Here is a 60,948-nt window from a genome sequence, read left to right on the forward strand (position 1 = left end):
GGGGGAGATGACATTTATAGATGGCACCATGAAAACAAGTTTGTGTACCCATGTACTGAATGAAAAGATGACTAAGAAGTTTGGCAGGAGAGAATTGATCCAAAACAGACTTTTTAAAGAAGGAAAAAGTTTAAAGTGTGACCATGCTAACTATATGCCATCGCCATAACTCCATTTGATGAACAAATGTGTCATAGAAACAAAGTCTGGTGCACATATAGTTAAAAATATCAGCACATTTATGAAAGGTGTGCTCAGTTGTTGCATCACTTGTTGGTTCATACAATACAGTACAGTGCAAGTCCTGAGCCACACCTTATTTCTTCATATTTTTCTAGGAAAATGGGAAATAGGTGCAGTGATTTATTGAAACATGTGCAAACAAACATGGAAATACAATATGTAAGGCAAAATATTTTGTTGAACAACCTTTGTTCTTCAACAAGTGGTGTTGAAGAACAAAGTGGCTCTCTTAGGCAGCTTTCTTGTTAAGTAGATGGCCTGTATTTGTATAGCGCTTTACTAGTGCCTAAGGACCCCAAAGCGCTTTACACGTTCAGTCATCCACACATTCACACACACAGGTGATGGCAAGCTACATTGTAGCCACAGCCACCCTGGGGCGCACTGACAGAGGCGAGGCTGCCGACCACTGGCGCGACCGGGCCCTCTGACCACCACCAGTAGACAACGGGTGAAGTGTCTTGCCCAAGGACACAATGACCGAGACTGTCCAAGCCGAGGCTCGAACCGGCAACCTTCCGATTACAAGGCGAACTCCCAACTCTTGAGCCACAATCTCCCTTGTTAAGTTCACTGTAAAAAGAAGACCAATTAGATGCTTTCCAGATGGTACTGTATGGTGAATCTAAATTTTCTGCGTTCATAATTCCATCAATTTTGACAAGATCTCCAACACCACTGGCTAAAATGTCGCCCCAAATCATGACAGAGCCTCCACCGTGTTTCAAAGATGACTGTACACACTCTCTGCTGTAGCTCTCTTGTCATGTGCCGCAGCGCGCGTGCACAAAAGGATCCAAACGCAGACTCAAGCGCTAGCAGAAAATGACAATTTATTATAACAACAAAAGGCGACCCGGGAAAACCAAAGGAGCAAAACGAGGAACTAAAAAACCCGGGGAAACAATGACGCGAGGAAGCCGGAATCAGGACCGAGGGAGGCTGCAACAGAAAGGGGAGAAGATTACTAGGGAGCCGGGAAGCGGAGGAAACACATCAAAACTGAGTTAGACCAGTTGGCTTACGATTAGAGCGGGATCGTGGGAGCTCGGGAGGGAAGTCCGTGAGAAGGAAATCCGTGGAGGTAGTGGATGGGCCAGATGATGTACCGGGTGATCCAATTGAGCAGGAGGACAGGCAGGTGGCAGATGCTGAACGCCCAATCGAAACCACAGAGAGGTGATTAACGGACTGGCGTGGAGCATCCGTCAGCGGCGGGTTAAGTAGCTCTTCAGGTAATCACCCCGATGGAGAGCAGGTGTGCCGGTGATAGCCCAGCCTGGGGGTGCGGCTACCCGCGCATCACACATTCCACACACAAGACCACGGACCATGACATCTCTCCTGACCTCCTTGCTCTATTCACAATAATTTGAAGCCAAAATTTCAACTTTGGATTCACAACTTCATATGACCTGTCATACTGATTTTCAGTCCAGTTCTTATATAATCTGAAATACCCCATCCCTTTCATGCTGTTTCCTTCCTTCCTTACAAATGATGTCTTGGCAGCCTTGCTTCCACTGAGAGCATTTCTGATGAGGCTTCAGTGAACAGCCAGATTCATCTCTCAGGTCCTGTGTCAGGTCTTTACTGGATTTCTTCCTGTTTCTTAAGAACACAACTTTCAGATACCGTTCATCTGCTGTAGATGTTCTGTTTTTGTGAAGCCTTTCAGTTCTTCTTTTGTCCTCCACTTGTTTTTTGATGTACAATGCACACCATGCAGATATGCCAAGGTTTTGACAAATAACTCTTTGGGAATCAAAGAGCTTTTAGTCAAATAGCTCTTTGATTTATACTAAACTGTGTTATCTTTGCCATTTTTCATAGATTCAGCTAATGAAACAGGTACACTTATGTGTTTTTGCAAGACTTTTTTGCGACAAAGAGTTCAAAGATGCAAATTCAAAACTGGTTCCTTGCTAATGTACCTGTTATATGTAGTCATAACACTAAGTTGGGAGGTTTTCTTTGCTTGAATGATTCATAGGTCAGTGTGAAGTGGCTTAACTAACAAAAAACACTGCTTAAACCAATGTTTAGGTGTAAGTACGGGACTAATAATCAGTGTAAATTCAGCAAATAAGTGTAAATGTGTGGAGATCTATTGCTGAAGACCAATTAAAAATTACAATAACGTCTGGCTAATTGGAAGAAAATATAAAGAAATAAGACTTTCTTTTGTCTAAAAACAAATGAACTGTCAGAGCTTTTCTATATCTAATAAAAACTTGAAAAAATAAACAAAAGCAATCACAATATTAGTCACCATCATCTATGACTGTGTTCGTTTTTTGTTAAATTAATTGAATACAAAAGGGTATGAAGGTCATGAGACAGACTGCAACCATAACTGTACAATAAGAACGGTTTTACTCATTCACCTGTTATTTCTAGTGTTCTTTTCCACTAATTATCCATTACATTTAAACATCATATTCAAGAAACAAATTCAATACCTTTAACAGACTGATTATTGCCCTTTTACAGAGCACTTTTTATGTATACTCACTTTCAAATGTATTAGGATGTCTTAAGAGCTGACTCATTGCGTGCATTTGTTTTTAAAAACCTTATTTATATCGCCATCATCTGGGGAATAAAATGCGGTAACTTTCTTTCTTACTTGAACATCACAACTACTTGTCTATCCTTCCCCTCGGGGTGACCAGATCACCGTGTGGAGCCCGGTGAGAGTTTCTTGACGACTGGAAGTGGTGTGGGTGGCGGAGAATGAGTCATCCATCATCTGTCCATCGCCTTAGGTTGCTGCTGCTGGTGCAGAGCCGAGTCGAGCCCCGTCTCACAGCGCTGAAGGAGCAGTGATGTCACAGTCGTCACTGTTCTCCTCTATCAGAGCTCTTGGCATTCGTGCACTCCAGCTAGAGTGGGATACAATAATAGAATCGAGTGTGTTCATTTAGCCCCCCCCCATCTCTCTGTATGGCATTTCTTCTTAAACTGCCAACTTTTTTTTTCCTTTTTTTTAATCTGCTTCCTGGCAGAGGTTTGTGGATTTACACAGATACACTGAAAGAAGCAATGAAAATTCTGTTGTGGTTCCCAAGAGATGTGGGAACGTCATGTGTCAACCTCAACAGATTAGTTTCCCTCTTAAATCTTCCTTTTCAGGGAAAGTTTATTCCACTGCCGCAGTGTTTCTTAGAACAGAAAGATTTAGGTGTTCTTCAGAAACAGATAACATTACAGGGAGATTAATCGTCTGACGTGTTGTTTTTCACGGGGTGCAGAGTTTGTTTCTTTTTTTAGAACAACGTGGCCCGACTGCGTTCTGAACATGACAGCCCTCATGAATGACTCACAGTGTTAGCCAAACATCTGAAGAAATTACCACCCACATGCTTTTGCAAAAGAAAAAAAAATGACGCAGATGTTCCATTAAGCAACTTTTTATTCAACGTACTGTAGATAAATTTGATACTGCATGAAAGCTGGTGGCTCTAGTTCTGTCAAGCAAGTGACTCATCATTGGATAAATTACCGAGGTTACATAACAACTGTACTTTCTCAGCATATGCCTTCCATTGAAGTGATTTCATCCCCTGTATAAGAAACAAACTGAAACAAACTGGAGACGTCAGCCTGGAGGCATCTTATGGGTTTTGGGTCAGGGATGAGGGTCTTACTGTGTCACTGGAGACAAGTCAAAGTTGTTGTTGTTTCATTGTTATTTTAAGTACAGGTAAATAGCCTAACCATGTTTACACTTGATTTGAGTCATTACTTACACCAGCGGTCCCCAACCCCTGGGCCTCGGACCGGTACCGGTCCGTGAGTCGTTTGGTACCGGGCCGCAAGAGTTGAGGCTCAGGTGTGAAATGTATGGTTCTCAGGGGTTTTATCGGTCTTCAGCGTTATTTTGTTATCGTTTTGATTGTTAACTCGGCTTTCCTGGGTCTTTTCACGTGTGTTATGAATAAATCTCCTTTTTTTTGGTACCAGTACTAGTTTTATTTTGTTGCATTTATCCGCGACACCTTAAAGGCCGGTCCGTAAAAATATTGTCGGGCATAAAAAGGTCCGTGGCGCAAAAAAGGTTGGAGACCGCTGACTTACACTGTAGGCTAAAGTTCTGACATATAAGGTTATTTCAGTTAGATGGCTTGAAATACAGCCTAATATTATTAAGGTTTTACTGCCCTCTTCAGGCTTTTGTAATAATGCATATTTACATCCACATTGAGTGTAAATTAATTAATGACCAGTGTGAGCATGTGACTGCCTTTTAATATAAAACAATAAAATAATAAGTGTATTTTTACATCTCCACACAAAAAACTCACCCAAATACTAAAGAAAATACTCAAATAGGTTCAAAGTTCAAGGTTCTTTATTTGTCACGTGCATAGTTATACAAGTGTAACACACAGTGAAATGTAGCCTGACACGCTCCTCGACATGTGCAAAAATGGGGGGGGGTGTAGAGGAAGAACATTATATATATATATATATATATATATATATATATATATACATATATATATATATATATATATATATATATATATATATATATATATATATATATATATATATATATATATTATGGAATGCCCTTTAGGAAAATATTATATATATATTCCAACCAAAGTCTGAATATATAGTATGATCTTTTGAATATATAGAATGATCTTTTGAATATATAGAATGATCTTTTGAATATATAGAATGAAACTTGAATATATAGAATGATCTTTTGAAAATATAGAATGAAGCTTGAATATATAGAATGAAACTTGAATATATAGAATGATCTTTTGAATATATAGAATGATCTTTTGAATATATAGAATGAAGCTTGAATATATAGAATGATCTTTTGAAAATATAGAATGAAGCTTGAATATATAGAATGATCTTTTGAATATATAGAATGATCTTTTGAATATATAGAATGATCGTTTGAATATATAGAATGATCTTTTGAATATATAGAATGAAGCTTGAATATATAAAATGATCTTTTGAATATATAGAATGAAGCTTGAATATATAGAATGATCTTTTGAAAATATAGAATGAAACTTGAATATATAGAATGATCTTTTGAATATATAGAATGAAACTTGAATATATAGAATGATCTTTTGAAAATATAGAATGAAGCTTGAATATATAGAATGATCTTTTGAATATATAGAATGATCTTTTGAATATATAGAATGATCTTTTGAATATATAGAATGATCTTTTGAATATATAGAATGAAGCTTGAATATATAGAATGATCTTTTGAAAATATAGAATGAAGCTTGAATATATAGAATGATCTTTTGAATATATAGAATGAAACTTGAATATATAGAATGATCTTTTGAAAATATAGAATGAAGCTTGAATATATAGAATGATCTTTTGAATATATAGAATGATCTTTTGAATATATAGAATGATCTTTTGAATATATAGAATGATCTTTTGAATATATAGAATGATCTTTTGAATATATAGAATGAAGCTTGAATATATAGAATGATCTTTTGAATATATAGAATGAAGCTTGAATATATAGAATGATCTTTTGAAAATATAGAATGAAACTTGAATATATAGAATGATCTTTTGAATATATAGAATGAAACTTGAATATATAGAATGATCTTTTGAAAATATAGAATGAAGCTTGAATATATAGAATGAAACTTGAATATATAGAATGATCTTTTGAATATATAGAATGATCTTTTGAATATATAGAATGATCTTTTGAAAATATAGAATGAAGCTTGAATATATAGAATGATCTTTTGAAAATATAGAATGAAGCTTGAATATATAGAATGAAACTTGAATATATAGAATGATCTTTTGAATATATAGAATGAAGCTTGAATATATAGAATGATCTTTTGAAAATATAGAATGAAGCTTGAATATATAGAATGAAACTTGAATATATAGAATGATCTTTTGAATATATAGAATGATCTTTTGAATATATAGAATGAAGCTTGAATATATAGAATGATCTTTTGAATATATAGAATGAAGCTTGAATATATAGAATGATCTTTTGAAAATATAGAATGAAACTTGAATATATAGAATGATCTTTTGAATATATAGAATGAAACTTGAATATATAGAATGATCTTTTGAAAATATAGAATGAAGCTTGAATATATAGAATGAAACTTGAATATATAGAATGATCTTTTGAATATATAGAATGATCTTTTGAATATATAGAATGATCTTTTGAAAATATAGAATGAAGCTTGAATATATAGAATGATCTTTTGAAAATATAGAATGAAGCTTGAATATATAGAATGAAACTTGAATATATAGAATGATCTTTTGAATATATAGAATGAAGCTTGAATATATAGAATGATCTTTTGAAAATATAGAATGAAGCTTGAATATATAGAATGAAACTTGAATATATAGAATGATCTTTTGAATATATAGAATGATCTTTTGAATATATAGAACGATCTTTTGAAAATATAGAATGATCTTTTGAATATATAGAATGATCTTTTGAATATATAGAATGATCTTTTGAAAATATAGAATGATCTTTTGAATATATAGAATGATCTTTTGAATATATAGAATGATCTTTTGAAAATATAGAATGAAACTTGAATGAACCTCATTTTTAGAGATGATGTGTTTCTGAATTCTCTGCCTTTACAAAATGGCATCAGCTGAACTATTTCAGTACTTTTTAGAGCTTGACAACTGTTTTGCGACAGCTGTTCAAATTGCAAATGGTAGAAATAATTTGAATTTATACTACATCACCTTGAAGAACACGTTTTCATTATTGCAACATTTCTAGTGCTCATGAATAATGTTCAACAAAATGTTTCTGGGAGAAGATTATGCACACTTCTCGAGGGAATTTATCAATCACTGATGGAGATGTCAACTGAGCTAACACTTCGAGCAGAAGCTGAAGCACATGTTATGGGCTCATTATATCATTCTACATCTCAAAGAGGAAGGTCAAGGTAAGTGATAAAAATGGAAACAAATTCATTCGTAATGTGTATAGCACTTGAAAGAGTCAAGAGATGGCAAACAAGATAATGAATGCAAGAAATAAGAAAGAAGTTAACATATTTCTTCTTTTGTTTCTAACTCTTTTAGGTACAACATACCAGCTACTGAGCTGACTGATATGCGAGACTTGGGGTTTAGTTGGATGGCCATATCTCAAATGTTGTCAGTAAATGTTCGAACACTGTACAACCACAGGATACAACTAGTGGACTATGGAAATTTGCAATTTGAACAGCTGTCGCAAAACAGTTGTCAAGCTCTAAAAAGTACTGAAATTGTTCAGCTGATGCCATTTTGTAAAGGCAGAGAATTCAGAAACACATCATCTCTAAAAATGAGGTTCATACATTCTATATATTCAAGTTTCATTCTATATATTCAAGTTTCATTCTATATATTCAAAAGATCATTCCATATATTCAAGTTTCATTCTATATATTCAAGTTTCATTCTATATATTCAGAAGATCATTCTATATATTCAAGTTTCATTCTATATATTCAGAAGATCATTCTATATATTCAAGTTTCATTCTATATATTCAAAAGATCATTCTATATATTCAAGTTTCATTCTATATTTTCAGAAGATCATTCTATATATTCAAGTTTCATTCTATATATTCAAAAGATCATTCTATATATTCAAGTTTCATTCTATATATTCAAGTTTCATTCTATATATTCAAAAGATCATTCTATATATTCAAGTTTCATTCTATATATTCAAAAGATCATTCTATATATTCAAGTTTCATTCTATATATTCAAAAGATCATTCCATATATTCAAGTTTCATTCTATATATTCAGAAGATCATTCTATATATTCAAGTTTCATTCTATATATTCAGAAGATCATTCTATATATTCAAGTTTCATTCTATATATTCAAAAGATCATTCTATATATTCAAGTTTCATTCTATATTTTCAGAAGATCATTCTATATATTCAAGTTTCATTCTATATATTCAAAAGATCATTCTATATATTCAAGTTTCATTCTATATATTCAAAAGATCATTCTATATATTCAAGTTTCATTCTATATATTCAAAAGATCATTCTATATATTCAAGTTTCATTCTATATATTCAAAAGATCATTCTATATATTCAAGTTTCATTCTATATATTCAAAAGATCATTCTATATATTCAAGTTTCATTCTATATATTCAAAAGATCATTCTATATATTCAAGTTTCATTCTATATATTCAGACTTTGGTTGGAATATATATATATAATATTTTCCTAAAGGGCATTCCATTATATATATATATATATATATATATATATATATATATATATATATATATATATATATATATATATATATATATATATATATATATATAGTATGTACATTGGGTGAATGTGCAGTAGTAGCAGCAAGTGGGTGAATTCTGTACATTAATATGAATAGACATCTGACTATTTTACAGAATAGACAATATAAACATATTTAAAGTTAAAGGAATTGAGATGTACATTGTGCCTTGGTTTAGAGTGTCTGGAAGAGTCCTGTCTCAGTCAACTATAGATGATGTGAGAGGGCGGGTGTGTGTGTTTAGGGCACGGATGGCTTGGGGATAGAAGCTCCTCTTGAGTCTCTCTGTCCTTGCCCGGATGATGTGGAACCTTCTACCAGATTGCAGAAGTTGGAACAATTTGTTGCCAGGATGGGACGGGTCCTTCAGTATCTGCGCTGCTCTAGTCCGGCATCTCCTGGTGTAGGTGTCCTGAAGCGGGGGGAGAGCAATCCTGCAGCAGCGTTCTGCTGTACGGATCACTCTCTGGAGTGATACATTTGAAATATTCACTCTCCGGCCACTTTATGAGGTACACGTTGCTATTAGAGTTGCCTTAATTCTTCATGGCATGGATTCAACAAGGTGCTGGAAACATTCCTCAGAGAGTCCTAGTCCACATTGACATGACAGCATCATAAAGTTGCTGCAGATTTGTCAGCAGCGCATCCATGATGCGCATCACCACATCCCAAAGATGCTCTGCTGGATTGAGATGTGACTGAACACCATTTAAATATCGTGAACTCACTGTCTTGTACAAGAAACCAGTTTGAGGTGTTATCCTGCTGGAAGCAGCGACCAACATATGGATACACGGTGATCATAAAGCAATGGACATAGTCAGCAACAGTATTCGTGTAGGCTGTGGTTCAATTGGTACTTAAGGGCTGATAAGCTGATAAGAAAATATACCCACCAGCAGCTGTGGAACTGTTGATACGAGACAGGATGGATCCATGCTCTCATGTTGTCTACACCAAATTCTGACCCTACCATCTGAATGTTATGCAGAAATGCAGCCTCATGAGATCAGGCAATGTTTTTTGAATCTTATATTTTCCAATTTTGGTAAGCTCGTATGAATTGTAGCCTCAGTTTCATGTTCTTACCTGATAGGACTTCGTTTGGTCTTTTGCTGCTGTAGCCCATCTGCTTCAAGGTTTGATGTGTTGTGCATTCATGATGTTCTTCTCCATATCTTTGTTGCAGTGCATGGTTATATGAGATACTGTTGCCTTCCAGCTTCTCCTCTGTTTCTCCTCTGATCTCTGGTATCTACAAGGTATTTTCACCCAGAGATCTGTTTTTTTTTAACCATCCTCTGTAAAAACTGATTGCGTGGGAAAATCTAAATAAATCCGAAGTTTCTAAACACTCACATCAGCCCATCTGACACCAACAGCCATGCTGTTTAAAGTTACTGAAATCACCTTTTTTCTTCCCCATTTAGATGCTCATATTGAAATTTATCTTCACTATCCCTAAGTGCATGGAGTTTCTGTCATGTATTTGGCTGATTATATATTTGTGTTAACAAGCTGTAAAATAGGTACCTAATGGATTGGCAGATGAGTGTATTTTATTTTATTTTTTTTACATTAGACATCACGTCTAACATAAGCTCAAAAACAGACTAACAACTCAAAATGTCCCCATATTTCCATACATCACACCCAAACATTGCAATTTATTCCCAGGACATGCGCTACATGTGAGCACACCCAGAGGTCTTGGAAAAGGAAAATGTGTAATTACTAATAAGTACATTTAAATACTGCATAAAGCAAAAGGTTTCAGTTTGAGAAGTGTCCTAAATATTTGTGTCAAATGGTGCCATTGACAAACAAGTACAGCCACTCGCTCTTACAGATCCAGACCCAACCAGATAAAGGCGGGCTTCATGCATGTGTAAACACTTTCAAAGGCCAACATTTTTGGATGTTATAGATGTTTAATGTATCTATGTTAAAATGCAAACCACTGATACCTTGGCCTTGGCACTGCTTATTGCTCATAGGATGATGACAGTGGTAGCCAATTAACACTGGGATATCCAAGCCAGGAAGGGCAGAGTGAAAGTCTTTCCTCTTTTGGCAGACTCAGTGGGGGTGGCAGATGGTACTTAGACAGGCTAAGCTGTGTACTTCTGTCTCTGTAGAGATTAGAAACCAGGTGCTCCCTTGTAAACGTGACTGCAGGCCAATCAATAAAGCCTTTGTTAAGTTTATCTTCTTTGATTCTATTCTCTTTAATTCTATTTAACCAGCTTGAATTTGGAATCAACTCCAAGATGAAACAACCTCTAGAGGGCATCAAAACATTCCAGTTCAATGGATTAAGTGGTGTAAATTTATTTTAAATAATCATTATTCTCCATTTAGGATTTTCTGGTCTTTGGATGATCTTTAGGCTTGTTAGAAAATATGCAACAAAACCCACAAATGATACATCAAGCTATACAGAAAAAAGCAGCTGTGATCAGTGTAATCTCCTCTGTGTGGCCTCAGAGTAAATCCAAGAGTAAGAGTGGCTTAGTAAAGAGTCCCTTCAGACATTGTACAGTGACTGGAGCAGCCAGAACCAGTGCATCCAACCTATGAAACCTGCTTAGAGGCATTTTGGAAATAGACTTTCATAAACCAAGAGGCTCACCAAAGCTAAAAAAAAGTGTGAAGCAGCTTGGTCTTTTATTAATATTGTCAAGAATATATCCCATACATCCCATCATTTAATTCTTATTCATATTGCTTGTTCTTGCTAAGTTAACCCTTGAAGATTTAGGCATGCTACATTCACAAAGGATATTTTGTGAGTTTTTTCCCCCCATACAAGTAGGCTAGCTTAAATAGTTTTATAGTGTTGTCTACATAACTGACAGTTGTGTTTATGGTACAATATTTATTTATTTTTAAAAAAGTATAAACCATGTTGTTCCATAAGATTGGACCCTTCTTTTGTTGAACTGTCAACTGAAAGTGTAAACCTTTCTAAATCTGACAGAGCAGGAAGCTGCTGCTAATGCTAGCCAGGGTTCTCAGGAAGTAGCTGCTAATGCTAGCCAGCATTCTAACAAAGTCATTTCCTGGACCAGCTGGAACAGTGGCTGTTTTGGTCCAAGAGTTTTTCCTAACATAATCTATGGACTGGTATTGTTATTTTTTTTTAAAAATAATAATAAAGATACAAAAAAGCATATTTGTCACAGATACAAAGCAGAGTTAAAAGAGCGAGGAAGTATTGAAGCTGGGACTAGCATAACAATTTGGGTTATTTTGACTATAAGTCTAGTGCTGGTCTAGTCCCTGATATTCTGTTTGTAGTGTTCAAGAACCAGGACATATAACATCACTTCTTTTCTTTTGACGGCTTCCCATTGATCAGGCCGGACTCCCAGCGTTGCCAGAGAGAAGCTTTCTGTCCTCCTGCTCGGTGAACTTTTGGCTCCTGCTGTGAGATAAGACGAAGAAAAACAAAAACAACCTGGATTTAGAGTGAGAGATTAGCTCCTGCTTTCTCAATTCACAATCAATTATACTTATCCAAGCATTTCTACAACAAAGAGGATACTTTAAACTTAATGTTTTTCTTTTATTTGTTTAGTATTTGTTTAGTATTACAAAATTTGAAATTCTGAGCTCTGTAGCAACTCTTTTCAATGCTTCTGTATGGAATTCAGTGCAATACACAAAACAGGACCTTTTTATAATCCTCTGTTCTTGCCAGTGTTTAGCAATACATCCAATAGTTTTACAGAACAATGAAGAAAACAGTAAATGTAGAATTAAGGCTTGTTGCAGGTGAATCACCTCTATCTGCTCCAGTTTTATCTGGTCCTTTTTAGAAGGAGGTGGCCAAACCCGCTCCAGTTTCCCCCGTGACTGTTTCCTGCTGTCTGTAGGACAGAAAGAGAAAAAGAACAACTAAGTAGCTCAGTAGCTAAGCTACTATATTTGGTAAGATTAGCAGCTCTCTACTGCTTAGACTGATTTTAGAAGTTTTAGGGTAGTTCTGAGAATCTACACAGTTCTATTGTAATGACAGTAAGTAATTGAGCTTCTTTATTTCCATGCCTTCTAAATGGCTCAGCAAATAGCAAAGATACCAATGCTTTCCCAGACACACGCAACTTCGGTGTCATTCATTTAGCATACTATATGTATAGCAATCACAAATTCAGCTGGACGCTTGTACATTGCAATGATACCACTTACATATCTAGGAGGGAAGTGAGCACTTTAGAACGACAGATTCTTTCAAAAATGTTTCACAAACCTTTGTTTTTGATATGCACGTAAAGGATTCTAGGCTTATTTTGTATTATTTTTCAAATCACGTTAATATTTTCAGCGTGAAATTTTTTGCTTGTCGGGCTTTATCAGTGTATCTGGGTTAAACAAGTACAAAGTTTCCTCTTGTAAATGTTTAGGGTAACACAAAACAGCTTCTTTGACCTTAGGAATGACTCTTTCTTGCTTCCACATATTACTGACATTTGTAGCTTTGTCAGCATGACCTGGAATCAACTCAATCTTCAACAACAGCTGCTGATGACTAAATTCTAACATGGTGATACTTATTGACACACTCCCTTGATTTCTGAGTTCTCATGCAACAGGAGAAAAAAATGCACACAAGCTACACTTCATATAGTTCTTTCAAATAGGTATTTCAGCGGGCTGAACTGATTTTTATTTGCACCAGGCTATAACCAAACTAGAATTTTCCAGGTAGTGCCATTCATGTTCTCCCTCAGCCAACGTTTAGATTAGACAGCTGACAGCATGATGTGTCCTTAACCATCAGTGACAGGAATGACAGTGAGTTGTTGATAACATGTCTGGGATAAAACTATGTGATGCTAATGTTGAGAAGCATTCATTAAAGTGTTCAGACTAAGTGTCAAAAGGCATGTGGGATGAATAAAGACCGAATTGGCTCTTGTTTTCCCTTGATGGGATTTTAGAGATCTTATGCTTCACATTGTCAGCAATGTTTAGCTAAATGAGCAAATTAGGTTAGAGCTCATGCAATTGCTTATCACTGATGGAAGGCACTCACATGTCAAATAGTTGTAGTCAAGTAAAAAGTATATTTTTCTGTGAAAACTTTGGAGTATTCTTTAGTCGAGTAAAAGTCAAATCATGCCAAAATTATATTATATAGTAATGTTCCTCAGTAAATAGTATAAAAAGCTGTCCTTAACCTCCTAGGACTTGGCGTCCATATATGTCTAGACTAAAATACAAAATTTTGCTCTACAAGGGCCTGATATCCACTTACGAGGACATTATACTGCCACTATTCTATCGAAATTTAAAACAAATGTCCTCATATGTGAATGTCATTTTTCTCAGAAACAAAAATCAGGTAAAAGAAAATATGGTAATTCTTTGTTTTTACAATTATCAGGTCCCAATCAGCCCAAATAGCATAAAGAAATTAAAAATGCATGCCATGAAAGTTCAGGTCTTAGGAGGTTAAGAACTTTGCTAAGTAGTATAAAACTGATGTTAAACAGGTGCATACTAACCTGTTGGGAGTGTTTGTGACTTTTGTTCATCTTCACTATTCTGTCTCTTCTCTCCATACAGACTGCGTCTCTGCTTGCGCAGCTCCTCTTCTCTTTCTTTGGCTTCTCGGATGTCCTTCTCTACCTCTGGTTGTAGAGCCAGGGCTGGGCGCAATTTGAAGAATGGGTTTTGCTTGAGGATTGAAGACTCTTTGTTTGCATTTGCTGCCTTTGCTTTACCCTCCACAGCTAACGTAGAGAAGTCATTGCTTATAGAGTCCATGCTTCTGTACAGGCGAATGTTTTTGTCTTGTTTTGGGTAAGGGGATAAGCGAGTTTTGTCTCGTGACCCTCCAGTTGGGCTCTTTGATCTGATGCTGTCAGGACTTTTTTCCTTCTCAAGATTTGCAGATTGGTACAGCCTGAGGGAATGTGCTCTGGAAACAGGACAAGTTTTGAGGGAAAACATCTCAAGGCTACGTGTGCGCTCTAGCACTGAAGGGTAAATGTGACCTTTCCTCAGAGTTGTGGGGGATTTACGGTGTCTTGTTGGACCCTCCGGATTGTCCTGCTGGAAGGCTTCAAACAGCAGTTTTGTCTCTTTTAACTGGCGGATCTCTCCTTTGCTGTACCCCCCTGGGATTTTACCTTGATTGACCAGCACTAGTTCTCTCTGAATATCCTGACTTATCTCTTTGAGCATCTTCTGTTCAGAGAATTGCCACTCGTTGCATTGGCTTGTACCTACCTTGGTAGTGAGTGACTCAAGAGAGATATCTGTTTTAAAGGGAATCTCCAGCACATCTGGATTTTCTGCAAGATTGAAAACACCTCCAGCTCTCTGCAGCTTCTGCTTCCCCTGGGCTGCCTCATGGAGCTGCCTCTCCATGTAGGTTTCAGCAGCTGAAAATCGGTGTCCAGTGGAAAGAAATGGAATTTCATTAGAAGTTTCATGAGGATTACTGGGAGTCAAATCTGTAGGCTCCCAGCTATCACTCTGATTGTCATTAGAGTCACTCGGATCTATTCTGACAACCCTCTGGTCTTCTTCTGACTCTCCTGGAATTGTGGATGAAGATGTCCTTGCTCTTGTTTGAATGTCTTTGTCCTCATTATTTTCCTTTTCCATCAGGCTCACCTTTTCTTCATCTTCCTTAAGAGTTTCGAATCTGCCTTCTTCCCTCTCTTCTTCACTAGGTATATTCTCTGTTTCAGTCCCAAACATGCCCTTTTTTTCATCCATCATGACAGCCTGCTGTTGGGTATCAGCGTTCTCTGACATTTTCACATCATGTCGTAGCTGTACCAGCTGCAGACGATGAAGCAGTTGCTCACCTTGTTGGATATCAGTAGATATTTTCCTGCTTCCATCCTCTTGCTCCCCCATTGTCTCTCTTTCTTCAGAACCTTTGGAGCTGGATAGCACTTGCATTTCTGTGCTGCCGCTTTCTTTCCTCACACAGTCGCACTTTATGAGGTTATAATCCAAAGATGTACGGTCATCATGCTCTTCATTGTCTTTGTCCGTATCTGTTTGGAAGTCAGCAGCCTGTGCCTGACTGGTTGCTGTATCGGTCCTGTTTTGGTTGCATTTACAGAGCTTGAAATCATCATCGGAATTTGCCTCCACACTCTCGATAGCTATACTTTCTCTTAATAGTTTTAAGTCTGTTTCATCAAAATCACCAATGTCCTTGTGTTTTATTTTGTCTCCGTCTTTGTCTAAATGGATCTGATTCTCAGAGTCTTCTCTGTGGTTTGAATGTGTTTGTTTTGGGTAACTGTCTTCCTCCGTATTGGCTTCCCAGCAGTTTCCCTGTTCTTCACTTATAATTACAATGTCCTCTGGTTTGTCATTCTCTGTTGCGTTATTCCCGTAAGGTCTTCGATCTGTATCATAACCAGTTTCCATCAGACAACCAGTCACATCCATGGATTGTTGTTCTTGATAAGTTGGTGGAGAGGAGTCTTGTTCATTGGATATGTTGGCCATAGACAACTGCACTGCACTTGCAGTCACCTCTTCATCCAGCTCGTTTCGTGCTACCATTAACTGCTCCTCACTATGAGACAAGTCTAAGCCTCTTGGATTAGCTTCAGCCTCTGTTGCGTCAACTGAAAGGGTCACACCAGACTTACTTGCTGTTGCACCTGTGCTTTTCTCTGCTGGCAGCGATGTAGCCGTGCGAGGTGGAGGAGGTGGTTGAGGGATGAAGACATCATCTGCACCTTCATCATCCATCACACTGTAGTACCTCATTATAGCAGTGGGAGCAGCAGAGATCGTTGTGATTTTGTCTTCAGAGGTCGCTGAAAAATTCTCTGTGTGGTTGCTCACATGGTTTGAATCCATCTTCATCCACAGACCACTGTCATCATCAGAAAGTAGAATTTGAGGGCTGCGTCTAGGACCTCTTGCTTCCATGTTGAAACGTCTTTGAAGCAGTTTGTGGTGTTCTGTCTGCGTTGCCTTTTAATAAAATTTAAATAAGAGACATGAGTGTCATTGAGGCTTATAAGCGTCAGTGCTAGTAATTGTTATTATTATTATTACTGCTGTTAGAAACTATAAGAAAGAAAGAAACTAAGAAAAGGCTAAGAAAATGCCTTTTTAGTTAACATTATATCTGCGACATTTGGCAACGATACGGTATTATTGTACAATGCATTGTCTAATTTTACTATTTACAGAAACCTCTAGTGCATTATCTGTTAAAAACAGTGTACTAGCAGAAAATTACCAGTGTGTGATGTGATCTTTGTGCAGTTTTTCTTTCTTTCTTTCTTTTTACAGTGCAGTATAGCATTTCTTTTTGTCTAGTAACAGTACAGTAACTGAACCTTAAAGTTCTTAAATTAGATTTTGATACAAGGAACCTGATAATACAGACCTCAGGATAAAGCTATACATTAGGACTCATCCGCACAAGTGCCCTGTGTTGCCATATTGTCTGCGGTTGTGCACCAATTATTGCAAAAAACCCCAAAACAAAACAAAAGAAAAAAAAACACAAAAATTTTAAGATGTGTAGCAACGAAGGCAGTGAAAAGTGCAAGTTTGGCTTTGACAATAATGAGTAAAGGATGACAGAGTTTCACACACTGAAAATGAAACCCTTTTTATTTTATATAAAAGGACTATGGGGTACTATTAAAACCTTTTCAAGTAAGCACTACTTAGGTGGTCGATGTTCATAACAAATTCCTGGTGAAATTAACTAAACTGTGTCTTCTTAGTTTTGATATATGACCAAAAATCTCAAAATGTAGGATTTGTTTAGCTGCTGATCTGGTCGGGATCACAACAACAGCAGGCTTAAAATGGACCAAAAATAGAAATACGTTTATCCGTCCATCCATTCATTTATACTTCCTGTTTTTTTCTGTTTTTGTTTTTAAATTACTTTGTGTTTTGGTAGCTTTTCTCTCCTATTCAGGTCAAGTACAGACGTTTCTTCTGACAAAGGAAAAAAAGTAATGTCATCATAATGCAAGTCTGCCTTAAATTCTGATTTATCTTCATTCTGTCTGAACTCATCAAGCTAATTTCTGACAAGTACTGTGAGATGTTTGCAAATAGAACCTCAACAGCTATTTAAACACGTATTGTACATTTACTCTGAACATCACACAATAATTTGTATAATTATTTAATAATTCTTTTAAGACATGCTTAGATATGGAAATGTATGTCCTGGCATAATCTGGTTTATTGAGCTGCAGGTTTTAAATCTAAGAGTCTATATTTACACCTGTATTCAGGGGCTTAATGCCAGCCACACTGCAGTTAAGGATTATCAACAGCAGTAACACCACGCTGTTTATAAAGCTCAAGCAACAGGACATATTAATGCACCTTAATGAGCTTAACCTATTTATTCCACCGTGCTTTAGAGGAACACTTTCCTTTCTATCGTTGCTGTGAAGAGTTTTGGAGATCTTTTAAATATTATAATAGTCTGAATATTGTAGTTATTTGTAGTTCTTTAAAATACCTCCTTCTCCTTAAGTGACTGTGTAACATTATATGGAATTTTGTAATTCCATTATCCACTATATGATTGGTAGTTATTCCTGTAGTATGGATACACTCACACACAGTCAGCTGTTCTTACTCATATTTGTGCTGTGATAATATGACTTCAGCTTTATCTATCTATCTATCTATCTATCTATCTATCTATCTATCTATCTATCTATCTATCTATCTATCTATCTATCTATCTATCTATCTATCTATCTATCTATCTATCTATCTATCTATCTATCTATCTATCTATCTATCTATCTATCTATCTATAGATCTACTATCAAAACCTGTCACTTTATCAAAGAAAGAAATTGAGACAGATAATCAAACCGAACAAGTACAAAGATTTTTCCATCACACAGGCATTTTAAAAGAAGAGACTCACCTGATTGCAGTGCTGTGGTCTTCCCCTGTGCGTGATAGTACTAACCTCAATGGAAATATGAATGATCCAGCTCATCTTCTTAGCTCATGTGCCCTTCTCTACTCTATGTCATGTGAACAAACAAAATCCGCATCTTTAAGCAGCAGCACACAGTTCAAATGACCTGCAGTGAGTGAGCCCAAAGAGCTGAATGACCCGCTGCAAAGTGAAAATATGGAGTCTGACTCTTGGTAAATACTGTCGTTGGTCCTACACAGCAACCCCCCACTCCCCCAATGTATGTAATGTAACAGAATGCTTCATGTGATTTTTACATAACTTTGATGAATTAACATCAAAAAAGTCATTTTTTAAACAGAAACATTTTGCTTCTTGCAAAAATACTGTAGATAACTTATGATTAGTTCACAGATATGCAGTGTTTATTTAGTTGATAAAACTGCTAAAGACTACTTTAATGCTGTAAATACAAGAATTAGATGAAAGCAGTGCTTTCCCCAAATGTCATTATGTAGTGAATGTAGCTTGGCTATCTAGCAACAGCATTTTTCTTTTTTTTTGTTTAACACATTTTTATATGAAGACTGCTATAACATGAACCAGCGCTAGCAAGATGTGGCTGATAGATGGAGGATGATAGTAAAAGTTTGAACTAATATTTGATCAAAGCTACCCAAACTATAACCCAACAGAATTATTCAAGCTGGGGAGTTGATTAAAGAACCTGACACATCGCCAACCCAACTCAAACTTTTTGATCTCCATTTCTTTGCGCTCATTTTCCAGTTCTTTTCTTTGAATATTTCAGCATTTCCTCCAGTTTTCCAGATTTTTCTTGCAATCATCCTCTATTTCAATGATCATGTGTGCATCTTTTAACTTTGTTTCCAGTTCTGATACTTCCAGATGGATCTTTTTCTCCATTATTTGGTGTTCGAGCTCCAGCTGTTTATTTTTTTCCTCCAGCTGTGCATACTGACTTTTTATGTTCTCCGGCTTTTAAGGCTGCATACATTTCTCCTGGAGCTGATGTTTTTTCTGCAGAAGTTTATCCTTCTCCTCCAGATCTTTGTATTTCTGCTCCAGTTCTTATCTCTTCCAGATGTTTCTTACTCTCAAATTCCTTCTGCTCCTTGAGTACTTCAACTTGGATGTGTGCATCATTAACTTTAGTCACATCTGCCTTCTGTTGCTTCAATATTTTCGTTTTCGTACTCCAGCTCTTTTTTCCCTCAGGTAGCTTGCATTTGCCCTCCATTTCTTTAATAAAATCAGAAAAGGTGTCTACGTGAATGAAATTTCTTCTTTCATTCAGGAACCCATTAAGGTGACCCCATATTATTTACGATCTGTCCCGGTGGTTGTTACTCCATGGCTGAACACATGAAGGAATTTCTCCCATTCCAGTACAAATTGCTGGTAAAGCTAAGCTAAGCTAACACAGCCGATTTTGGTTCTCTGAGTTAAAGCACATGCATCAGATTAAAGGGGGCCTCATAAATTGAATCTTTGTAATGTCAGACTTGGAGTCCCTGTTTTTCCTGATTGAGCTGTTTACAGGTGTTTTTTTTTTTAAGATAACCATTCATTTACAGACCACTTCTACTAGATTACTTGATGTTAAAGAAAATGTAAAATTCTGATGATTCTCCAGCAAGTTCTGTATTGGCCTTTTCCCTCTGATTTCCCAGTGCATTATGGGACAGGAATGAGAAATTTCTATTAGCAGTGTCATATTTACCTCATTTTGAGTTCATGCATGATACAGTTTTTGGTTTCTTGTTGTTGAACAAGCAGGGATATCAAGGTCCACAGGGGATATGAAGGTCGGGATTCAACATTGAAATACAGTCAGACCCACTGACCCTACAGTCTGTGGCTAACAGTTAATGATTCCCTGTCTTACTTATGTGTAGTGAAGTTCTTCTTTGGCAGCAGAGTACTTCATATTATCTGTGGGTCAGACCATTGGTTATGGCCACATCACAATCTTCTGGTGGTGTTGTGTTGATGTTTGCATCCTACTACTGACTGAACATCTGCCAGTTTTGGAGGATGCAGTTTATGCTGGTGTTTCATTGTCGTACAAAGAAAGGATGGGTCCTTGCATGAAATTTATGCACTCTTTCACATGTGCTTGCAGCCTGTAGGTTGGTTGATTATGTAGACATTTGCAAAAGGGTTTTTTTTTATTATCACCATTTAAACTGTCATTCACTAAAAAACAGGGCTACCAGGTTATTGACATCGAAGCATACCATTGACTATGGATCCATACAAATTTATGTGGGTTTTTTTTTTCAATTCACCCTCATATCAATATGTAGCAACAGGCTCCAAATGCAAATGTATTATCATAAACACACTCTTTGCAAATTTCTACTGTTCTTCAACTGTTCATCAGTTCCTTCCAACCTTGTCTGTATTTGAACGAGATCTGATTCATGGGACTGAAACATTCATCTGATTCATCACGATAGTTTAGGAGTGTACAAGTAGGTCTTTTTTGTATGTGTGTGATTTTTGCACCAGGTTCCTAATGGTTTGATGATGGCATTATAAAGCAAACTCATCATTTCATGATTCGTCATTTGACCACAATGCTGCAGGCAAAATACTGTTACTCTGATAACCTTATTAAAATAAAGGTTTAATGCGTTTTTTTAAATGTGATCTTTAATTAACAGCATATTTTAAAAATGTCCATCCATTAATTTCATGTGGTAAGAAACATATTACATATGACAGCAGCTTGTTTTAACTATAATAATAATATCATAATCAAGGTTAACCATTTTAAAATGGATTTTTCTAAGTTAAATCCAGCAATGTAATTAGTGCACACTTTTTTTTTTACAGTAAACTTCTGTGGAATATTTCATATTTGAATGTGAAGTTATTTATAAAGAATCATATTAAACTTACTATGATCATAAATTAACAGTATATTACAATGGGGAATTATATTTTATGGTGTTAAATAAAGATAAATCCAATCATTTCATATGTGGGCTTACCTTCTTTAAATGTGAAGATCTGTTGTTTATTCAACATTTTGATGTAAAGTTACATTTAACAGCTTATGTAACATAATAGTCTCAAATTAACTGGATATTTTCATAATGATAAACCCATTTGCTAGTTTATAAACTTGATTTTGACATTTTTTGAACATATAAATGAAAGTATGCTGCCATATTTTATCCTGTTAAATATGCATCAAATGTACAAGATTTTTACATTAAATTACACAATAATCGAACTAATTAAAGTATTTTTCTGCAACTTTACACCTGGTTAATTGTACTACAGCAGTGGTCAGTATTTGTTGTTGGTGTAATTACTGTTTTTACACACGTAAACACCTTAAATAAAGGAAATTTTAGAAATACAAAGATGTCACGTGAATTAAAATTCACAATTTAAAGTCGTGATTTTAAAAGTCACAAAACTGCGCTGGAAAATCTCCATTTTAAAAAAATGCATTTCGGTGTATGATACAGAAGCAAATATGGGAGGTCTGCATGTTTACTGCTTTAGTGTGAAATTGTGAGTACATCTCAAATCTAATTGTAAAACTCGATCACTACACCAACTGGAATCTGTCATATTACAACATATCCTGTTTAACATCCACTGCCATAAATCAGTGTTATAGCTAAATTCAGTGAGAAAAAAAAATCAAACAAAGGTCAGATAAAGACAGTGATTTCCAGATTTTCTACAGTGAATATACAAGAAGAACATATTGTTCTTCTTGTATTGCCAATGTGGTTTTAAAGTGTTTCAAACAATTCTAGAAGTATTTTTAATGTATATATCAGTTCTAAAATAGTGAAGGCATAGTTCAAGATGGTGGGCAGTATACTATTTACTTTCTTTCCCCAAGAATTAGATGAGACGATCAGTGCCTCAGAAAAATATTAGACAAATTCTACAAACCAATTTTCTTAACTTGGCATGAACGTGAAACCAACAAGCCAAACTGCCAGGAAGTTTAAAAAAAAAAATCTGCCAGCCAGAACTTCTAATTAACACCTAATCAGTGTTTGAAACTGAGAGATAAAAATGTCTTGTTGCCATGTCAGCGAGGTTATCTGCAGCCCGAGCGCAGCAGTAACCAGATGCTGGTTTTAGTTTCACAGTGACTGCACAGACATTAAAAAAGTGTAATGTTTCTCATGTAACTCTGAGCAAGAATGAGATAATTTCTCAAAATGTTCATGTTTGGATTTTTACACAGAAATGGTGAATCTGAATCCGTCTTAAGAAACTCAACGTGTAAAGGTGATGCATCAAAACACAGAAACACTCAAAATCTCAGGCCTCAGTTGCAGGGTATTTTTCATACCAGAAACAGTGAGGGACACCATAAGCATTAAGATGTGCATGCTAAAGGATGGAGTAATTTCCCCACCCCATTTCTACAGGAACCATGGCTAAACATTTAGTGTGGAGTTTTTCTCTTGGATGAGCTTGCTTGCTTGAAGTTCTTATTTCTGTCCAGTAGGGGGTGGAAGTGGACTTTAGTTCTCAGCTTTGTAGAAGCTGCACAAATATATAAGTGCCACTTTTATTATCAAGGGGAGGTGAAATGGTGGGTGATGGTTTAGTATGCTATTAAACCCACTCATATAAAGCAACATATAAAGGAAGCAGTGTATACATGGTATACAGGGAGTCTTTCTTCAACCATTTCTTACATGACAGAGCAACACCGGCAGCTCCTGTGCGTAGAACTGCCTTTTCCCTCTGTTATGCCTGGTGGAGATGTATTATGTGACTCTTTATCACCTTCCTCTGCCTGCACATCGATTCCAGCTCCGTTTCCACCCGAGGGAATAACCTGAACTGCTTCATCTTTGGACTCTTTCCCGGTGCCTTGCTCTGCTACCTGGTCTAATGGTGAATAAAGTGGAGGAGGCATTTCAGGTCCTAAGACATGCTCTTCTCCATCCTCCGTGATTATCACTCGTTCCACAGTGATCATGCCTTCCTGCTCCTCTTGGCTCTGACTCTGGTCTGTTGTAGCATCAGCGTATCCCAAGAACACAAGTGTGACAGGACTTTCCTCCAACATCTGATTCTCCACAATATCTACTTTTTCCAAAGTGTCTCTCACTGCCATCGTGTTTTTATCATCTGTGTTTCCCACATTTACAACACACTTCTCACTGCTCAGCTCAACTTCTAAATCATCGCTTCTAGAGCCGCCGAATGGCCTGTAGTCTTCCTTTGATGTGCTGGGATGGGTATGAAGCGACAGGCCTTTTTTCTCTGAGCCTTTGCTAGCTTCTACTGTCTCTGTCTTGGTTGGTGTGACTGTGACTTCATTCAGCAGCACTTTCATCCCGACCCCATCGATGACACTCAAGATCTGCCCGAGCTCTTTAGACGAGGGTTGATCTGCTGACCCACTGATAGTGTGGATGCTCCTCCTGCCGTCGTCAAAGACAGTGGTAGCCTTTGGAGCACCAGCTGGTGTGGACACAGGAGCCACTGACCTAACGATGGTGGCACCTGTCTTGGGGTCCCGCTCTACCTGCACCTCCAACATTCCCAGGACTGCAGTCACAAAAGACAAAGTAAAATGCTTACAGTGAGGCAAATCAAAAGGCCCAGTTATAATTAAATATTCATATTGATCTAATTTCAAGTCATTCACAGACTATGTGAGACCTTTATTTTTCCTAACAAAACTGCTTTTAAATGTTTCATAGGCCTGGGTGTTAACAAAAAGTGAGAAAGTACTAAGGTCAATGCCAGGTCATGAAACGGAGCTTTTGTGTTACTAATGTGAGCCGGCACAACAGAAATTATAGGGGCACAATGAGCAAAATGTAGCACGCTTATTCTCTACACACAGCCCTCCAGTGGGCATTAAAAATTAACCAACAGAAATAACAAGAAGGCTAAATATAACATTGTTCCCAGGCCTTTCACTGCAGTCCCTTCATTAAGTCGTATCCTGGGGGCTGAACTTGGACGGAGCAACATTAAATAAAGAGGTCATCATTTCCAAGGGAAGGACGAAGAGGGAAATACAAATAACTGAGGATAGCCTTTTGCCAAAATTTAGGTTTATCAACTTGTACAGTTGGCATTTTCACTGGTAAACATTTTTGTCATGCACACTTCATTAGCATTCACAAAATTCCATCATCGATAGTCCATTCCTGTGTCTCACCTGATCGGCCATCTTGCCCACCTTCATGCAACATCCTTTGCGCCATTAGTACAGAAAAGGGACCCACAGGCAGTTTGTTCCCTGAGAAAGAAAACATAGACATGGAAATAACTGTATTTTCAGTGCAGTGTACGCACAGAGTGTTTTTACTTGCTTTTCTATTTGATGTTAATGAACACAAATCACCTGACTGACAATGTCTTCATTAAGGATGTCATTTGTGCACTATCTATATTAATAGGCACAGTTATTACTGAGACAAGGTGATATAATGAACATGTGCCCAACACTGCTAACAGTTTTCCATTTATCATTACACTGCTCACTCACAAGATTAGACGCGCATAAAAAGAGTGTGGAGGTTTCAGGATGACGTGCGCAGACGAGTTTTGACAGTTCACAAATTTGCTCTCACAACAACTGAAGGAGCGATAGCAACACCCCTTTTCATAATATAATAATAATAAGAAGAAGAAGAACAAGGAGAAGAAATACTTTATTTATTCCAATGGTTGGGATAAATAAAGTATTGTTACATGAAAAACAACTTAGCTCAAACATAGTATCTTGTAGTTCTTAAATACGTTTACTAAGGGATGAGCTCAGTTAAATAGAGAATTGAGGTACTTTGACTGCGCCCTTCCCAAGGGGTCATCACAGCAGATGGATCTGCACAGATTTTCCTTCCTCCTACTCTGGAACAGAACTTCCCGTTCATCTAAGCCAGGGACGTCAAATTATTTTACACTGTGGGCCACTGGTTCAGGCCAGTGAAAGTCCACTTTTAGTCAGTGTAAAGAACAACTACACATTTATTATTTTTGTTTTTTTTTAATAAAAAAGAACAACATTTCAACAATACAGCTCAGTTTCTGCACACGATAAAGATGGGCTTAAATTATAGGAAATAAATGTTTAAAATTATAGGAATATTTCTCTACCCTGTAATTATAATCCCATAATCCACAGATAAATCATACATTTCTTCAGTAGATAGTGTAGATTTTAGATAGTGAAAAAACAGGAACTTTCTGTTATTTTATTGTTTTAGTGTACTTGCTTATTTATACCTATTTAGTGTCCTATGAATACCATAGAAGAGGAGTTTATCAGTGGGAAAAGCTGTAAAACTTAAGAAAAGCCGTCCAATGGGCCTGATTGGAGCCAAAGATTCTGGCCCCTGGCCCTTATGTTTAAGGGTATTGTGTCTCCTCCCAGTGATGGTGCAAGACCCCTGCATAGTGCTGAGTATAAATATAGGCCATATCTTATCTAGAAAATATACAAGAAACAAAAACAGAGATTAAAAAAAGCCTTTAAAATCGTTGATTTCTTTTCTCTTTTCTCTTTATGATTTATTTATTTCCCTGGAAACAACATGTGAGTAAATAACAGGAAGTTCCAATTTTCTCCTTTAACATAATTAGGGTTGATTTTTTGTATGCATCTGTCTGTTTATTTATATCTCAAACACTAACATCACTCATATATTTCACTTAGTGTCAGATGTTCACTGCTTCATATCAGGGCTGGATGTGCTTTTATAATGTATACACTCTTTTTACTTCTGTGTCCCTCCCAACTCCATAGAAGCTTTGTTCACAATGTGGAGATTGGCCAAAAAGTGCTGTGATAATGGTCTTCTTGTAGCACACAGAGTCAGAAGGAATTTAAGTAATGTTGTTACGCTCAAAGTAGAGCTCTTTCTCAGCCACGGCTCCATTCTGTCACACAGACTTAGATTATTATTCTTCAGGCAAAGACTTAGTTATGGCAAATTATCATCTGCCAAGAAAGAATGGTTTCTAGGCAGGCATAGTGATGAAAAGTGACAAAATATGATAGCAGCTGATGGTAAGCTAATGGCGGCTACGTGCAGCTGACTTCTTACCTTGCACGTCCTTGTCAGTGCCAGCCTGTGGGTAAAGGGAAGAGACTATTTTAAGTACTCCCCATGGTCAGACACTCAAAGCAGATACTGAGTCTACAACTTTAAACTCATGCCTCTGCCCCTCGCTTTCCCGAGCCCTCCCCAGTTTGTGCCCTGCTGTAAATATTTCACAGCCATCGTCAGAGAAGTGTTGAATCAAGTTTAGTTCCATCAAGTTAAAAGAAGCTGAGACTGTCTTGCCCAACAACCATTTCATGCCTGATACTGGCTGTCAGCATGAGACAGAGCTAAATGTGGGCTGGACCGCACAGTGGAACATTTGGTGGAGGCCAGAGGTCAATAAATACGACACATTTTTTGATAGAAGAAGAAAATACATGCTAAGGCATGATGCTAAGGCATTACATTAGTACAGCTTGCATTGAAAAACAAGCAGGATGTTGTCAGTATTTACCTAATTTCAGGTAAAGGTCTTGTTGCTCCTGTAAATATATTTAATTACTCGCAAAAACCTATCCTATGGATATTTTATTGCTAGGCCTACAGTGCTTGTCCACTTTGCTCATGTATGGAAACTCAGACATGTATGTTAATGTTATCATGTTATTATTTTTATGTTCATTAAATCCCAAAGTGCCACTGCACTAAAAACTGTTTTATTTACAAAAAACAGCATATACATAATGTGAACAATATACACATACATGTAACGTACACGTATTGTGAACAGTGTACATGTATGTTTTGAGATCAGCTAATTAGGATATGAGTGTTCTAAAAATAATTCCCATAAGCTTTAACGATGTGTATTATCCTGGTACCCCAGGCAGTTAATATAATGTACTTCCTCCAGATTAATTAATGTGTCTAGGAGGAGTTAGGTAAGAGATATAGATATAGATGTACAGACAATTTAATATTTTGTATCAGGAAAAGAAAAATGTCAAATTAAAATTAGTGGTGTCAGCGTTAATCTCGTGGAGATTTGCCACGTTAATGTGGTTATGTCGTTAACGTCATTTTAACGAGATTAACGCTGACAGCACAAATTAAAATATGAAGTTACTGTTGTTGTTGTATATATGTAAATGCTTACTCAACCTAGGGCACATCTTCCTATTATACTTGAGAGCAGCTTGGTCATCTGGCTGAAGCCGTGCAGTCACTAGAGTCTGTGTTTTTTTCTTAAGAGACCTCTTTTCTGGCAACCGCTGCCCCCTCTGTCTCATCCTCAGGCTTCTTTTGACTTTTAGTTTGTTCCCTGACACACATGCACACACGCACACATTGTCGTAGACATCATGTGTGTCAACACAAAACGACACACATTAGAGCTCATAATATAAATGATTCAGAGCAGTGGACACTGTGTCTGTGTTTATGTCGTACGCCCTAGGCTTTAATCCATCACGTCAACTGTCACATGGCTGCCTTCTTTTTGAACTCATCATGGCTAGCAGAGCAGTGGGTCTGTGACAGAATACTGTATGCTTCATGGCAAACATTCACATCTTTAGAAAACGATGAGTGTGAGCCAGTAAAATGTAGATTATGTTGACTCGTTAACTTTGACACAGTCAAATCAGTGATTCGATCAACTGCATCTGAATGAAACTGTTTAAATGTGGCTGTGTGTTCAGCAGCTTAGCACAGGACTGAGCTGAAAGCTGTAAATTGCATGAAGGACAGGAGGTGGAGTTGTTTCACTGAGCCGCTGGCCTCTTGTGAACTTCCTCTGAAGAAGGATGTCGAAATAAGAGTCAAGGAAAGTTCAAACTCAGAAAATCAAGAAAACGAAGCAGAAGGACAGAGCTGGAGGAGAGGCGGCGAGGATGGGTCAGATAGGAGACTAGAGTAAATGTTGGGAGATTGTATCTGCAATAATCATGAACGGATGTTTCAGCAGATAATTTTTTTTAAATAATAATAATAATAATAATAATAAATTTTAATTTTAATTAAAAGGCACCTTTGGTGACACCCAAGGACACTTAACAATAAAATAATAATAGAGATGACAAAATGAAGAACAATAGAAACAAAGTGCAAGATAAAATTAACAAACAGTGTTTTCACAGTGAATATGCAGATTTGAACAGATGAGTTTTGAGTTACATTTAAGCTGGAGGAGAGAACCAATGTTTCTTATATCTGGGGGTAGAGAGTTCCACAGTCTGGGAGCAGAGCAACTGAAAGCAAGAATAGATGTAGACTGGGTGGAAAGAGGAGGACGTAATCTGTTAATGCTGCGTAGATGGAAATAGGCAGTGAGATTATTGATGTGCAATTTATAGGATAGTGAACTGTCTAGGTAAGATGATACCTAGGCTCTTAACCTGAAGTGAAGGGAAAACTGTGGAGTTATCAATAGTGAGTGAGAAAAGATTTGCCTTCAAAAGTTTGTATTTAGTTCCAATAAGGAGATTTCAGTTTTATCCTCATTGAGCTTAAGAAAATTAGAGCTGAACGAGGATTTTAATTCATATAGGCATTCTGTAAGGGAAGAAGTTGGGAGGGAAAAATCAGGCCTGCAGGAGAGATATAACCGGGTGTCATCAGCAAAACAGTGAAAGTGAAGATCCAAGAGGGAGGATGTAAATTATGAAGAGAAGAGGGCCTAAGACTGAATCTTGGGGTACACCAGAAGTGACTGAGAATAGACAAGAGCAAAATGATTTAAGTTGAATAAACTGGGAGCGGTCATGGAGATATGATTGGCACCAAGCTAGGGGTGTGTCAGAGATGCCAAGAGAGGAAAGTCTGCTTAGACACAGCTTATATATAAGCAGCTCAAAATAATTAAAGGAGCACTATGAGAAAAATCAGAGGTCAGTGAATAAAAAAAGTCCTGGTCAAGCAGGTTTTCTATCAATTGGAAGGTCAGTAGTTTGATCCCTGGATATTCCAGTCTTCAGTTTTAATGTATCCTTAGAGAGAATACTGAACCTGCTTCATCTATTAGATATATTTGAAATAAATCCTTAAATATTAAAATAACACCTTTAAACCACTTAAATGTTTTGTCTAGATTAGAGTTGTCCTGATCAGTGATGGTAAAGTTGACTGTTGAGATTTGTAGATCAGTTCCCCATTCACAAATTAAATTAATATCATTATATGATTCCCTTTAATCAACTGAATCTGCCTTGCTATGTTTTACATTTACATACAATCTCCACATATAGAGACAAAGTCCCCAGTCTGCAACCCACAGAACCTCTTATTGCTAGACACCACAGGGCAGCCCCAGAGATGCCATGTCCATGGCCTAACAGGTCAGAGCTGATTTGGTGAGCTGATGGGCACCTGCGCAATGTTAATGTGTGGCAGTCTGAACATAATGTGTAGCCTATATATGACCAAAACCATCTGCCAGTGTTAACAGACCAGAAGGGCCCATTCAAGGGATCAAGACAAACGGCCAGCTGCCTGGCAGTGGTCCTCTTACTCGTTCTGCAGTCCTGGCAGAAAGACTGAGGATTGTATTGCTGCCATTTTGGATCTTACTGAGTATGAGTCAGGCCAGCAGCCTGCTGTTGTCTGAGAGTGACAGAGAAAAGATGTCACAGCTCAGCACCACAGCCCAGAGACCCAGACATCTTGCTCAATGCGATCTGTCACTCATTGTCGGGAGTGACATCCTGAAACCTGACAATTGGGTGTCTTAACACTTTAGGCCAAAAACTAGCAGTCCTACCTGCTGTAAGTTACCTGCTTTGGTAGTAGAGCGTCTTTCGAAATACATGATATTTTTTATTTACATTGAGTTTGATGTGAAACATCATTGAAAGACATAATGTTATTGGTCAAAAGTGGTTGCTTATATACACATTAAATGAGAATTTTCCAGTTTTTCCTTGTTTATCAGAACACAGTATCCATGATGGAGGAACACTACAAATATACTGGAGAATATCATCATGTATTTCTTCCATGGAAAACAAATACTACTTCACATTTACTGCCACAAAGAAGAAAGAAGGTATTGTTGTATCTTTAGGCTCGACTGCAGTGCGGATGGTCTGCTCCTGCCGTTAGCAGTGCACATGCCTGAGGCTGCGGGTGTTTGGAGAACGCAGAAATGTGCTGCACAGTGTGTGGGAGGCTTTTGCAGTGTGCATGATGCAGCACACGGCTACTGGCTGCATAGACAATTTAGGCTGTTATGTCTTGTTTACTTTAAAAAGCTTATATCCTTCCTTCAGGGAACAGTTTAGCAGTCAATGGTATGCATAGTGGCTTGCAGCAAACAGTGCCCATCCAATATCAAATAAAGGTCCTTTTCTGACGTCATCATTACAGGAGGAGACGCTTGCATTTTCTCTCAGTTTTCAACACAAAAACAGCCAGAGTTTTATGTAAATGCATTTTCTTCTGTGCACCACTTGGTTGTGGTGAGAGGTGTCTGTAAGATTTCTGCCATTGAAACACAACATGTAACTGAAAACAGCTTGCACATGTGTGGATTGGAGCAAATCAGACATAATAAAGTCCAAGTGACCCAACCCAAAACATCTGACTACACGTCAGCTGGGGAAATATCTCACTCTGGCAGCCACAAGATATGGCCTGATATAAGGGTGGGGCCTACCAGCGGCCAGTTTTTAACACAGCTAAAAAGAGAGCAACAACTCCAGATCCCTGCCTCAGTTTACACTGCAGTCACAGTTTAGCTGAAGGTCCAGTGAGACCATCCTGTGTCTGAATGGCAAGCATGAGGCCACTGAAAGCTTTATGAAGTCATAGGTGCAAATAATAAATAAAGAGAAATGAAGCAGCAAAAAGGAAACTGGGGAGAGCAAATTGGGCGTGTGTTGTGAAAATCTCTTGAGTATGACGTAATTTTCCATTTCAGCGTCCCATTTTCCATAAAGGAAAAAAGGCACAATTCACTGTAAAAAACACTACATTTTTTTCAGTGTAGCCGTTCTCCCAGATGTTAACAGCGAAGCATATACAGACTGGCTGTTATTTAGCACTTTTCTACTGTATTTGAGCACTCAAAGAAACTCAGGGTTCAGTATCTCACCCAAGACGTTTTTTGACATGTAGACTGTAGCAGCCTGGGATCAAACAACCAATCTTTCAATGAGCAGTGGATCTGCTCCACCTTCTGAGATACTAATGTCTCCTCTGTGGTTACCCAAACACTGTACATGCTTCCATGAAACAAGTATTTAGGACTAGTTAGCTAGCCTGTTGGCATGTAAAGATAGTATGGTGAGGTAGTTCTTAAAAAGTAACAAATAAACAGCACTTAAAGACTAAATTCTGAATACCAGGAAGACTTTGGACCTAGCAGCTGTTGCTGGTTACTAACAATCAGTGTTGGTCAAGTTACTTGAAAAAAGTAATTAGTTACTGATTACTGATTACTTCTCAAAAAAAGTAATCCAGTTACTTTACTGATTACTTGTTTTCAAAAGTAATTAATTACTTAGTTACTTAGTTACTTTTAAAAAACATGATACACTACCTGAATGCTTGATAAAGCAATAGACCTTTTGGGCCAATGCTATTTTTTCTGCATAATCCATCATATAAAAGTGAATCAAATGGAAAAGTGTCTTTTTAAAAAATTGTTTATTACTTTTAATCTTAACTTTATAAACAGTGCATCAAACAAAAATTAAATTAAATTCAACAGTCTTTGACTTTAATAAATTTGTTTAACATTTGAACATATTTCTGCACATTACACCATATTTTAAGAAAATAAAGGCTTAAACTGTATTTCTGCATACTCCAGCATATAACATAAATTATTTTTGTGTATACACACATCTTTTCATATAAATAAAGCAAAAAATAAATAAATAAAATAAATAAAATTAACAAAAACATCTTTTAACAGTTGGTAAAGTGCAGAGAGGCATAATATTGAGATTACAAAAACAGAAAATGCTATTGCATGCTACATTCAGGCTGTTAATCCAGTCTCAGTTTGTGGCAACCCTGAAAAAGACCTATGTTTTATTGTTTTCTTTTGGACTGAAACAGTGGTTATATCGCATCAGCAGAAGCTTCTCAAACCTTCTATCAGAAATTCTGTTCCTTTTTGGGGAAAGCACCAATCCACCTAAACTGAACAGCCGTTCCACTGGTGCACTGGATGGAGTTGGACTGTTGTATTTCATGTACATCTTTTTGAGATTTGGGAACTGATTCAGAATCTCAAGCTCATAGCCTGACCTTAAAAAGTCAGTTATTTCTTTTTCTGCTGAGAAGCTTTCTGTGGGCTGATTCTGAAATTCAAAAAAGTCCATTTCGGCTGGGCTGGCTGGGATTTGGGACACATTAGTGTTCTCAGTTGCAGGAGCAGCTTTACGACACTGTTATCAGGAGCTCCTTCACATACTCTCTCCTACGCTCATCTCTCAGCCAACGAAGTTTAAACTTGGGACAAGTGGCCGCTGCGAGAAGTCCTTCTTGGCTGTCCAGAACAGCATCAAAACGAGTCTTGATGGCCTGTAACATACAATATGATGCAACTAAGAATAAAATTATTTTACTGTATAATTACCTATTGTCAATATTTTGTGGGCTTTACAGCTCTAAACCATCTATATTTTCTATTATCAATACTGTATGAGATTTAATTTTGGCTGAGGCTTTTGTTGATATTATGATTAATATTCATGATTAATGATGATCAATGTCCCTGATATTTAACAAGGGGTGAATACTTGGTCTTTTATTCTATCATTTTAATAATTGTACCCACTGCTTAAAACAAAGTATAACATCCACCCACTGTGAATGGTATAATAAATTTAACAAATCCACCCAAAGCAATTAATAATAATCTTACCTTTACAATGACATCTGGAAGGCTGGCTGTCATTCTAGAGAGGTCATCTTTCAGGGCAAGGGTCTTTGACATCAGGCTTGTGAGTGTTGGCAGTAAAGCCCCGTAGGTGCACTCATCCCCTTGTAAGATGTCCAGAGCCACTGTCAGGGGCTTCATCACAGTACAGTACTCTTTCAAGAACTGGTACTCCCTTTCATTAAGGCACTTGATTCCCAGTTTTACACACAGGGGATTAAGTTCATTCAAGGGAATTGTGATGATTCTAGAAATGGCCTCATACAGGGAATTCCACCTTGTGGATGTCGGTACCATTAGTTTCCTCCGACTGACTTCCTCCACCTGTTCAGAGGCTAATGTTGATCGACTTGCTTTAGTTCAAAGAGCAGAACATTTTGCAATGCTACTCCTATATACAGCCTTGGTGTCTGCACAGGAATTTAGATGTTTGTCAACATCGCTTGTTGAAATCAAGTTAATTGTGTGCGATGCACATCTGTAGTGTGGAGGGAGGCTGAACTGTGCATCACCAGATGCAGCTGAAAGAGCTTCTATGACATCAGTAAAGGTCGGTTCCTCGTCATCACCTTCTTCATTTTCAGATTCAGACTCCAAATGACAGGGCTGACATACTCTGAATGCTTTGGCAAAATTGGATGCATTATCCGTTACAGTGGCAATAACTTTGCCTTGTAGTCCATATGATGAATGGATTTCTTCAATCTCTGCTCCAATTACATCATAGGTATGGCTGCCTCTAATTCTCTTGCATGCTAGAGCGGCCTTGTTGTGTTGTAATGTGGAATTAATCCAGTGAACTGTTACACCCATAAAACTTTTATTATTTACCGTCCAGATGTCAGCAGTGGTGGAAACAAACTCTGCCTCTTCGAGTGTAGCCTTCAAGTTAGAGTTCATTTTGTCATATTCTCTCTCAAGGTATCCTACAAATGACTTTCTCTGGGGCAGCTCGACACCACTTTTAGTTGGTATTTTTTCTACGATGCGTCGGAATGATTCAGAGTCAACAGTGGAAATTGGCAACATGTCCTCGACGATATAGGCAGCGACAAACTTCTTCAGTTCAGCGGCACTAAGTCCTGTCGCTCTTACGTCTAGCTTAACCTGTTTAGCAGGAGTGGGTCCATCTGAGGTTTGCCCGGTGGAAGTAGATGTGGTAGCCACAGCGGTCACGTCAGTGAGGGGATCCTGGGGGTTTTCTGTCAATTTAACATTCTTGTGGCAGCGTGCTAGGTGCTTGCTCAGGTTGGAAGTGGAATTTTTCGACGTAGAAAGAAGTTTTCTTCCGATGCAGAGTGTACAACGTACGCTTATGTTTTTGTCGCTTTTTAAAGAGTCAAATTCAAAATAATGTCGGTATTTCCAAGTATTAAATGCTGCACGATCGTACTCTATCCCTCGCTCCATGTTTTCTATTGTTGACACACGAGCTACCATAGCCGTCGCACTCGTTTGCGTCATTGTCATGAGACATTCTCGCAAAAAGTTCACGGTTTTAGTAACGCAGTAACGCAGCGTTCCTACGGGAAAGTAAAGGTAATCTAATTACCGTTTTTGCAATAGTAATCCCTTACATTACTCGTTACTTGAAAAAAGTAATCCGATTACAGTAACGCGTTACAAGTAACGCGTTACTGCCCATCTCTGCTAACAATAGCTAGTAGCTAGGTATTTTCAGGGTAATATGAACACAACAGGACAGAAAATGTATTTTGAAAATGCTAAAGGTGAAGTGTGAAGATCCTATAAAAAAAAACTGGATTCAGGCAGGCCTACAGACCACTCAGTGACTTCTTGGTAACCACCAATCTCGGTGGAAATTGTGTATTCCGCGACCGGGCAGAAAGTGTTTGTGGGCAGTTGCTAGCACAGCGCTGCACAAAAAAACTCCTTGTGTTAACTTTGGCCACTAGCATACTCCTGCCATCGCCCTAGCTTGTGCTGACTTGTGTTCCGACTCATCTGCAAACATTTCAGACACTTCAGATATTATTTAAATTACACTTTTGGGTTGACTTTGAGACAATCAGCTATCAGCACAAGAAAGATGCAAACCTTTTTTTTCCCCCAGTCTCACTCCTGAGTTTCTCCTCTTTTTACAGTATGGATACCTCTCCTGGTGACGCAAGGCGAACTCAGGTCAGTGACAGGAAAAAAGTTTGAAATAAAAGCATTTGAAGTTGTCATCAAAGGGAGGATAATAGTACATTTAAAACATGTTTAGTGGCCAAACTCTGGATGTCCATGTGTGGATACAGTAAGATAAAGAAAGCTTGTACAGTTTCACACTCCTTCACATTGTTCAGGATTCATACAAACTTTGACCACATACTTCTTCTAATTATTTTCTAACACTGAATGTTTCTGAAAGCATTGAACTGTCTGTACTGACTTCAGAAACATATTACCATGAGAGGATTTGCTTTCAAGTAAGTTTCTCATTTTTTAAGTCAGTACTTACCCCTTGTCCACCCTTTGTAAGTTACCTTCTAAGAGCCAAATTGCCAAAAAAAAAAAAAAAGGCAGGTTACTGCAAGATGAAGCAGCAGAGACGGCTGTTTTTCCTCCTGCTTAAACCAGAGAGAACTGAGAACACGGTTCATATCGCTGTGGGTTACACCCGCTTCTAATAGAATTCTTTGGTAACACCCCTTTACTGCCGTGTTCCCTAAAGACAAGGACTTGTTCTGTGTAAAAGGAGTCTACTGAGAAACACAGACAGTGAGAAAGAGTAGAGGGGGGATATTTTTAGGAGATGTGACCGACATATTAAAGCATTGGCAGAGTTCAGGGATACCGAAAGAAATACTTCAGTGACACAGCACATTGCATACATGCTGATGCTGTATGCCTACTGTTAATGTAAGCTATAAATATGCTGAGGTCTGCTTCAGGCCTTCTCTATACCCAGCGAAGTGGGTCACTCATGTTTGGGCTGATGGCACGTCTGAGTGCGGGCGGGCAGGCTCAACTCAGGCTCCTCGAGCCATTCATTTCACAGACCAATAGTTAGTGGCCAGAAAGTTAACTGTGGAATGGTTTCTGGACAGGCAGTGCATATCAAGTGAGACAATTCCACTGAAATGACAGGAGACAATGGCGGTGCAGTAAGATTATGTTGACGTGAGGTGAAAGTTCAAGATGGTAAAAGGCTGACCAAAGTGGACAGTAAAAGGGAAAAACTACTGAGTGAATGACTTTCAACTCAGTAGCTTGAAGCCTATGTTGGTGCTTTTCTTAGAATTATTTTTAAAAAGTGTTTAAATGATTCTGCTGAAGGAAATATGCAGTAGCAGTTTTGTGGCTTCTGTCTGATGGATAAATCTTACAGTATGAATTATGATACAGTATTTAATGAGAGTGCAGGATGTACTCAACTATTTCTTTTATTATTATATTAAGATTTGATTTTATGATTCTTGAATGACTTGGACCTTATTAAAGCTGCATGTACGGTACTCTGTGGAATTGCAGGCTGTCCCACATGAAAAATGACCGTTGTGAAAGAGAGATACAAAGCTGACTGCTGTAATGGTCTTACGACCAGTGATATCCTGGAATAAAACTCTCACAGACTCCTGAGTGGCAGCGACACAGCTGGGATCTGAAACCCATTATTTTCAATGGCTTGAGCTGTGCACGAACAGTTTGCCAATATGTTGAAGAAGCATGGTGTGTGGGAAGCGGACTGTGCCATACATTTGTGCGGCCAATAAAAACAAAGAATGGGCACGAGCTGGTGCACATAGTACATGTAACATGCAAAAAATGCTAGCGCAACACATATCTTGTTCTAACATGTGTCTAAGGCGACCAGATCAGAAGTGGACAAACTTTAACCACACATGTAAACAAGCAGCAGTATACAGGGTGTATCAAAAAGAATAGTCCAGTTTTCAGCATGCTTTAATTCCACAGCTGTTCACCGTTAACAATCGAAACACGTACTGTTAGAAACAGTGGATTTGGGATTTTTTACGTTTCCAGAAGGTAGCATAACAACAGCAGTGGGTAGAGTGGCTCCAGACGTCCATCCACTGACTATCATATCTTGTTAACATTGTAAGTTTTGTTTGCAAAGCTTTATATTTAACAATGTATTTTAAAATAAACCTCAAGTTTCGATGTCTATTGCTTTAAAATATATAGCCTTTTGAAATTAGATGATTTTTTAATGGAAGCTGTGCACAGTTATTGGGTCACTCTAAATGGAAAGGGTGCTAAACACACTCTGCTGATTCAATGATGACACCTATTAGACCTCAGTGGAAGGAAAACAAACCGCAAGCACAAACTTTGTATTCCATATTAATGAGAAGGCAGATTCAAAGAATTATTGATTGCTAAAGAGCAGGCTTGCTCTGAAAGAAACTAAGGGGAAGGGAAGTGATAAAGAGATTGTGCTGTACTACATAGATATTGATTAGCTCGCACCCTGACTCATAAATCAAACATTTAAGCCCTTGCCAGGACCAGGCTCAGCTAAGACAGGTGGAGTGGGAGCAGGTCCACATGCGTTGTGAAGCTGTATAAAAAATTGGTGCTTCTTGGTTTGTAATTCAATGACAGACTTCAGATTTAGTGCTGTCAGGTTAGATCAAACCTTTGCACTGCAAAGGACCTTTGAAGTCAGTGTGCTTAAAAATCCTTGCAAACGTAACATAATTTACCGTCACTGTACTCACTGCTTGTTAAACTGAGAGATCGTCCCCAGAGAGCTGCCTCATGAGTCAACGAACCACTTATCTGAAGAGGAATGACTTCAGATCGCCATTACAGTGCGATATGTCCTGAGGTCCTGAGGGAAATTTCTTGAAATTTGGAAATTATTCAAGATTGAACTATTCAGAATTTGGCAATTAAAGGTCCCTGTTAAAGCAGCAGGTTTTGCCTGTCCTTTACACTGAGATGTCCAGTGGAAAAGGCCATGAATCAGGTGTAGAAGTCTTGTTCAACAGGGGTTCATGATGCAACACAGTCCACTAGGATATAGATTAAGTCACAGTACTGTGTTGTCTCAATGTTTGACATATTGCGGAGTTTTCAAGCTAATGGAATAAATATCTATATGAGAATTTTTCTGTAGTAGTTACTGTTGTACATGTCAGGGTCCTGGGTCTGAGCGACCCAGGGTCCCTGAGCAGTTATGGACTTATCTTTTATTTTATGTATTTTTGGTAGTGCTGTCCCTCTTCTCCCTATTTGCAGATATGTGTGTGTGTGGGTGTGTGTGTATGGATGCAGGTGTTTCTGCGAACACCTGTTTACAGGCGCCTTCAGGCCTGGTGGCTAGGGGACTGGCTGCAGATCGTGTGTGCCCGCGGGGGTCAGTGTTTAATGGCTGCTTCTATTGTTTTCCTGCAGGAGGAACGTGAAGAGGAAGGACAGATTGTGTTAACTGGGAAACACACACAGGAGTCTTGGGGAGCAAGGGGGATAAATTGTGCATCTATTGTTAACCACGCTGTAAATAAACGCACTGTTTGAATCGGAGAGTCCTACATCTTGGGTCCTCCTTCCCACATCCCCACGGTTTGCCCTGGCAAACCCTGACAGTACATGTGTGTTACTTTACAGACTCGCTATCAGAACTTTGTCACTCTGAGTCAAACGATTTGATACAAAGAACAAAGCACAGCAGAGATCACAGCAATTGCTAAGATCAAGACAAATTAGATCTGTGACACAGAACAATGTCCGTCTAGGCCACCGGTGGAAGAGTCCTGTCTTTGTGACATGTGAAGCACGAGTAATGAAGAGTTGTGCCCATTCGTGAATGAGATGGCACCGCTGGGAGATATTGCTCTGTTTCAATATGACAAAGAAGCTCACTGAGAGGCACAAGGTCACTGACAACCCCTGGGGGAACTGCTATCTCCTCATGACGGCAGCTGCAGTGCTATGCATGCACAAACACAACACACAAACACACTGCATTGGAGTGAGGGAGTATGAATATGATACCTTATGTGTTATGCTTGAAGGTTAATGAGATGAGAAATGGTTGACAAAGGGTGATGACTTTTTGTTGGCAGTCTAGCTAATGTTTCACAAGCAGGAAGCAGGCTTACATGATGGGTGTTAAACATTTGAGAACACACATGCTACTTCCTGTGGACACAGAGAAACAGTGAGACGATGCAGTAACATGTAACAGTTAAACATCCCAAAGACATAAAGATCAGGTACTAAAGTACAAGGATGAAGAGGTTTCAAGCATAAAAATGAAGAAGGGGCGAACAGATGTGGATTGAATTCCATGGAGGTTTATGACCCAGGAGAAATCCCTACAGTGAAAGGAACAGAACAGAAAGTCTCTTTGAATCATGCACATGACTCATATTTAGAGCTGCAGCCACTCGGTGGGCTGACACAATATTTCTATGCAATAATATCACTTGAGTATTATAAGAAAAAGACCAGATTAATTACAGTATTTCATTGAGGAACTGTGTGGTTTTTAAAAAAAATAAAATAAAACAACACTGACTATTGTCAGTATATAACTTTTGTGTTTGTTGAGCATGCATTACCAACTTGAATATATTTTGTCCACAGTGACAAGACCTCCTACTCCTCTCTGCAATAATATTCTCCCAAGGACATAACGTTTTTTGGGGGGCTCCAGCTGCCAGTGTTAGTAGGGGAGACCGGGGATAGTTGTAACATGGGTCAATTGTAACACTTCCAATTTCTCCAATCAGGGCTAAGTTTCAAATGATGTGACTCATCCTGTGCATGCCCAATTCAGTTCTGCTATCACATGTGAAAAATCAGCACATTTTGTCAAACACAGACAATTTAACATGAAAAAAAGTTATTTGTATGCCAAAAAGTAAGTTTTTCTACTTTATTTCAATTTCTAATAGCATTATCTGCTTTGCAGTTAAACTCATCAAACTTAAATTATGTTATTTGTATGTCTATGGGGATATATTCTGTGTAGGTCTTTAGTGCTAATGTTTTAGCCGTTGGCTGTAATGTTAGCTAGTTCATGGCTATAGGAGTCTGGGTCAGTTGTAACAGCAACAGTCTGGGTTAGTTGTAACAATAATGCAGATGTTACAACTTACCACACTATTACTTTAACTTATATTAAACAAGTTGGGGCAACGACATCAGCAGAGAGAGGTTCACTGGTCGCTTTTGTATATGCGGTTAATGCCATTGGCAACACAATTCCTCCACTGTTTGTGTTCCCACACATACATTATGCAGACCTCTGTGTCAGAGATGGACCAGTAGGAAGTACTGGTAGTGGAACTAAATCAGGATGGATGCAAGAAACAGATTTCCTCATCTTTCTGAAGCACTTTGCAAACCACACCAAGGTAAACCATGATAAAAAGTAATGGAATTGCGATGCTGGTGAACAACTACATTTTTTCAGCTTCATTGTTATGTTCAAAATTGGTGCAAGAGTTGTAGGTTATAATGCCCACTGAGCCAATGAGGCCAAACTCAAGGAAGACCAACCAAAATTAATGAAATATTCAGTTGCAGAAAATTCCATAATTTGTCTTTTTTGGGGGGTTGGAATATGTTCAAAAGCTAGATTTCTGCATTCTGTCACACACACACAGCTACATAAATGGATGTAAGTGCATTCATGTGTTGAATAAAAAAGATTACATGTTAATGTTTTGTTAGTACCCTTATTTCATTGTGTTACATTTCACCCCAGGATATGTTACAACTAACCCAGACTATGGGGTTAATTGTAACATTTCACTCTTCGTGTTTGAGACCATACCATGCAATGGGTAATTGTGCTGCAGAGAAAATAGCTGCACTGTTTAATAGCAGAGACATGTAAATACTTTGCATTACATTTTGAATACACTACCTTAAAAGAGCTCCAATTTACAGACAGAAATGTCAAAAATGTTACAACCATCCCCGGTCTCCCCTACTGCGGTACTATACTTAATGACAGACAACATTAGTCATCATTAAGTCATTAAGTCCCTGAATCATTTTACTTTTAACATCTATGCAGGCAGTGGTGTATAAGACTGTGTCAAAAGGGATGCAGTGGCAGACCTTATATTTCTTTTAACAGACCCAAATGCAGACACACAAGACAGGGCAGGGCTTAAACAAAAATCGAGCTGTTTATTAGGCTGGAGTAAATAACAAGCAAGAGCAGGTAGATGCAAAGGCAAAACTTAACTAGAGCTACACTGGGAAAAACTAAATACTAAACTCAAGGGACAAAGAACATCAAAAGAAGATAATGAAAACCTGAAGACGGATTACAGAACATGGAAACCAGGAAACATGGAAGCTAGGGAACTCAACGTGAAGACAATGACAACGAATGACAGAAAACTCACACACTAAATACACAGAGAGGAGACGAAGGGAGTGGCAACACCTGAGGAACACAGCTGAAACAAACGAATGTGATGCCACAGGGGAAGCAACACAGAACGTGGACATGAGACAGTCAAAATAAAACAGGAAACACCGTGAGACGTGGACTTGTACATGAAATTCACACAGGAGGAAAGGCAGACGAGAGAGGGAACACAAGAGAGCATACATGAAAGCACAACACACAGCACAACACTACAACGACGCGACGGGAAGCTGTGAAATGTGTGTTTCTGTTTTATTCTGTTAGTATATTGTCTTTCTTGTGCTTTTATTTGTTTCCCTTTTTGTTTCCAAATTATTATTCCTAGTTTCTGGTCCCTTAGTACCCAGTTATATGAATTTCAGTTTAAGATTACTCAGCTCCCACTGTTGAGACAAGACTGTGGTTATCAGGAAAATTTACTATTACCAATGAAATGGTAATAACATGATACTTGTTTAACCTGATACCCCAATATTACAACATTATAAGCTGTAATTGCAAATGTGAATACTGTTGCACACAGATAAGTATGAATTCAATCTTTAATGGTAAAATTAAAAGGTAAAATAAAAAATTGCTGATTTGAGTTTCTCTATAACTGCTTTTAGAAGTTAATGTGAATTGCAAGGGAAGGAAAATAAATAATGGATTTTTTTGTTGTTGTAGAATTTAAAATCCCTCGCTAGATATTCTACTGTCCATCCATAATGCATCGGACTTTCTGTTGCATATGAAAGCCATTTTTTTTAGCAGGGGAAAGAAAAGAAGGAAAGAAAGGCGGGCACAAGCATTTCACATCTGTATCGCTTACAGGATGGTTGGCGTTTTAAGTTTTTCTGCCTTATCTTCTCCTCGGGGGCTCAAAATGGCCTTTTACTGCTGTCACTTTCTTTTCTCACAGTTGAGGTCTGGCGTGAAGTGACAGCACAGTTGTGCAAGTGGTGGGAAGGAGTGGGTGTGAAGACTTTGCACATCAGTGGTACACAAGAGATGAGACACAGTATGCTCCTGATTTTCAAAGTAACAAAATAGCAAAACTGCCTTCTGATTTTTATCATGATCATTAGAGGGGCACACACACACACACACACACACACACACACACACACACACACACACACTCCTCGTGCCTATGGTACGACAACTTTTCTCCGTGCCCCTGGTACACTGCGTAGAAGCACTTTGCCACCCACACACACACACACACACACACACACAGTTTAGGAGGCAGAAATAAATCTCGTGTTTCAGCAGGATCACTCATATCACACACTTTTTTTCAGTATAGCTTTTGTACTCCTTCTTGACAAAGTGAGAACAAATTTGTTCGCCCAGCTGAGTCAGGTCAGTTAGGAAATCAGGGGCAACGCCCCTGTCTTACTGTGGCTTTAATTACCATCTGTGACAGCTAGACTGGTGTTGTTTTTTACTGTGTCTATTTTATTCTCAGTTTGTGGGAAACACAGATTTCTTGAGTGTCACAACATCTTAACTGAACAACACAGTTACAAAACTACAGACCAGGAATGAGGCCAGGTGAGCAGACACGGGTACACAAACAGACGACCTGACAATGAACAAAGGAAGATAGAGGACTCAATTTCACTTAAAGGCAATGAGGGAAGTGGAAACACATGGGAAACACAGCTGACACAAATGAACATGACGCAAAACTAAACACACCGAACATGAAACACAAAACTATCAAAATAAAGCAGGAAGCACTGAGATGTAGACTGACACATGAGCTTGACACAGGAGGAAAGACAAATGAGAGAGTGGAGGAGATAGAGATATGATGGTCTGTTGAAACATGGAATTACACACAGGAAAGGGAGTTAAGACATCTCGACAAGACAACATGGAAATGGAAATGTTTCCTCATAGCTGGCTATTTTTAGAGGAATGTATTATTTTGTTTGTTTGTACCACTTAACACTGAACTATGAATCAAAAAAATCTATTTTAAATCATATATTTAGGCACTTTATACTAGAAGCCTGTCTCAAACATGTAATTTGTTCCCATTTCTTCTGTTGAAACTATTTAAAATGTCAAACATAACACATTTAGACAAGGATAAAATGAATTTTTTTACACCAGTAAAATCGTGGCATATCTCAGTATGATGTGCAGTGTGTCCTTAAAAATTTCACGTGTTTGGACAAGTGGAGGACAAAAGAAGAAGTGTCAGGTCTAAAAAAAAACCATCTAAAGCAGGTGAATAATTTCTGAAAGTAATAAATGCCCTTAAACACTAGTAAGGATCTGACACAAAACTTAAGAGATGCATCTCGCTCTTCAGTTGATGCATTTACTGTTCACTGAAGCCTCATCAGAAATGGTCTCAGTGGAAGGATGGCTGTGAAGAAGCAGTTCTTAAGGAAGTGAAACAGGAAGAAAGGGCTAAGGTATACCAAATTTAAACAAGAAGAGGACTGAAAATTCAGTGGCAACAGGTCTTATAGATGGATCCAAATTTGGTTCTGTTTTTAATAAGGTCAGCAAAGAAGTATTACAGTGATTATCTATTGTCAATGGAAAATTGTATTTAGTAGTCAGTATAATCTTTTAGTGATATAAGTTTGCTTATGGTAGGATGCTGTTTGTAGTTATTTGTATTAGGAAATGTTTAACCATGTATACTTAGAAGCATATAATTAATTGTGTAGTGACAGGATGTGTGCACCCCAGGAATGCACCCCCACGTCCTGGGAGCATGAGAGCTCGTACCTTGTCTTATTGCTTTACGGTAGGATTAACGTAGCTATGTCTGTTTTAGTTTAAGTGCTTCTTTACATATAGATGAACTGTTGGACTTTCCAGACCAGCAGGTTAAGGGAAGTTGTTTATGGGGCCACACTCTGACCCCACACACACACATACACACACATACGCTCAATGGAGTATAAAATAAAGACCGGGGCAGTTCTCTCACTGGAGTCTCTTAGAGTGGAGGCTGCCCTTGCTAGCAAGAAGTTCTGTGTGTTTCTCTTCTCTGAGTCTTTACTGAAGAAGTGTTTTAGAACATTTTCCCTAACATCTATAAAACATCATAAAGCGTTACTATCAGCAAACATACTCTCAAAAGCGCCAGTTTGTTGCAGTTTGTGAGTGCGGATCCCACGTAGATTACTTTTTTTTTTTTTTAGTGGTGGAAATGGGGTTCAATAATGGTTTAGAGCTGCATTTCAGCCAGTGATTGAGATATTATTAAAACTGATGAAACTATGAACACAGAAAAATATCCTCCGAGTTTGAGCTACCATGCACCTCCATCTGGAAAGTATCTGATTGGCAGCAGCTTCATTTTTCAGCATGACAATGATCCCAAACACACTGTCAATGCAGTGAAAGCATACCTAGATTGGAAAACATGCAATGACCTCCCCAGAGCTCAGGCCTCAGTATTATTAAAGCAGTATGGGATCATTTGACAGAGAACAGATGAAAAGGCAGCCAACATCTAAAGAAGAGAAAAACGTCCTTCAAGAAGTCTGGAGAAGTATTCATGAAGACTACTTAAAGAAATGATAAGAAAGCTGCTTAAGAGAGGTCAGGCTGTGCTGAAGAATAAAGGGGGTCATACCAAATACTGACAGTGAAGCTTGTTATTGTACAAACACAGTTTTTACCTCATACACTGCATTTCCATGTGTGCTTGCACTTGTTTCAATAAATTGCTGGACCTATTTCCTATTTTCTAACAAAGCATAAGAGGATAGCTCAAGATGTTTGCACATTCCTCTGTCTGCTTTGCAAATTAAACCATGCTTGTGCCTTGTGCTATGACACCAAAAAGAAGACATCATAGTGGATCTGTCAGAGTGCAAAGATTAACTTTGAAAAGTAACAAAAGAGCAACAGATCTCTTGCTGTATGACATAGATTGTTATGTTTGGCACAAAAATCAACACAACAGTTTTTTTTGTAGAGAAAGTAATGTTTGAGTGTTTACAAGTAATGGCAGATCATCGTGTCCGCAGTGGATGGAATTTGTCAGACACAGGGGGAGACTGCATAACTGGAAGCCTCCTGCCAGCTGACACCAGAGACCCTTGGGGTGAGGGGCCTGATTCAGATCAATATGCTCTATGTTACAAACTTGCCTGAGGCAGACTCATGTATGACACATCGCGGTACATTCAGGTATTTGCGCTCACACAGAAGTGATCGCTCTGTTTTTATCTCAGCCTTTGAGTCTCTTCTGCAGTGTCAGATGTTTTTTTTTTTATTTCTGTGGAGTCGTCATCTTGCAGCACAGATTGTTAGCCATCGTGCGCGGCTCCCTTCAAAGGCCTGCGTGCAGCCTGATTTCAGCGTGACTTACTTCATCATTGGCTCAAATCAGCATCAAAGCCCCATCAAACACGAGGCTGTTGCAGATGGCGGCTGTGTGCTCCGTTGCCTTGTTTGTTTGAGTGGCTCTGTCAAGTACTTGTTAATTAGGAAGAAGGGAAACCCGTGCTTCCCAGCAGGCTGAATGCTGCCCTCAACAGCTTTCAATGATTAACCCCTTCCATCTCTCCAAATAACAGATCAGTAAAAGATGATGTTGCTCACTGTTGCACACTATGTGCTGAGCACATTTCTCTCTGTGTGTTTTCATTTGATCCCCTGTGCGCACTCAGACTTTCTCAAAGTACTCCTCAGTGCACATGCTGCCATGCTCGGATGCACTCTCTGTTTGGCTAGAAAGGAAAATGATGTACTGTCTAGAGTTGTCTCAGTTCCTACTATAGTCTGTGCTGAACTGGGGAGCATCTGTGGGACTAGTAAAGAATGAAAGATATCTGAACAAACATGAACACACTAGTATCAGCATGGCAAACAAACAGTTAGTTACTTAGCCATTAACGATTTGAAGCGAGCAGTCGCTGAGTTAAACTAATGTTAACTTTGAGCCAAATGGTTTTGGTGATAACCACTGGGAATGAAAAATACTTTTAACTGACATATGACAAAGACAGTTACGTACACAAACGGTGCCATTGGTAACTTTATTCCTTGCATCGTCGTCTGAATCATGTAGATGTCAAGTTACCCACGTTACACACACTCTGTGAAAAACTTTACAATCTACTGACCCAACGTAATCCCTAAACAAACCAGCCGTGTTTTTTTTTTTGTTTGTTTTTTGGGACAATCAATTAAGCGGAAACAGGGTCCTGAGTGACCAAAGGCTGTCGTGTGAGATTTAGTTCCACCCAAGATCTATCCTAACTAAAACTGCTGAAAATGCAGTGCCTTGGAGCTTTGTTTCTGTACAGCGTTCCCATGGAGACACCTGTCCACCAACTACCAAAAGCACCTACAATGGGTACACCAGCAACAGAACTGGACAGTGGATGGGTGGCCTGGTTTTCTTTTTACATCATGTGTCACTGAGGAGGAGATAACAGCAGGTAGAGGACAAGCTTGTGGAGGCAGTTTGACGCTCTGGCTGATGTTCTGGGAAAGCTTTGACAACTTAGCTCCTATCTAGAGATTGTTGCAGATTTCCATATTAATGGTACTCTCTGATGGCACTGTAGTCTGTGCCAATCCCCCAAAATTAACATAGCTGGCAACATGTGTTCATGTGTCCACTGGGGAATGTGGATGGGGGAAATTACAACTTGAACGCTTTTAATGGCTTAATATTAATCAAATTACTATATATCTATATCTACTATAGCCTTTATAGTGAATTTATCTAGTTTGTTAAGGACTACGTGACAACATTACTTCAAGTAGACTGACACCTCAGACGTTAATTAAGTAAAATATGTGTTGCTTAGCTGATATGTAAGCTAAACAGTTCCAGAAAAAAAATGGTGAAACGTTTATGAATACATTCATCACATGTCCTCATACCTGAAATGTCTCTAGTGAGGTTATCTCGAAAATTAAAACACTTTTGGGGGTTCTCCCTCTAGCCTAACCTAACACTTTAAAAACATGAAACTCATTCTGATTAAGTATCTGTGGGATGGGCTGCAAAAAACAGTCAGGTCCATGGAGGCTTACACTTACACGATCTGGTGCTAACTGAGCTACCCAAGTCATTTTAATGTTTCAATGCCACATTCTAAGCTTACCTTAGCTTAGGAAACATGAGAAAGAAAAAGGTTGATTTATCTGAAAGTGTTGCAGTATGCCAATTTTTAATAGTTGTTGCTCAGTTTAAACACGTAAACATGATAGTTAAAGCGCTGTAGATGGTAGATGAATTTTGTAACTCCTTTATATATTAACTGAGCACAGAAACGGTTCCATCCTTTGTGCAAGTTTAAGTGCAAATGTTTAAATTTGTGTTTACAGCACAAATGCTTCCTTCTTCCCATTAAACTCTTAGCAAGAAAGCAAAAAAGCTTATTTCCCAAAATACTGAGCTTGTGATGACAATTGTGTACAATATCAGTGCTGTGACCAGCCACAGCTGTGGGTGCATGTCCTCTTGGAGAACTTCAAGGGCCTGAAATTACATGGCTCGAGTAAATGTGTCTGCAGAAATCTTTGATTTGAAATGAGTTGATGTTTCAGCTTCAGCTACTGTGCAGCCCCGTTTTGTGTGTGTGGTCTGAGAGTTCTCACACTTAACATGCTCTGGCAGTAAGTCAAAGTGGTGGTGTCAAAACGTATGCAGAAATCGCAGCGGTTATTCTGCCATTATTTAAATGTTGCCATTGTTGCATTTTTCACTTGCACCTCAACTGCTGTGACACGCCACAGCAACTTCAGCTTAGTCCCATTTGTGAAACACCCTGAAGATAAGAGGCATATGTATAAAGTATAAAGACTTGGACTCAGTGCGTTGCGATGATCTCATGAAGCTCATGAACCCAATTTTTTTTATAAAAGGAAGTCTGCTAAGAGTTGCCCTGTATTTATAGAAAAGAAAACTACAAGATTATGAGACCTACATAGTGAGCAAAGGGATGAATAGAAAATGTCCTGTTTGGAAAGCACTTCCTCTGTTAGACAAACGTAAACTTTCTGGGGGGAAATGGAGTAAACTTTCTGGTAAATCAATTTGCATCTTTGGTGAAAAAAAATGACATCAGTTTGATTTGTGGGAACATGTTTTTTTCTGCCTCCACGTTTCCTAAAATAACCACAGTTTTGCTTTGGTCATGAGAAGCTGACCTCAGCAGCACTGCACAAATCTCATATACTAGCCCTTCGCTCACAATCCTCCTAATCCTTTTTCCCCACACTGCTCCTGCTTTTGCTGGATTTGGCTGAAAACCTCCTATGAACTGCAGCTCGGAGACTTTACTGTCATATTACTAACTGCTAGATACACTTTTAACTTTCTTAAAATCGACTTAGAAAAAAATAAGCTATGCAATGGAGCAATATTGATAAGCCAATCAGTAGTGAGCATATTGATTGGCTCCAATTAACCTCCATTTAATGTAAAGTGCATTTATGAAAGTACAGGTAGTTAAAAGCAGTGTTAAAGATAAAAGTTATGTTTTCGTTGTTGTTGTTTTTTTAACTGCACTTTAAAAAGCTGCCTTGCCTACGTGACTCAGTGTTCAGAGGAAAAATTGTGCACCTAGTTAGCTCAACAGCCCTTTCTCACTTTCCACAGGACCCTCTCATCTTGCTCACAGCTGTTTCCCAGGCTGTAATCTACTTTGACAAATTACTTTCAATTAAAACATACAAAGACAACAAAGTCTGATTAAAGCAGATTTAATAAGACATCTGCTGCTTGTTTGTGTGAACATGTTTGTAACATATGCGCAGTCACACTGTGGAGACCTCCTTCTAGCTCTTTGGCCTTTTGCTGACTTCTGCTCTGCACTCTGACCCTTTTTTTTTGTTAATGAATGTTTCAAATCCAAGATAAAAAGAACTGGAGTATTTACCACGGGCAAAATCAAACCAACGATTACACTACAAATGAAAAGTGTTTTTTCAGTTCTCACAGCCAGTTAAAATTTTAAAGCCAGACACCCTCAAAACACTTCTATTTACTGCGTCCTAAAATGGTTACAGAATCCATAAATATGCACAAATGTGTCTTTCGTGTACACAGCTACACTTTTTCCCCCAATAATTTGCTTTTGTGGCGGTTACCTTAACTTGGCTCTCTTTTTTGTTAATATATAATACTTCTGAATTGAAGATACCTATAAAAGTGTTTATTATTATACCTGTAAAGCCTGAACCTTGAAATAATTGACAGGAAATACACTTTTTTTTTTTTAACTGAAGTGTTTATTGGACCTTTTGGAAAACTTTCAAACAAAAATTGAGTTACAATTTTCCATATATATATGTTTTAATTGTTATCAGTCTTTCCACAACTGGGATTTGTGCAATTTATTGGGGGGAAAAATATTAATCAAATATGATATACTTGACATTATGTTCATTCTTCTCCATCATGTCCAAATCAGCCTGATAAAGTTCCTTAATACATGTGTTATGTATGGCCCAAAATGGCCTCCATACAAGAACGTAGTAAGCTCTAATGTTGACCAACAGGAAATCACCATGCTCACAATGCAATGTGAGCAGTGTGAGCGTTTTTTCCCTCCAAGTCAGACTACTGGCTGAAGACACAACTTCGGCTTGGAATCCAAGAGGTCAGGGTTGTAACCTTATCAGGCCTGGCGTTGTTAGAGGGTGGGTCTCCACACCAGATCCCGGGGCTTCCACTCTCAAGCTCAAACTTCTCCAAATCTTGACCAATTTCCTTTCCTTGGGCACAGAGGGTCTCCAATTCAGTCTTTTTTTTTATCCCAGCAGATCCACATGAATCCTACTTAAAACGATTCCTCCCCCAGCATCATCAGATTACCTTAAAAGCTAAACCGGGCCAGGTTAAAAATCCTTTCCTTTAAAATGTGCACTTTTCATCCTGGAGTCTCTAAGGTCAACTGGCTTCCTTACTTAGAAAGCAGTTTGCTAACTGTAGCATGGGAGATGGGTGGTCTCGTAGGTTGTCTTGCATTGAAATCTGCTGCAATGACCCGGTTACTGCGTTCACCAGATATCAACACAATTTCGATCCGCTCCTCACGTGTTAACCTCTTCGACATGTCAATGGCTGTGAACAAAGAGAAACTTGTAAATAACTTATGGAAGAATAAAGTTACATTGAAACCAAGCACACCATTGTTTTTCTTGTGACATCACCAATAAGTTTGATGTGTCACATAGCCCTCTTCCTATTGAAAAAACAAAAGTTGTATCCAAGATGGCCGACTTCTAAATGGCCACCATGGTCACCACCCATCTTGAGGAGTTTGCCCCCTCACATATACTAATGTGCCACAAACAGGACTTTAATATCACCAACCATTCCCATGTTATTACGGTGTATCCATATAAATGGCCCACTCTGTAGAACAAGAATAGACCTCAGCTGCGTAGTTCAGTAATAACAACCGAACACATCATGCTTCCTCTATCGAAGAGTAAGTATAACAGAGAAAAACAGCTGTTTGTTTAATTTTAATATAAATGAAACAAACATTTTTCCATTTTTAAAAGAAAATCTGATGGCAATGGAAAAGCTAAATTCTGAAGTAGACAGATGTGTAAGGTGTCATGTCTAGGTTTGCCCAGGAATTACTGAATTGCTATATCCACCCCTGCAAAGAACACACGGAAACGGCATCTCTGTATTATCGTATGCCAAGCGTTGGGTTAAACTGGAGCATTCAAAGGCATGTCTTCTTTAATCAGGCATCTTCCATTTTCTCGCTACCAAATAAAGCTAATCTTTTGAGCTAAGACGTTGTAAGCTTACAGTTACTCTCCATGGGATCTTTCCCCCCTGCTGAAACAAATCAAAGAACTGCTGAAACCTACACATTAAGAGCGGATGCACAGCAGCACCCACATCCTCAGAAAGAAATGTATGATTTCAGCTAGTTTGCACACATTCATCTGCCCACAAAATAGCCAGAAGGACATCGCATGCTGACACTTTAACCAGCTCAGAGCAAGACCTTGCAGCATGCATAGAAGTTTATATGCATGACACAGATAAGAAGCAATTATGCAACATTGCCTCTCTGTCCTCCCTCTCGGACTGCAGCTCTGTCTTATGCTGTCTGGCAGCATTGCATATTTCTTGTTTAGCCATCATGGGACATGAAGCGCTGGGGGCACACACGCAGATTTTTTTCTACTGTAGCCCATAACAGTCCCTTCTGACTGTCTCTGATCTATGTCCACATAGCTACAGCAGGATGACCAAAACAACAACATATTTAAGGTTAAAACACTTTTCTTATTTACTTCGTGCCTATTATCAAGGATGCCATCCTTCTGTCCTTCTGACTTTCACAGAGTCCCTGGAGAGTGTATGAAAAGAGGGGAGTAAAGGATCAGCGATAGCAGATATACGGGGTCACAATACATGAAAAAGGATTAGCATTCAAGCTCATATATGGTGCAACTCACAGTACAAAACATATTTTTCCTTAGCAACTGGTGGAAACACATGTAATGTGATGTAATGTGACATAATTTAAGAAAGCTCAAAATAACTTGTGATGACAAACATCATGTGGTGATCAAAGTCATTTTAGTCATTTTGATATCGAGGTTGCATCTTAACCCCATACATTACTCTGTGTTTCAGTCAGGTATTGTCATCCTGCAGGAGCATGCTGTCTGCCTGGAATAATAAAATGTCTGACTAAACACAAGTTTTAATCCAATATTTTGACTGCTGTGACAGACAAGGGCAGTGCAGCCTGAGGACAAAATTGGATTTAAATGTAGGTTTTTGCCCAGGCTTCTTCGCTAGTCCCACAACACTAAAACATTCTTTATATAATATAAAATCTTGCAACAGTTTTGTGGTTCTAAGGCCCACACATGATAAATTGGCTGCTTACTAAAAAAAATCTCTAGAAAAGCCAATCCTTAATCTATTTTGCATTAACAGGCAATACGAGTTAGAAATAGGAGAGAGGAGGACTATTTTTGGCTGGAACAAAGCTATTTCTGGCCTCTGCTGAGGCACTTTCTCTAAATAGCCGTCTGCTTTGTGATCCTCAAATCATTTCCTATTTCTGCTTCATTTACATTTCTGCCTTCGTTCCTTTTTTAATCGTGAAGCTTAAATGATCCCACTACTTGGCCCTGAGATCAATAAAATATACAAATGGCTACATCCTTCTGAGTGTGACCCATTTTTTTTCTTTTAGACTCTTGCTTTAGAAAAGAAAAGATTCTACGAGGTTGCAGAGCTGATCGAGTTGAACAAAATGCAGGTAGGAAGCACACGCTATTTGGTCCTTTTTAGGATGGAGACCTTTAACCCAAAATGACACGCAGAGCTACAAACAAAATCCTATTTTATCTACTTAAAATCTCACAATGTATACAATTATTCAAACCGTCTTTCAAACAAATTCAATATGCGGGTAAACGTTGGTGTCTTTTCTATGATATACTTTGAATGAAATATGGATTTATAAGTTTTTTCAAATCTATTTTAATTATTATTTGCATTTTGCACAGGGTCCCAACTTTTTGAAATTGTGGTTATAATAATTTATAAATGTAAAATTCTAGAATTCAAATGATGAACATAAACAGATTGACAGCTGTAGTAGATTGCCACAGTTGCCTGTGAATAAGCGTAGTTCTTCAAGGTGACTTAAATCAAAGGTCTGTATTCTGGTTATATTCTTATATAAAAGCAACACTGCTGAGCACCTATGTCCGTCTGCAGTATTAGTGACTATTTGTGGAGGAATTTCCCCAAAAAAGCTTTTAATTCTATGAGCTTCTGGCAGGACCCTGAATATAAGAAATTAATGTTAATTTTTTTTGTTTACTCTAGTGCGACTGCAGTATAAACCACCTTAAAACCTTAAACACCTTAAAATGTATAAGGACCAAAACCAGTAGTGGTTCAAAAACTCTTGATATGTTATCTTTACCTGGATCATGCCACACTGGTTATACAGCAATGTGTTATTCTACAATCAGTTAATTTCTACAGTTACAAAAATAAACGTTATCTGGTAGATTTATTGTTTCTTAAATACTATCCACTATTGCACCAGCTTTTCTGGGCTCTGGTTGCACATTCAGCATCCTACCGACTGGGCAGCGTTCCAATGTGAAGATTTATGGTCTCCAGACTGATCATATCTGTGATGCAGGCTTTCCCCCCATAACTGGGTCACCTGATAAGACAGTAATGGGTCTGAGGGACAGAGCCCCTAATAAATTATGCAAAGAGTGAGATGAGACAAGACTGTTGTTACTATAGATGGTGGTTTTGAAAAGCAGCTTGAAAGGTGGTGGTGGTGATGGGGGGATTAAGTGGAAGAGACATATATTTCATAGTGGTCTATGGTAAGTCAGAAAGGAGTTACCTGAAGAGTTACCCGTCTGTGTCCCTCCATCATGTTCACAAAGCTAACTCAAAGTAAGAAACTCAGTATTCTGAGTTCTACCTTCCAGGCTCCAGCAACGCAGGACTCGTTTTTCCCCCCAGCTTGTCAGCATGGATCTCCATAAACCACTTTAATCGTCATGATGGACAGACAGAGTTTAAGCTAGGGCAGAACTGAAACAGGTGAGGGAGGGCCTTTAAGGTTAGAGCTGGCTGCAAAGCTGAGTGATTCATCGATGTCACTGTGTGAGAAACAGTCAGCTTTCTCATCCCAGAAAATCACACATTAGAGCCAAGCGAGGTGAAGAAGAGGTGATGATGGAGTGGATGGCAGAATGTCACCATGATGGACAGAAACCCACTACGACGTGTTTATTTATTGTTGAACAACACTCATTAATGCATAAAGGAGTCTCTGTATATATCTGGCTGTGTGGAATCATTCATCCCTTCTTCTTTGCCTATATTGCTGGGTGACCAAAAGTAGTGCCAAACTATGGAGGCACTTGGATGAGATGATCTCATATTTTGGCTGAAAGTGACTTGTCCAGAGTGTATCCTTTCTCCTGCCTGGTGCCAAGTGCCCCTCTTAATCCTGGCTGGATAAGCTTTTAAGAAAATGAATTTTTGAATGGTATTTTACATAGTTAGCCACAAATCTCCGGGACTGAGTGGCAGAAATTTGGACTACTCCTTCATTCAAAATTCTTTACTTGTTAGATGTTTAAGGTTTTTCTTGGATGGACTCTGTACTTTAGGGAGTCTCTTGTCTGTGCCAAATATGACCCTTTAACATTCAGAGTGCATTTTGTCAAAGAAAACTGTTAGTACCCCTAACAGCCTCCCAGATCCCATAGCAAAATTACCCCAATTAATTTGATGTTTTTGGCAAACTTTCAGTTGTCTGAAATCTGCTACACTAATATTATATTGACAGTGGCCGTATTTACTTAGTGCATTTTAACTGATATTTGACGACACTGACTGTTGTGCTTGATGGCTTTTTGTCTGTGTTTCTGTGTTGACATGATGTAGTTACGTTTGGACATAATAGCAAAAGAGACAGCCCTGAGCTTATGTCTCTGATTCCTCCAGCAGAGTAGTAAAATCTTGCCAAGAAGCCAAAAAAAAAGAGTTCTGGAGGTTTGCCTGCTTTTTTCTTTCTCACGTACTCACACATACTCTTCTTTTTACACATTCTAGACGATGAAATAGCTTCACAAAGCTGTCCAGCTGAACTATTCCCAGATATTCAAAACTATCAAGCACAAAGGGTTGCATGCAAATTTTAAGGACAAGAAACTCAGACTTGCTATATACAGTATAACCTCACTTCTACTACTACTCTCGCCCCATGAAGTCTGCTACTACCTCTGCTTGACATCTTGGCCTAATAACCCCTATGTGCACTTGCCCGGCCAGCTGTAGCCAGTCATCATTACAAATTAAAAAGCTGTGGGCAGTTCAAGTCTGATAGTGCAGATCTTTTCACTATCAGTAGGACTCACATTCGGAGAATTTTATGGTTTTATGTAACCCTCCACCCATCTACGATGTCACCAACACTTTGAACTGCCAGTGCAAAGTCCCGACACCGCAGGAGCATTTTTAAAGATTCTACCCAGATGGAGTGTGAACAACTATTCCCTTCATCTCTCTCGTCCTCCCACCCATCCTCTCTTGGTCCTCCGCCCCCACCGTTGCATGTCCTACCTAATGAGGCGCTCTGCTTCAGCATGTGGGTGTCTTATCGCAAGTCTCACCAGCCTTGGGCTCCAATCTGGATTTGTTAACACCATCAGACCCTCAGCGCTTCACTCTGCGTCTCTCTCTGCTTTCAGAATCTGAAACGCATATAAACACATAAAACTAAATGCACTAAATGCACCCAATCACACATTTATATATATATATATATATATATATATATATATATATATATATATATATATATATATACACACACATTTTTTTTTTTCATGGGGTTTCTTTAAATTTCAAAAAACAGACAAACAATTACATTTTTTCCATTTTGTTTCTGGATCCAACTGTATCTAAGCTGTAAATAGAAGTTAAGCAAAACCCTAGAAGTTGATTCTGTTCATCTGGATGTAAAGTTTTCAGTAGGTAAAACGTTTCGTCACTCATCTAATTGACTTCTTCAGTCTCTTGTGTGACTGTAATGTTTGATATTTTGAGTATTTTAGCATCCTATTTCACAACTGATGGATTATTGACTTTGACATCGGGCGAGGAAGCATTTGGAAAAGTGGCAGTGAGGAAGTCAGAGAGGAACTGGTGGCAGCAGGGATAAGGATGATGACAGTGATGATGATGGGTGGTCGAGTGCCTGGACTTCAGCCACCACTTTTAATAAAAGCAACCTGACTATAGCTATTTGTCTCCTTAACGCTTGGGTCATATCATTCCTGTTTCCTGCCATGGACTGAGCTCTTTGTTGTTAGTGATGTGTCCGCTGAGGATTCATTGCAAATCATGCATGAATGACTTCTTGTTTACTACATGTTTTGAATTGCATATAAAACAGCTACTTTAGATGCAGACTGTTGTTTTATTTTCATTTTATTTATAGGATATACTGAAATGTTTATATAAAATAATTTATATTCCACATCCTTTGCATAAATACATCACTAGTACATTAGCTATTCTTTTTTCTTCCAAACAAATATTAGTTTGGATATATTACTATAACATATAACGTTACTATAATGATCCATCCATCCATTTGCTTCCGCTTATCCTTTTCAGGGTCGCGGGGGGTGCTGGAGCCTATCCCAGCTGTCATGGGGCTGGATACACCCTGGACAGGTCGCCAGTCTGTCGCAGGGCCATACAACCATTCGCACTCTCATTCCCTCACACATTCACACCTAGTGGCAATTTGGATTATCCAATTAACCTATCCCCACAAGTTGCATGTCTTTGGATAGTGGGAGGAAGCCGGAGTACCCGGAGTGAACCCACGCAAACACGGGGAGAACATGCAAACTCCACACAGAAAGACCCTGGCCTGATGATGGAATTGAACTCAGGACCTTCTAGCTGTGCGGCAACAGTGCTAACCACCGTGCCACCGTGCTGCCCACTATACATATATATGCATATGTCTGTACGTACCCTATCTCCTCCTTAACAGGTGGGCCGATCTAAACAAAACTCATCAAACATGCAGTGATTATTAACATTTATACTTACAAAAAATTATTGTCTATTATATAATCCTAATTATTTTGATTTGCATAGATATTATGTTAATTTCATCATCCCCCTGCAAATGAGGTGTTACTTTCTCCTTCATGTGTCACATACAACTTACACGAGCAAAACGGACAGATTTCAATCTAAAATGTACACAGAATAAAAGAAGAATAATGTGTAAATGATGCTGAATCTACAGTATTTAAGATTAAGATTACATTAAGTAAATTAATGTAAATTAGGATCTTAGCCTTTTGTAGTTTTTGGTATAGGAAAGGGATTTACAATAGATTTTCCAAGTATTTTTCAAGCAGTGTTATAGATGTGCTTATAAAAAGCTGTGGCACTAAGGAAAACAACAAAGGTAGATGATAATTATGGGGTTCGTGACTCATTTCACATCACATACAGTCTTCTGAAACAATGTTATTGTTAAAAATATTGATTTTAGAGACTTTAATGTTGACTGGTGGGACTAATAATAGGTTAGATTCTGAGAGGAGCTGTGTGCTGAGCATAATTTAACAAATGTGATTTATTTTCATGCAGGTTTGCTACCTGTCACTTACATTACTTTGCACTGTTATCCATTAAAATGAGCCTGTCACTATCCCTAGCTTGGAGTTGCCTCCATTTACATCTCATTATAGAAAGATTGCTGCTCTACCTTCACGTTCTCTGCTTCGGGACCCCATCTGGTGTGTTCACAATAACATGCATCATTTCCCTCTGTGCCCGAGGGGTTTATAGCATTCCGACATGAACAAGGGACCACTTCAGTTGATCCTGTGTAAAGAGGTGGGGGTGATAATAGCCGACCGCAGCTCAAGAAATCAAATCGCATGAGATGGAATTTATTTTCCAATCACTGTGAAAAGGAAGGAACACCTGCTGTAGGCCCCACCTTGATATTTGCAGAAGCATGCTGTAGTGTTGATGGTTTGTCACTAATGGCGTTTTTTTTTTTTCAGGCAATGGGACATTTCTTATGACTAACAAGAAGCCATACAGTTCCATGGTAAAACCTCTGATAAGAGGCTATGGTATGAAATGATTATTTTAAGGGAAATCCTTCATATAATTTAAAGAAGACTCTTGAAGAAGCCACTCAGTATCTGTGTGTCAACACTTGAGCTGCTAAACATGCCACAAATCTACTGCATGATGAGTGGTTAATTCAGTTTAATTCTTCTGGATACTTTTTTACAAATATTGGAACAGCTGCTAAATACTGTACTTCCTTATGTTTGTCCAGCTGTGTTTAAGATAAATGTACATTACCAAGCACAAATCAAACTATGCACCAGAATGATATCTACTATTTATTCATGTGTTTAGACTTACAGACTGTCAAAGTTGCCATATTCAAAATAATTAATATACAGATGTGATCTAACTGGTCTGGTTCAAGACTGAGAAACAAAATTAGAGCTTTTTTCTCAGTTTTACTGGAAGAATTAGCACAGGATCAAGTGGGATGAACAGACAAAGGGGGGATAGCGGAGGAATGTGGTCCTTTGTTCTAAGGCTGATTAATGAATTTCCCTTCTCGACCACAGCTGGAGCTCTTGGCATAATGATACAAGGAGGTATTTGGGGGCTTCTGTGCTGGTGAGTTGATGTTTGGGGAGCTGTGCAGGATGATGTTTGTGGTAATAGAGGGATAATGTTTGTCTCTATTCATTTATGTTTAAATGATGGGTGTAAAATGAGTTATTAATGTTATGTAGCCTACTGATGTGCCCCACTTTTCCCCAGTATGTGGCTGGATACTTTAAGCATGGTTGTCTTGTATGAAAAAAGCCATTTGTATCCTTTGAATTATTTTCTTGTAGACATTCATACCACTGTCATATGTGCAGAGAAAATATAAATATATTATATTATCTTTATAAGTATAAAACAAAACATTAAGAAGAATCTTGTCAGAATGCAAGTTTCACACCTCTGTTGTTTTAAACGTATTAAGCCCAACTTCTTATTACCTTGTTAGTGAAATTACAGTAGCTTCATTTTTACTACACAAACTCATCAAAGTCTCCAGCATTATTATATAATGTCTTATTGAAACACCGCAGAGCCACCATGGTATTTAGTAAGTGAGTCATTTGTATAAAAAAAATGATAAAGGATAAATGACTGCAACAGCTAGCTACAAGTAATAGATTGACTGGTTGGATAGATGCAAAAACAGATGGTGTTTATCCATTACTAAGAAGATGGATGTAGCTACTGTCACTTCACCTACTGAAAATAAATTTCAAGCCTTGTGTTTGGCATTTTATTGTTTCCATCTTGGTTTATTGAATTCTGAAGTGTTGCAATTCGACAAGAAGATAGAAAGGTTAGTTATCAGCTAAAGCTAGCAACCCTGCTGCTAATCCGCTAATTACAGCTAAGTAACTGCTAATGAAATACCAGAAATCCAGTTACCAAAACTGAAACACAAACTTCAAACCAGGCTGTAACACTTCTTTGATAATTGTGTTGAAAAGAATCTAAAATTCAACCCAACACAACAACCACAATCAAGAGGTCTAGTTCAGTCATTCAGATTAGCTGAGGTAAGGCCTACAGCTAGCAGCCTAACAAAGCAGTCACAGCCATCTTCAGTCATGTATAACTTTAAGACAAAATAATAATATAATATTAACCACAACACAGCAATAAAATTCTGGCAAGGGACCAAAATCAAGCTGTAAACATTTTTAATTCTGCTGTAACAATGGACATTTTAACATGGGAGTTAGTGGGAATTAATTCTATTTATGAGTTAGCCTCAAGTGGCTATTTGTGGAACTGCAGTTTTGTTTGTTTGTTTGTTTGTTTTTTATTTCTGCATTGACTTAACTTTTACCACCAGACTTTGATACTTTAAATTACCATAATGCTTACATAGCTAATTGGTTGCAGCAGTAAGACATATGAATGCAGGCAAGTAGCACACATATAAACTCCAGACGCTTTACTGGATTCTAACTGCAGTGCGCACGAATAAGTAAATGTGCATACAGTATCCTACATCAAACCTGATTCCAATGACTAAATGTGCGTTTTCCTGTGTATGGTTCTGATTGCAATGGTTTCCATGGAAACACCCAATTCATACACAGAAACAGCTCAGTCAATTCTCCTTGAGGTCTGGACCTCTTTCGTTTTTGGCCTTTCCTCTTCTTTCTTTTGCCCTTCTCTATCCTTCACCTTCTCAGACTTCTCTCTCCATCAGTCATGGACATAGTTTAGAATAGAATAGAATAGAATTCAACTTTATTGTCATTGCACATGCACAGGTACAGGGCAACGAAATGCAGTTTGCATCCATCCAGAAGTGCTTAGTGATATAGATATATTACAATATATATTAGCATTAGTTTGTGGGGTTTCCACTGTAAGCTTGGCGTGGGTGAAAGCAGTCAGAGAGGGGGTTGGACAAAGAGAAAGGGAGCAGGATATTTGGGCGGGAGGAGAGTAGACCCATGGGACAGGCATCCAACCTGCTGTAAACCATAATGGCCCCATAACAGGCAGATTTCTCATTTCTAAGATGCTCAGCCCATATCTCATCTACCACTATG

General features: G+C 38.2%; 2 protein-coding genes across 8 annotated transcripts; both read right to left on the bottom strand.

Moving 5' to 3' along the window:
* Positions 1–10,925: 10,925 nt before the first annotated feature.
* On the bottom strand, positions 10,926–18,666 carry LOC113021287 (uncharacterized). Of its 2 annotated transcripts, none has more exons than XM_026165867.2 (4): positions 18,519–18,666; positions 14,125–16,573; positions 12,401–12,486; positions 10,926–12,038 (listed from the first exon to the last, which is right to left on the bottom strand). In XM_026165867.2, the coding sequence occupies exons 1-4, from the start codon at positions 18,591–18,593 to the stop codon at positions 11,940–11,942; spliced, it is 2,709 nt and encodes a 902-aa protein (XP_026021652.1). In that variant the 5' UTR covers positions 18,594–18,666; the 3' UTR covers positions 10,926–11,939. The 2 variants fall into 2 exon arrangements, with proteins under 2 accessions (XP_026021652.1, XP_026021651.1); XM_026165866.2 differs by having other exon boundaries at positions 10,926–12,041.
* A 3,373-nt stretch (positions 18,667–22,039) lies between these two features.
* Positions 22,040–36,311, bottom strand: LOC113021291 (uncharacterized). 6 transcript variants are annotated; one of them, XM_026165877.2, is made up of 5 exons: positions 35,887–36,242; positions 35,481–35,541; positions 26,597–26,621; positions 24,706–24,786; positions 22,040–24,083 (listed from the first exon to the last, which is right to left on the bottom strand). In XM_026165877.2, the coding sequence occupies exons 4-5, from the start codon at positions 24,749–24,751 to the stop codon at positions 23,218–23,220; spliced, it is 912 nt and encodes a 303-aa protein (XP_026021662.1). In that variant the 5' UTR covers positions 24,752–24,786; positions 26,597–26,621; positions 35,481–35,541; positions 35,887–36,242; the 3' UTR covers positions 22,040–23,217. The 6 variants fall into 6 exon arrangements, 5 of the variants coding, with proteins under 5 accessions (XP_026021662.1, XP_026021664.1, XP_026021666.1 ...); XM_026165879.2 differs by lacking the exon at positions 35,481–35,541; XM_026165881.2 differs by lacking the exon at positions 26,597–26,621.
* Between the last annotated feature and the right edge of the window lie 24,637 nt (positions 36,312–60,948).

Source organism: Astatotilapia calliptera, chromosome 4 (genome assembly GCF_964374335.1).
Source record: "Astatotilapia calliptera chromosome 4, fAstCal68.1, whole genome shotgun sequence".
Classification (NCBI taxonomy): domain Eukaryota; kingdom Metazoa; phylum Chordata; class Actinopteri; order Cichliformes; family Cichlidae; genus Astatotilapia; species Astatotilapia calliptera.

Coding starts and splice junctions, on each gene's coding strand:
- LOC113021287 (XM_026165866.2), bottom strand. CDS start 18,593: ATGAGCTGGATCATTCATATTTCCATTGAGGTTAGTACTATCACGCAC. Junction 12,487..14,124: donor GTCACAAACACTCCCAACAG/GTTAGTATGCAC, acceptor TCTGTCCTACAG/ACAGCAGGAAACAGTCACGG. Junction 12,042..12,400: donor TAAAACTGGAGCAGATAGAG/GTGATTCACCTG, acceptor CTTATCTCACAG/CAGGAGCCAAAAGTTCACCG.
- LOC113021291 (XM_080301005.1), bottom strand. CDS start 34,892: ATGACAATGACGCAAACGAGTGCGACGGCTATGGTAGCTCGTGTGTCA.